Source organism: Callospermophilus lateralis, chromosome 2, assembly GCF_048772815.1.
Source record: "Callospermophilus lateralis isolate mCalLat2 chromosome 2, mCalLat2.hap1, whole genome shotgun sequence".
Classification (NCBI taxonomy): domain Eukaryota; kingdom Metazoa; phylum Chordata; class Mammalia; order Rodentia; family Sciuridae; genus Callospermophilus; species Callospermophilus lateralis.
In genome coordinates, this window is record NC_135306.1 from 211,361,517 (window position 1) to 211,415,272 (window position 53,756).

The 53,756-nt window shown below is 49.3% G+C and overlaps 1 protein-coding gene and 1 pseudogene across 1 annotated transcript; one reads left to right on the top strand and one right to left on the bottom strand.

Moving 5' to 3' along the window:
• Nucleotides 1-12,222: 12,222 nt before the first annotated feature.
• LOC143641378 (acidic leucine-rich nuclear phosphoprotein 32 family member B pseudogene) lies at nt 12,223-13,295 on the bottom strand (annotated as a pseudogene).
• A 4,492-nt stretch (nt 13,296-17,787) lies between these two features.
• Tollip (toll interacting protein) lies at nt 17,788-46,986 on the top strand. The gene is made up of 6 exons (XM_076847802.2): nt 17,788-17,950; nt 27,208-27,357; nt 30,944-31,126; nt 32,094-32,246; nt 33,444-33,534; nt 44,584-46,986. Exons 1-6 carry the CDS (start codon nt 17,918-17,920, stop codon nt 44,796-44,798), a joined length of 825 nt encoding a protein of 274 aa, XP_076703917.1. The 5' UTR covers nt 17,788-17,917; the 3' UTR covers nt 44,799-46,986.
• The last annotated feature ends 6,770 nt before the right edge of the window (nt 46,987-53,756 follow it).

The window sequence follows — 53,756 nt, forward strand, 5'->3', positions numbered from 1 at the left end:
TGCAGAAGAGCCGGGTCAGCACAAGGCTGGGTCCCCCTGCCCACGAGCAGGAGTGCCTTTCCGTTTGCTGTGCACCTTCCTGCATCTGTTGGGTGCATTAAGGAGGCCCCACAAGACTCATGCAGTGTTCTCCCAACAGTAGCCTCTGACATCTTTAGGGCTGTCTTCGAAGCAATCGAAGCCAAATTTGTGAGTTCTGATGCTGGTGCCTAAAAGAAGATCTCTGTGGAGTGCTGAGCCGGGAGGTCCAGCTGGAGTCGGAGCTCCTCCTCCTCCTCCAAATGGTCCTGAAATCACCTTCTAGGGATCATGCACAGCTCCACCCGCACCCACAGGAGGACCCCCACCTTCGCCTATGTGTGGGGGGACCCCATGCCACAGCCAGCATCCAGTGAGGGCTACTATGAGATGGCAGCCCCGGCTACGCTCACCCCACATCAGAGGTGGTAAAGGTGGGAAGATTCACAAAGCACAAAGCACAGGACCTCGAGATCAAAGGACCTCAGAGGTATCATCAGAGATTCAGGAGGGGTGGCCATGCCCCTCGGAGGCCAACTGAGGCCGGAGGATCACAAGCTCCAGGAGCCTGGACAATTTAGCGGAACAAAATATCAAAAGGGCTGGGGTGTAGCTTAGTGGCAGAGCAGCCCTGGTGAAGAATCTTCATCAGCAAAGTTCACCAGGAGAACAGAGAATCATACGGATATGGTATCCACAGATGCAGAAAAGTTTTTAATACAACCCAACATTCATTCATGATTAAAAGAAAAAAACCCTAGCAAGACCAATAGAGGAAGGAGAAAGGGGGGAAAGGCGGGTAGCAGAGGGTGAAAAGGAGTAAATCAAGTTTCAGCATACATTGTCAAAATGAACCCAACTATGAGGCATAACTATAATGCGTTAATAAAGGGGGGACCCCTGGCAAAGCAGGAATGGAAGGGAGCTGCCTCAGCCCAGTGCCTGTGAGCCTGTCCCTGAGGGGGGCTGCCTGGAGCCTCTACTCAGTGCTGGGTGCTGTGGAAAGGGGGAAGAGAAAGCGGAGGGAAGCAGGTGTTGACTGCATGCTGTGCCCGAGCACATGGAAATCCAAGTCTAACCCCAGGGCCAGGGACTGTGCCTGTTGAAGATGGGAAATAATATGTAATAGGGTTAAAGTGGGGTCACCAGGATGGTCCTAATCCATCCATGATCTCCTCTTGGATGACCATCAGGACACAGAGGACCACATGAGGACACAGGGAGAAGACTGCCTGCCAGCATGCTACACCTTGATCCTGGACTTCAGCCCCAGGACCCAGGACAGTGAACTTCTATTGTTGAAGCCACCAGGATCTGATGCTTTGTGGCAGCAGGCCTGAGAACACTACTAACGTGCTTATGGCAAAGTCAATATATAGGGACAGAGTTTCAGTTTGGAGAGATGAAAACACTCTGGCGGAGTTTCTGGGGAGGCAGAGCAGGGTGAGTGTGCCTAGTGCCCCTGCACTTTGCACTGAGACGGGAGGGGGGGGAAGGGGGGACGGGGGGGAGGGGGGCAGGGGGGAGGGGGGAGGGGGGACGGGGGGGGGAGGGGGGCAGGGGGGGGGACAGCGTCAGGGCATCTGGCTTTCTCCGCATACACGTAGGGCTCAGTAAACTGCGAAGTGGACCTGGCAAAGTGGTGCAGCGAATTTTGAGGGTTGTGCTCTGCCACTGACACAGGAGCACAATGTCCACCACTCTGCCAGATCTCTGTGTGTCCTCAGGGGCAATGACCATCATCTCCCGTCTTCCCGGTCATGGCTCCTCCTGGTTTTCTGCCTCTCTGGGTTTCTTAGAAAGCTGGCACTCCAGGGTTGGTGTAGCACCAGCCTGGCTCCTGGGAACCAACGGGTTAGGAAGTGAAAATTCCACATCGCAGGGGGCTGGGATTGTGGCTCAGCGGTAGAGCACTCGCCTCGCACGTGAGAGGCACTGGGTTCGATCCTCAGCACCACATAAAAATAAATAAAATAAAGGTATTGTGTCCATCTACAACTAAAAAAATTAAAAGGAAAAAAAGAGAGAATTCCACATTGCCTTGGATATGATCAATTCATCAAGATTTTCAAATTGATTGGCATGAGCTCACATGAAGGCTTGTCTCTTCTAACTTTCAAAATGTCTTTAGTGGGTTAGGGGTATAGCTCAAAGGTAGCATGATTGCCTAGCATGCGTGAAATCCTGGGTTTGATCCCACGAACTTCACACACACAAAGTCTTTAATATCCTATCCGTCATTTCCTCTCTTCTTCTATAAGTTGTTGGCTTTGTCTTTTTTATTTACTTGTTTTCTTTCCTTTTTTTGTACTGAGGATTGAAGTGAAGCGTGCTTTACCACTGAGCCACAACCCCTGTCCTTTTCATTTTTTATTTTCAGAAAGGGTCTCTTTAAGTTGCTTAGCGCCTTGCTGAGTGGCTGAGGTTGACCTCAAGCTTGCAATTCTCCTGCCTCAGCCTCTTGAGTCTCTATGTGAGAGATAGAAAAGTCTGGTAGTTCATTTCAAAATCTACTATTCAGCCTTAATTGGCCCTTCCCTTTTGCCCACCCTAATTCTAAATTTAGCCCATCTGGAGCATCTCCAATCAGAGTGAAGGGCAGCGCAGCCATAGCGTTAGAGATATAAGCAGGCAGACTGCCGCCCAGGCCCACCTGCCAGCCAGGTTCTTAGCAGCACTTGCGCTGGAAGTAGAGGTCTGCCTTGCCCCCCACTTTCCAGCAGCGTCGACTTCGGGCAGCCCCTCGGCATCTCTGACAGCTGGGACTACAGGTCTGCACCGCTGGGCCCTGCGACTTGTAGAATTCTATTTTGTCTTTATTAATTCTTTTCTGATGGGGTGCGTTTTGTCGATCCACCCTAATTGGCTTCTCATCTCTTTCATTTTATGACACAAGGCTTTACTCTGCCCCCCCCCACCCCCCGCCAAACCTGGGACTTCGTTGGGGGCTTGTTTTCTAAGAAGTTTGCAATCCAAGTACTCATCTCCCCTACAACGAATCACCTCAGTCACTGTCCATCTTCTTCTGCCTTCCTCCCTCCGCTGCTTCTGCGGGCTTCCAGGGACAAGGTGTGCTCCCTGCACCGGGGCCGCCAGGTGGTGGCAGAGTTGCTCTCCTAGTGGGGGGAGGGCCGGCCAGCGCAGCAGCTGGATAGAAGGAAGGGGTGGGGTTCTCAGCACACTTCTCGAATGAGCACAAGTGTGTAAACAACTTGTTTGTAATGCAGTGGATCAGGTCAGTGGGGATGGGAGAAACCCTGCGGAGTGGAGGGTGGTGAGCCCCGGGGAACCTGAGACCCATTCCACTGTCCCCAAGGCCGTGCTGTCCCACGGGCTCCGCTCCAGAGTGCACAAATGCAGCACTGTGGATGACGTAGAGAGAGTGAACACAGAGGCGTCTAACAAGGCTGACCTCCTCTCCAGGAAAGCATTCTCTGGAGGAATTTTTAAACCGGTTTTATTTTTAAATTTATTTGCAATGCTTTTTTATTGGTGCGTTATAATTATACATAATAGTGGGATTCGTTTCACCTACTAGTACATGCGCATGATGTTTCGTCCAGCACCGCCCCTTTCCCTGCCCTCCCCCCCCCCCCCCCCCCCCGCCTCCCGTTTTCCTGAGATATGCCCACCCCATCCCCTTTACCCCTTTTTCGAAAGCATGTTCCGGAAAATGCCGCCTTACAGCCACAGACGCGCAGAGTTCCAAGTCTAATCTACGTTGTTCACATTCTACCCAACACGGTCTGATGTCCACGAAGCACCCGCCAAGGCTGATGCAGCATCGCCCAGCGCCGCCTCTGCAGACTGAGCCAGAGGTCCCCAGGGGCGTGCAAGAGATGCCATCGCGCAAGCACCCGAGCAGGCTGGCGCGCACGCAAGTGCAACAGGGAGCATAGGTGGCGCGAAGTTCTGAGTCCTGTCGCCTTTGTTTTTGCTAGGATTTGCTCACTTGCGAGTCAGCCTCCTCCCTTTTTTAGTGTTGCAGCAGCTCAGAGGCCCTGGAGACTTGGCCAGTAGGAGCTGCTGCAGCGGGAGCCATGGGACCGTGGGCGCTCTGGACGACCTAGCACTTGCTGGCTTCCTGCTTCTCACCATGGAGAACGCAGAGTCCCATCGGGAACAGTGTTTTTGTTTTATATGTCTGCCCAGAGACTAAAAATAAGGGAAAGGCAAGAAAGTGTAAGGAGACAGCTGGCGTGGAGCAGCCCCTGCGTGTCAGAGGGGACTCCTAGACAGAAGCACATCAGCTTCTCAACCATGCCACAATTGAGGAAGGGGTCCCAAGGAAGCCAGAGCAGGAAGCAGGGTGCAGCAAGGTGTCCGGGACCTTGGCTACTTCTGTGGAGGACAGAGCTGGGAAGATCGTGCCCAGAGAGAAGCTGCAGAAACAGGTCCATTGGGAAGAAGGCCAGTTGGTGGGCTGCGTGTCTGGCCCACGGTAAGGCTGGGTATGAGAACGAGGCCAGGACCTGCAGGGTCTGAGGAACCCAGGTGGAAGGAGATACCCAAGAGGATCCAGTGCCCAGCTGGTGCCTTCCTGCTGAGTTACCTCCCACTTACAGGGCCAGCCACCCCTCATCTTCCCATCTCAGTGATCTGCACTGCAGTGGCTTCTGGAGCAGCAAGCTGACTGTGGTCAGAGCCGTGGTTGATTTGGGCTGATTTTGATTTACGGGGTGTGTTTCCAAGCCTTCCCTATCAGAGGGAGAACCGATGAGGGAATAAGGAGGTTGCTCCATGCCCCCTGGATTTGGAGCCCTGGGCCCAGGCCAGAGGAACGGACAGCAGGCAGTGGCTGGGGCTGGCCCAGGGTGCCAGCATTGGCATGATCTTGAGGCAGGAGGGCACAGCCTTAACACTGGGTGAGAGACTGATGGATGCCGGGAAGGACATGGTTGGGCAGGGCACCACTGTCCATGCCACCTGGCCCGACCTCACAGGGTGCACTGGCCATTCCCAGCCGGGCAGGGACACACGGGCCAGCTCCACCCGGAGGAGACCTAAGCACACTGATTGAAGCACAACTCCAGGCTTTGTTACAAAGGACATTTGTTCTCAGACTGTGTTGTTCTCAGGGCCTCCAACATCTCTGAATTAGTTGGCACCTCAGAAAGGAAGAGCTGGTGCTTTCCTGAGCTCTGTGGCAGGAATTCTGGGTTCCAGCAGATGCTCTCGTGTGCACAGACTCCCTGATGTGACTATCACCAGCCAACAGCTGCATACTAGGTGTCTGGTACCTCTTTGGGCACACCTGTAACACTCCACTGGGGGCTCCAAGCAAGAGCAGGGCTCTGATTTACCCTCATCCTGCAGAATCCATCTCTCCTGCAGATTCACTCCCCACTCACTGCCCACAAGAGCATGGGTGAGTTGCTGCCCCACAGCCTCAGTTTCTCACTTGTGGCATATAGCTGTTGGCTCTCCTGAAGAGCCCAGGGAGTTGGACAGTCCCCACTGCAGAGCCCAGCAGGTGAGCATCACCAATGCTGGCTGTATGCTTGGGGTGCCCTTGTGGGGCCCACATTCAGCCTACACTCATCTAATGGTACCTGATCCTGTCAGCCTCCACAGCAGCCACCCTTGGTGCTGTGGGAAGACACGTCCCAGGGATGTGTAACAGCAGTAACGTGGTGGCAGGCCAGGGCTGGGCCTTCATAGAAGAACAGGAACTTTCCAGGCAGAAGAGCATCAGGGCATGTTCATCAGTTCAGTAGTTCCTAGGAAGGGACCAGAACCTCACACCATGGACAGCGGTCAGCTCAGCATGGATCAGAAACCTCAACATAGGACCTCAGCTACAAACCACTTGGAAGAAAATACAGGAGTAAACTTTGTGACCTTGAGTTTCTTGGATATGACACCCCAAAGCAAAGCAAAAAAAGAAAAACAGGTAAACTAGACTTCATCTATATTAAAACATTTCACCAGGTGCCAAGACTACACCTGTGATCTTAGGGACTTGGGAGGCTAGGGTGGGAGGAAGGCAAGTCCAAGGCCAGCCTTGGCAACTTAGCAAGACCCTGTCTCAAAATAAAATAAGAAAAAGGGCTGAGATGTGGCTCAGTGTTGGAGCACCCTGGGTTCAATCCTCAGGATCGCCCAAATAAAATAAATAAATAAATAAATAAATAAATAAAAATAAAAAATAAAGGGTGGTTATAGAAAGAACTGATAGAACTCAACAATGATAAGACAAACAACCCAGTTAAAAATGGCAAGGGATAGCTGGGCACAGTGCCGCATGATTGTGATCCCAGCGACTCCAAAGGCTAAGGCAGGAGGATTGTGAGTTCAAAGACAGCCTCAGCAATTTAGGGAGGCCCTAAGCAACTTAACTAGACCCTGTCTCAAAATAAAACATAAAACGGGCTGGAGATGTGGCTCAGTAGTTAATGCCCCTGGAGTTCAATCCCCAGTCCAAAAACAAAAACAACAAGGCAAAGGATATGAACAGGTATTTCTCCAAAGAAGATAAGTGAATACCCAGTAAGCCCCTGAAAGGAAGTCTGACGTCACCCATCAAAAAATGTAAATCCAAACCCCATTAGGTGCCCCCTTAAGCCCACTAGGATGGCCATAATAGTAACTTTTTTTTTTTTTGTACTAGGAATTGACCTAGAGGTGCTTAACCACTGAGATACAGCCTGAGCCCATTTTATATTTTAATTTGCAATAGGGTCTCACTAAGTTGCTGAGGCCAGCTTTGAATTTGCAATCCTTCTGCCTTAGCCTCCTGGGATACTGGGATTATAGGCCTGTGCCATCAAGCCCAGTTCATAATAGTAAGTTATTCATTCATTTATTTATTTATTGAAAATGGAAGCCAGCAAGTATTGGGGAGGACGTGGGGGAAACGGAGCCCTCCCACTGGGCCAAGGAAGTGGCACAGCTGCTGCGGACCAGTCAGCAGTTGTTCGAATGCTGGGTACAGAGCTGCCATGTGTCTGAGCAGTTCCCTCCTAGGACATGCCCAAGAGGAATGAGAACCCATGTCCACATAAAAGCTTGTCCACAAATGTTCATAGCAGTGTTATCCACAACAATCCAATGTGACAATAACCTAAGGTCTGGCAGCTACCGGAGAATGTGTCACACCCCTGTGATGGAGGGCTGTTTGTCCCTGAGGAGGAGTGAAACGCAATTGAAAACAGGGTCTAGATGTTCACATCAGTAGCGTCCACAGTAGCCAAGACGTGGAAGCCATCCAAGCATCCTGGTGGGTCAGCTGATGAACACTGGAGTCCACCCACACCATGGGATGTCACTAGGTCCTCAGCAGGAAGGACATTCTGACACCTGCTCCAACACGGGGACCCTCCAGGACACTGCCGAGATGAGCAGACACAGAGGAGTCTGATTCCACTGACGAGAAATGTCCAGAACAGGCCCATCCCCAGAGACAGGAGGCAGTTGAGCAGAGAGGCGGCTGGGTGGCAAGTGGCAGCTGGGGGTGCAGGGCTTCTTTGGGGTCATGAAAGTGTGCAAAAATACATTGTGAGTATGCTGAAGCCACCGAGTGTGCACACTACATGGGCGGGTGGTGTGTAGATTACAACAGTGGAGCTCCAGGGGCCTGGAGGAGGGACAGAAGGGACCCAGAGCCCGGAGCACACAGGCTGGGCTGGCTCTGGGCCACACAGGGGAGAGAAGAGCTGGCAGGTGCACTGTGGGCCACACACGGAGTCTGAGGAGGAGACCCTCTGTGTCTTTCCTTCCCTACCTCTCTTGATCCCAAAGCTCCTGCAGCTATTTGGCAAGGGCTACTCTGCCCAGTACCCCTCTCCTGTGTTCCAGCTAAGGGAGCCCAGAATTAGGGTGTGTGTGAGAGAGGGAGCCAGGACAGTTGAAGTGACACTGAAATCAGTACCAGCAGGTGACCGCAGTGAAGTCTCAGGTGACAAAGGGAACTAGTGGCTGCCTTCAGCAGACTCAGCAGTGTTCCCAGAAAGTGCTGCTTCCAATGCAAACATGTGTGCTTCATGCCTGCGGGTGCACTTGTGGGCGTGGAAGACGAGAAGAGGGTGGCCCTGGGCGGTCCTGAGTCCAGTGGCAGAGGAGAAGGCTGTGAGAAGACTTGGGTGAGACTGGAGCGTTGTGACCACAAGACAAGGATGCCTGGGGCCCCTAGAACTGGCAAGGCCGGAAGGCCCCCCGCAGGCCTCTCAGTGAGCCGGGCCCTGCAGATCTGATCCGGGACCTTGGCCCCAGGATAGAGAGGCTGTGGGTGTCTGCTGTCCTGAGGCAGGGCCTGCGCCTGCACCTGTAGTCCTGCCTCGCTGGAGGACAGGCTGCTTCTGCACCATGCACCTGCCTGGCTCACCCCTTCCTTGGGATCATGGGCTCTAAGCAGCCCTGACATTGGCTTCCACCTGCGTCTGCCCTGGGGGCTGCTCCTTGTGGCTTTGGAGACCACCAATTCACAGGAAAGCTGCCACATCCCCAGGAGACAGCCCCGGCAGGGACCCAGGTTTGGGGATGGCTCAAGAGTCTCCCACTGCACTGTTGGAAGATGGGTCTAGTTGTGGTGGCAGCTCACTGTAGTTTTTTTGTTTTGTTTTGTTTTTTTAATATTTATTATTATTTTTTTTTAAGGTGGACACAATATCTTTATTTTATTTTTATGTGGTGCTGAGGATTGAACCCAGTGCCTCATGCAGTGGCAGGTGAGCGCTCTACCCCTGAGCCACAACCCCAGCCCCTCTCACTGTGGTTTTAATGCATTTCCTATCTTGGTGGCCAAGTGTCCTTCCCACCCTTCTGAGCATTCCAGTTGGGTTGTGGCTTTTCTTATTTGTCACATTCCATGACTAAACACTCGGGTCACTCCAGGTGAACTGGGCTGGCATGAAATAATCACACAGAGACAGAGAAACACCTTTTTCTTTGGGTCCTGTAACAGCTCCTCTGATCTTAGGGGTCCGTGGAAAAGAGAGAGGAGCATGAGCTGAACCCTTTTATTGAAGAGAAGCCGTTCAAATGAGGCCAGGGGTAGGATTACAAAGGGACGGGAGAGTGCAGCTCAGCCCCTCTGGTGCCACCTCCTCCTAGGGCCTCGCCTCGCTATCCCAGCCAAGGAGAGCCCAAGTCGCGAGTCACAACACTTCCAGCGCCAGACCACAGTGACCTTCCAGATCCCGTGGTGCATCAGGGCTTAATGGTGTGTGCATTTGGAGTGGCTCCCACACTTATTAAGTTTGAAGATATTCAGATCTGTTCTGCACAATGTTCCTTCACAATGTGATTTGCAAATATTCTCTTGGTCTATTGCTTATCATTTTCTTAACAGTGTCTTCAGGAGTAAAAGTTATTAAATTCAATTAAGTACAATCTCATAAAAATCACATTGAGAGCTGGGCGTGGTGACCCACGCCTGTCATCCCAGAAGCTTGGGAGGCTGAGGCAGGACGATTGCAAGTTCAAAGCCAGCCTCAGCAACTCAGGAAGGCCTTAAATAACTCATGGAGACTCCATCTCTAAGTAAAATATTGAAAGGGCTGAGGATGAGGGGGCTGGGACTGTGGCTCAATGGTTAAGGCCCCTGGGTTCAATCCCTGGTACCAAAAAAAAAAAAAAAAAAAAAAAAGGGGCTGTTGTATCTAAGAAATTCTCACTCAGCTCCAAGTTACAAAGATGTTCTCATTTCTTTCAGGAAGGTGTGCGTTTATACATTTCACACTTATGTCCACCGGTTATCCTTAACTTGTCCATTGACACACTGTGTTGGCCAAGGCTGCTGTTCTGCACGTGATACCCAGGTATTCCAGCACCTTTTGCTGAAAAGACCATCCTTTCTCTGCAGAAAGTCTTGGCACCTTTGTCCAGAATGAATTAACATGGAATAACTCACCACAGCCAAGAGACAGAAGCAGGCTAAGTGGCTGGACAGATGGCTGGACAGACAGATGCAGCCCATCTGCTCAGTGGAGTATTACTCAGCCATTCAGGAAGGAAATTCTGACATGGGTGGCCTTGAGGACACTGTGCTCAGTGAGACAAGCCAGTCAAATGAGGCAAGGGGTAGGGTCACAAAGGAACAGATGAGTGTAGCTCAACCCTTCTGGGTGTCCCCAGAGGAGTCACAGACGTAGAAACAGGGAGTAAAGTGGCTGATGCAGCCGGTAGGCTGGGGCTGGTGCTTATGGGAGGGGGTTCCAGCTTTGCAAAGTGCATACATTTAAAACTACAGAAAGGCACACTTGAAGGGGGTCAAAGTTGATGTTATTCCCTTTTGACCACAAATCAGTATGTTTAAAAACTAATCAGCCACTGAATGTGACTCTGGTCTGCTTGTGCATTCTGTTCCGTTGATCTGTGTTCAGTCTGCCCTGGTGGAGGCATACCACAGTGGCCTGACCACCAGGCCTCTATGGTATGTCTTGTCATCAGGTACTGAAACTTCCAATTTTGACCTTCTTTTTCACAACTGTTCTGGATCCAGCCTCCCTCCCTCTGTTACCAGGCTGCCCTTGAGCTCCTGGGCTCACGTCCCCACAGCACAGAGACTACAGAATGCACCACTGTGCCTCTGTATTTTTCTATGTCTGTTGCATTTCCATATTAATTCAATTCCTTGTGAGGAGGAGCTTGCTGGGGTTTCAGTAGGATTATGTGTATCCATATATCAATTAGGGGAGATTAACTTTTTTAAAAAAGCGTGTCTTAAAAAGAACACAATATGTCTTTCCACTTTTTGTGTATTCTTTAATTTCTCTCAGCAACATTTTATAAATTTTCACTGTGCAAGTCTTGAACATTTTGGTCAGATTTACCCCCCAAGTATTTATTTATGCATTTTACATGTTTGTTAAAAGAAATATCGATTCACAAAATTAAAATACTCAAACTTATCAACTGCTAAAATATAAACTCAAGTACTTTTGGCTTCTTAAGTTCTATAAGACAACATATTTTGGGGTTTATTAAATGTGTTTTTATAAATTGTTGGTAAATGAAAAGTCAATTTAAGATGGCTTTGTTTCTGGGTCTTTACCAAAAATAGATGATCAAGGGTTAGAATTCTACTTACATGTGTTGTTCTACATGCCAGGAATAACACAACAATAACAAAACCAATCTAGTTTTGATTAAAAAAAGCTAGAGAGAAAACAAAGTATTTTATTTCATTGACAAAAAGTCATTTTATATACATTCATAAATTTTCAGGAATGTTTCAAATTGTAAACTTAAAAGGTCAAAAGCTAGGATTAAAAATGTAGGGGCTGGTGGGGCTGGGGTTGTGGCTCAGCGGTATAGTGCTCCCCTAGCACTTGTGAGGCCCTGGGTTTGATCAGCACTACATAAAAATAAATATATAAGTAAAGGTATTGTGTCTAACTACAACTAAAAAATAAATATTTTTTAAAAATGTAGGGGCTGGGGCTGTAGCTCAGTGGTAAAGTGCTTGCCTCTCATGTGTGAGGCACTGGGTTTGATCCTCAGCACCACATAAAAATAAATAAAGTTACTGTATGTTCATCTACAAATAAATATTTTTTTTAAAATGTAAAAAGTTGTAGATAAGAAAATATATTTTCTTTATAAGGAAAAATGTTTCTGAAAGATATCTGGTACGGTAATCATTTTATCCTATAGTTCAAAATAAAAAAGTGAGACAGGATAAAGCTACTTTTCTGCAAAGAAATTACAGAGTGTCCAAGTAAATTACAAAAGGTTTGTAAAAGGTATATCTCAAAAATTTTTCATGTGATTAAGTTGCATGTCCTCAGTCAGACAGTTGAAGTTAAGGAGTTTTTAATGTACCAATATAAAACAAAGTCTAGTTCTCTCTCTGTGCTTAAAAAGGACAAGATTTTTTTTAAATGTTAAGATTTTATTTACAAAGCTTTTTGGTTGTACAGAAAGTAAAAATGCTGTTACAATCTCATTGTAACTGGTAGCTGCGGACAGTTGACTCACCAATCACAGCTATCCATGCTACAGCAAGAGTCTTACACGAAAAACCTAACAATGCTCACAATTTTGTTGGGGCAAACTCCCCAAGCTGGCGGTGGATTACAAGAGGGACTAAAAGGAGGAAGGTGGAATGTCACAGGAACTCTTCTTTGGCCCTTTGGTGGGTGGGCGTCCTGGGGTTTGTATCACAGCTACCTTTTTTTTTTTTTTTTCTTTTTTAAACAGCTATCAAATCCATGAGCAGTCCAACCAAGACTGAACAGTTCTGTTTTGTGGCTTTTCTGGGTCTTAATCATCTTCTTCTTAATCATCTGTTTCTCTCTTCCTCTTTTCAACTTTCTCCCTTTCTTCCTCTTCGTCATCCTCATCCTCGTCTTCCTCATCTTCATCTACTACTCCATCATGCCCAAATTCTTCTTCCTCCCCGCTGACCTCATCTTCCTCATCGTCTTCCTCAAACTCTTCCTCCTCACCATCCTCATCCTCCTCGTCTTCTTCATCTTTTCCTTCTTCCTCCTCCTCTTCTTCATCCACACCATCCACCTCCGCATCTGCGTCAGGGGGCCTCCCCGTCTTCTGCATCATAGCCGTCCAGGTCGGTCAGCTGGGGCAGGAGTCTGAACACACTCTCGGTGACCATTCAGTTCAGTGACTTCACAGTTAAACAGATCCAGGCTCTTCAGACAATCCAACTTTTCCAAAGGTTCCAAGATGCTGACGTCTTTCAGTTTATTTCCACTTGAATTTAGATGTGTGATGTTGGGAAGTCTTTCTGCTAACATATCCAGACCTCCATAGAGCTCAGCTTTTTCAATTTAGGTAGCTTGGGGAGATTTGAAACTGAAATCAAGTCTACATTTATTAAACTGAAGGAAAAGGACAAGATTTTTAAAAACATTGATCTGATCTTGTTTACCAAGATAACTTCTGTGTATATTAGGTTTTATGAACTAGGGTTCATACCTATTTTAAAATAATTGTTTTGTAGCTCTGGTTAAATAAACAACTGTTATTTTAGGATATTACAATACAGCTGTCATTCTAGACTTATGTGACTAAAGATATGTATACAAATAAAAAACAAAGTATGTTTGTCTCAGCTTTGTCTAAGTGTTATGTAAAAGCTTGTAAAATGGAAGCTATGTATGTCTAATACAGGCATGGTAATGAATGAAGGCTCTTTTATACATTGTATCTGACATGAAAGGGCCACACTGACATTTAAAAACCTGGCTTATACCTGTTTTCCTTAACTACATAAATGTTTTATTGTTATATAAATGAGATGCATGTATATATCAGATAATGTCCATTTCTGATTTCTCACCTGAGTTAAGGCTCTGCCTCTCACCTTACTCCATGTTAGTATGGCTCCAAAACAGGCCAGAATTAAGCTTATTTAAAATTGTGTTCAAAAGACAGATTTTTTTTTTGTTATAAAGATTACTGTGATTTCAAAGTAAATAAGGGATATAATGCAAACCAAGGAAAGGTTTGAGTAGATTATAAAAGGTCTTTAAGATTATAAGAGAGTTGCAAAAGAAACAAAATATGAAAAGGATTTTATATGTGATGCATTCATAAATTGGTCTTTGTAGACGTGAAATAGATATCAATATACCTAAGTACTATTATCAACACCAGGTCTCTTGGTTTGAAGCTATTACCCGAACTAAATCCTCATACTACTTTATAATTGTTGCCTGTCAGTATTTTAGAAAATTACTTCTTCTAATGGACCAACCTGAGTTGATTTAAGACAATAAACCATTGGCATCAGAACAGATAGAATGTAATGCTGACTTTTAGTACTAATACTGTCCCTAATTAATTAAAGAGGGTGACTATGAAATTACAGATATTGAAATTAAAACCCACTACTCCTACTTCAAAATGATGAAATGGCCTCTCCAAAACTTGGAGATCAAAGTCAAGGAAGTAAAAGGGCCAAGGGAAGCAGCCAGTATTTTGGCCCCTGCCGACTAAGGTCAACTGGAGCTCAGAGGATGATGGAACCTTTCTGAGGGCCCTGAACCTAAGGAGGCACTGGACCTCTTCATCAGAGGGAGTGTGGAGACCCTAGAGAACAGGAAGCCAGACAGTGCATGTTTTGCAAAGAAGAGGAGTATCGCAGGAGGAAGTATCCCTGATACTTCTGAAGGAAGCCCTATGTGGTCAGCAGATGGCATGACTGGTCGAGGAAAGCTAAAGGAGCCAAGAGTCTTCTCAAAGATTCCCAAGAGCGATCCCTGATAAATCTCTGCTGATTCCTAACAGTAGATGAGAACAGGGTCAACTTTTGACCACCTTGGCCTTAAATACCTGGCAGGAGAATTATAAGCAAAGCACAGCCATACATGAGCATTAAAAAAAAAAAATAAGAACATGGTTCTTTCAATGTAACCTGACATATACACTTGTGTCATTCCCCCCCAAAAGTAAGTTAAACTGGGAGGCTAAAAAGTGGGGGGCTGTTATACAGGAGTGTCTGAAAACTACCACAAAAGATGCTTCCAGTGTGCTAAGCTTGTTCTGAGTCAGTTTGAGACCTACAGTGTTTTCCTAACTCCCAAATAGGTGAGCACAATATGATTTTCACTAGTATAATTATTTAGCTCTGACATTTGTCCCCTAGATTGCTCTAAAAGATGTAATGTGGCGCATGAAAGCTCTAGCTAACTTTACCAAGAGAGTCTTAAGTGACATAACTAAAGGGACCCTTCTGCTAACACAGAGGTAAGGCCAATGAGAAAGCTATTTTACAAAAATCAGATGGCATTCCATAGCTCAAGGGGAACCTGTGCCACTACAAAAATTTAGAGTTGTGCATATGTCTTTAACAGCTTCGTTGATGTTTCTAAAGCCTTAACTGGCCTGCACTCACTAGTATAAACACTGTGTCAGGCCACACTTTTTAACAAGTTACTATGCTCATGGTCTTTAGACTAATACTGATTAGTTTTTTTTTTATTTTTAATTATAACAATATCTTTATTTTTTATTTTTATGTAGTGCTGAGGCTTGAACCCAGTGCTTATGCATGGTGGGCAAACACTCTGCCTCTGAGCCACAACCCCAGCCCCAACACTGATTGTTTTTGTGCTATTTGTTTGCAAAAACAATGCTTTGCTGTCTTGCTTATTGTTGTACTGGCATGATCCTCATCCTAGGTAGACAATGTCCAGTCACCTGTCAACTCTCACCATGGACCTCTGTATTGCCCTGATGCACGAATCTCCTGAAGATTCTGTTAACTCTAGATGGTCATGGAGATGCTATCTACCATGGAAGTACCACCTCACTTATCTGGGGGCCCATTAGAAAGCCCTATGTACAAAGACCCTGACTGTTCTTCCCTTCTCAACACCCGCTTTCAGCCTAAAAAAGTTAGAGTGGTCATTACCCACATTCCCTCACAGCAAATAGGGTTACTGCTACAGATGCGGGGGGTAATGATGTCAGGAGGAAGAGTTGAGGCTGGGAGAATAGGGAGGTGGGCCCCTGGGTATCTTCCTGGGCAGTAGAACACACACAGCACTGAAGATAGTTGGTAAGAAACTTTTAAACTTTTAAAATCAGGACCTATGTGACTGGGGGTGGGGTGGATGGGTCCATGCCTCTCCAAAGAAGGGGAAATGACTGATTGATATTTTCATATCAATATTTGGACTAAAGCTGTATGAATTCGTTGTGTCACTGAATGCCTTACCCAGGATTGGGCATGGGGCTGACTTCTTTAAACTTATAGATCTATATAAACCCCTAGACAGTAGCCTATCTTTAGTATCCTTCTCTGGGGACCCCATCCTCTTTGGAGCACTGCTTTCTTTCTGTTACTCTAGTAAAGCCTGTGACTTTGCTCTTACCCTTGTGTCCAGGGATTTAAATTTTTTAAAATTGTTGATAGACCTTTATTTTATTTATATATTTATATGTGGTGCTGAGAATTGAACCCAGTGCCTCACACATGCCAGGCAAGTGAACTACCGCTGGGCCCCAGCCCCAGCCCCACGTGTCCATGGATTTTATTCTTCAAATTCATGAGATAAAGAATACAACCTCACTCTTCATGCTACACTGTAGTCCTGTGTGGAGTGCAGAGAAGATGGGCCCAGGCATGAGGGAGATAAAGAAGGGCCTTAGCAGCCAGGGCAAGATCACAAGTAGGGAGGTCAGGGGCAGGGCTAGAGCAAATGAGCATGGAGAGAGTTTTCTGATGAGGTCAACTTCCTGCTTGACAAAAATGCTCGTGGACATAAGCAGGGGACCCAATCAGACAGATACTTCTGTACGCATGCCCCTAAGTCGGGGATCAAATAGAAAAACTAAAACAGATGCATTGTCAGAGAGGGCACCAATCAATAATAGTGAGGAGACTATGGACAGCGGAGGAGGTAAGGAAAGGAGGAAATTCCAGAGACCATAAAAAGAACAAGCCAAGACTTCCCCACCACATTCCTGGCTCTGGGGCCTCTTCTCTTTGGAGAAGTTTGTCTCTGTGACTTTTGCAATAAATCAGCTGCTTGTTTGCTATCTCTGTATCCTGTTCTTCAATTCTTTGCTGAACTGAGACAATGAGCTCAGCACCCCTAGATGAGTAATAGGCTGGAAGGTCCAAGGCTGGTCTTCCCTGGCACAATCCTGGGGAGGGCTGAGAGGCCACAATTGGAAGGATGAGATACCCTCTGGGGAGCTATGCAGAACACAGGGTGGCCACTTGGGTTCTCGCAGAGCTCTTCCACTCACCTGCAAATCTGTGCCCCTCATTACAGGGCTGGGACCTTCTCGGAAACTGAGGTAGTGTGAACACCCCATTCTTGCAATCAGTTCAGAAGATTTTGAACATGTCCGGCGAGTAACAAGCACGAATTATTAAAGGGCTATGAAGGTGGAAAAGGAACACTCTCAAGGGAGAGTGGGCCCTCTCACAGGAGAGGGACAGTGGGCCTCCTCTCTGCTCCAGTTTTATTGGGGGTCCAGGAGAAGTTTCCAAAGAGTTCTGTCCAGGTCAACCTCTTGACTTTTGACTGACAGCAGGATGACATCAGACTTTCAAGGCCCTGTGGCCAGGACAACCCTAGGTCACTTTGGCCCGTGCTGACCAGTTCTAATTGGAACCTGTTCCTACAGATGTTTTGGTTAGAGGGAATTATCCTTAGCCTCCTGAGTACCAGGATCTATTCTGTGGAAAGGGTCACAAAAGCCTCTCCTTCAGGGTAACTCAGGTTCCTCTTTTTGACATTATCTTGGGCCCGCATTTCTCCTGCAGATAGCAGGTCGTTTGCTGTGTCCACACAGGCTGTGTCCACTGTAGCCAGGCAGGGCTGGGAGTAAATCGCTTCTTGGAAAGGAAAGATGCGGTTCAGTACAGTCTACAGAACCCTTCCCTTAGCCTCAAGCGCCTACCGCTCTGGTCTGCCTGGCCCCCACCACCCCTAGACCTGGGCCGGTCTCCCCTGGGTCCACTTCTTTAGCGTTCCCACGTAAATGCTCTACCTCCAAGGGATTCTGAGTGAATTAGGACTGCAGGGACTGCCCATGGTTTGTTCTCAATCTTAAACAATCCTCTCCAGCGCATCAGACAACTGCCAGGGGAGCTGGTATCTCCAGACCCCAGCTTGTAGCCTGACCTCTCGGAAGAGTTCCCGACTCCGGGGCAGTGTGGGCATGCGCAGGAGGCAGGCGTGGGGGAGCCATTCGCAGGGCGGCAGGGGCGGGAGAGAGTCACTGCGCAGGCGCCTTCCAGCAGCCGATCCCGGCCCCCCTGAACCCGGAGCGCGCGTGCGCGGCGAAGCCGGAAGGGGCGGTGCCCGCGCTGCGCCTGCGCAGTGAGCGCGCCGGGGGGCGGGGCACGGCGGCCGTCACCTGACGGACGGCGGCTGCCTGGGGGACAACCGTCGGTACGCAGGCTCCGGCGGGGCGGAAGAGCTTATCCTGCGCGTCACTGTTGGGTCGGCGAGGTGTGGGGGGCCGCCGAACCACCATGGCAACCACCGTCAGCACGCAGCGCGGGCCGGTGAGGCCACCGGAGAGGGCCGGGCGGGGGCGGCGACCTCAAGCAACGGGAGGGGCCTCGGGCCGCTTCTTCCGTCAGCGGCGCGGGCGGCCCGGCGCCGGCTTTCCTCGGCCGTCGCGCGCACCCGCCGTGCTGCGCGGAAGCTCGGGGAGGGGCTGGACCCACGCGCGGGCGGGCGCCTGGTAGGCCGGAGCTGGCGCCTTCGGGACCCCAAGCCGGGCAGACCCCGGACGAGGCAGTTCCCTCACCCCTGCACTCACAGCGAGGGCAGTGAGGACCGTTTTCTGGGCCCAGTTAGTGGTCACCTTTCCAAGTCGGTTTCTTCCTTTGCAAATGAGAGAGTGGGATCAGGCAAGTTGGAAGATGGAAGACCCTTCCGGCTGGGATTTTCTCTGGAGCCCTGTCTTGGTTTCCGTAGTGGTGCTGTGTCCTCTGGAGAGCTGGCCGGGATGGTCTCCCAGCGGCTGACTGAGCCGCGGCTGAGGGTGCTCAGTGTCCATCCCCTGAAGTGCAGAACTGAGTCTAGAGAAGCTGGGTTTACAGGTCCCACCCTCACAGCTGGGTGTTGACAGTGTTGTCAGAGAGCAGACTCTCTGCTGCAGACTTTTTCTGAGGTCTTTGATGTGAACCTCCCGACATACTTGTCACACTTGGTATGGGAGCTTTCCAGAGTCAGTACGGAGAGTCAGGGCTGCCTCCCTTGCTCACTGTTTCCATGTCTTCGTCCAGAGCCACCCTAGGGAACAACAGCAGGTCATGTTGGCAGTTTTCTCATTTCTACCTGGCTTGCTCAACAGAGATGTGGGCTTTCCCCTGTACTTTCCCCTGTCCATATCCTCCATTGAAGCAAGTGACCAGCAGGACAGCCCCTCCATTGCTGTGTGGTCTGGGAGTGTCCTGACCTCCTGTAAACTCAGTCTGGGGTGGGACTGAGTTCGAGTTAGTACACTGGTGCAATCTGTCTGGAATGAAGTGAGCAACCAATATTAGCCTTCACCATTACTGACGGGAACTGTCTCTGTTGCTGTGACCATGTGAACTGGAGTAATGTACATACTGATGAGTTATTGGGAATGCAGGCAGCGTTCAAAGTTGGTGGATCTGTGGTGTTCAGTGCTGTGGCTTGGTCCAGTTTTCTACTTTTTCAGTGTTCTGGGGGGTCACATGGTTCCCTATCTGTATTACATGTAGACAAAGCAAGTGTTTTAGGGGCACCCTAATGACTTGCAAGCATGCAGTAACATTGGGTCTGGGCTCTAAGGCGGCATTATTAGTGAACTGGAGTCTTGGACTCTACTTGGGGTACATGGTGACTAAAATATTCAGCTGTGTGAATGATCATGGCATTCAGAGCACCCATGGCTCAGTGAACCACAGGTGTGTAGCACCGGAACAGGTGGCTGTAAGTGTGACTCAGACGATCCAGGCCTCAATTCAGGAGTTAGGTGCTGTGAAATTTGCTCCCCAGCCTGGGTATGTAAGTCTCATTGAGGCAGTATATCCAACTTGAGTCTTGAAAGGGAAACAGAAGCATGGAGTGGACCAGGAGGGGAGCCACTGGAAACAGGAAGTTCTGGAGATGGAGAAGGGGGTATGTTGTTTGGCCATGAGCAAGCTGTCTTATAGATGGAAGACTGAAATGACCCTTGAGCCTTATCTGGCCAGTGACAGTGTTTCTGTGAGTTTGGTGGACACATCCTCTCCGCAGCTTCACCTTTTCCAGCAGCTGCTGCTGCTAGCTGACCTGCCCATAGCCCCTGCTGCAACAGTGACTAGGGTCCAGTAAAATTCTTACTTTTGCCAGGATGTATTGATGTTTATTACATCCCTACTTTTTCTGTTACAAGAAACGGAGTTATGGAGATGTGAAGATTAACAGGGTGCTGGCTTTCCAAACGGAACCTGTGATACAGTGAGTGTGTGTGGTCAGTCCTGGAATCTGGCAGGCAGCCTCCTGCGTGTCAGCCCCTGGTGGGGTTTAGGTCATGGTTCAGGTCTTCCAGCCTGGGAGCCTGAACTTGTGCTTGGGCAGCTGACTCTGGCTGACTACTGCTTCCCGTAGGTGGGGATGGAATTCCCATGCAGAATCCTGTGGGCTATAAAGGGGCAGAGGACAATCTGACAAGGGTATGGGAGGGCCCTTTGTCCCTTCTTTGAGCTAGGGATGGTGAGGGGAGGACATGTGTATACCTAGCATCCTACAGGTCTGAAGGAAGGAGTCTTTGCTTCTGTTAGCAGAACCAGTGCAGTTCTTGCTTCAGGAGAAGCAGCACGTACATCTTCAGGGTAGTTTTTCTTGAATAGCCACTAAGGGATGCCACACCCTGTATTGCATCTGCCTTACTTTTGAAAAATGCTGCTGTTTTGGAATGACTACCTTTCTTCTGCTTAGTTCTATTAGAAAGCTCCAAAGGGGTTCCAACAAGAAGTGACAGAGGGTCCTGTTTCTCTGTGGGTGTGTGGGTATGTAGGCAGGAGATCTGTTTAAGGCTGGCTGGCATTCATGTCAGGAGTGGTCAGTGTGTGGGGTCATCTGCTTCTGGTTCCTTGTCCTGCTTTTGGAGATGCTGGTTGATCAGTGGCCAGCTCTGCCCTTATCTCTGGGTGTCTCTCGGATGGTGCCTGGTGGCACAGGCCTGTCCAGGGTTATGTTGGTCTCTGACTTCATTGATGACTCTTGCTAAGCTTGTGGCTTCATTAGGGATGGCAAGGGGTGGTGTTCAAAAAATGGTCTTCTGTTCTTCATTTGTGAACTGGGCTGTAACAATAAGCCTTGCCATCAGCCAGAGCTGTCTGTCTGTCTTGAAGGAGCGTGTGTCAGGGCAGGCAAAGTTAATTGCCTAGTCTTTCCCCTTATTGTAGGGATAGAGGAAGGAGTTGGTTTTCTTTTGAGGTTTGTATTGGCTGTCTCTTTCTTGAGTGTACCAAGAGCCCATGGTTTTCAAGCCTTCTGTGCCTGAGTCTTTGGCTCTCATCCCTAGCTACATGTTTATGGTCAGGTCCTGAGCAGGCTGAGTGGTGCTCACCAGCTGGGTCATTAGCTTGGGTCTCTGGCTGCTTTGAACGTCTGCTTGGGAATCTGAGGCCAGGTTAATTGTACATGCATACTTAGCATTGCTGATCCTCCAGTAAGTGGGGCTGTGGCCAGGAAGTGGTGGCCTCTCTGACCTTTTACCTTTGCTCATTTGTCTGATACTAGGATGGCTACTTTGCTTTCCTTCTAGGGAGTGTTTATTTGTTTGTTTTTCTTTGATTTACAGTTTACTCAAAATCTATTCATCATCAATAGCAAACAGGCACATTCTTTTTTCTTTTTTACAGTACTGGGGATAGAACCGAGGGCCTTATGCATGTTAGACAAGTGCTCTACCACTGAGCTGCATCCCCAGCCCATAGCTGCATTCTTAAAAAGCCAAATATCTAGGTCCAGTGTGTTAGTGCAAACTTGTAGTCCCAGTGACTCAGGAGGCTGAGGTAGGAGGATTGCAAGTTCGAGGCCAGCTTCAGCAACTTAGTGAGACCCTGTCTCAAAAATAAAGAGGGCTGGGGATATAGTTCAGTGGTAGAGTGTTACTGGGTTCAATCTCCAGTAACCTCTTATGTAATAATAAAAACTCTTAGTTTTTTTTTTAATATTTATTTTTTAGTTTTCAGTGGACACAACATCTTTATTTTTTAATGTGATACTGAGGATTGAACCCAGCGCCCCGTGCATGCCAGGCGAGCGTGCTACCACTTGAGCCACATCCCCAGCCCAAAAATTCGTAGTTTTTATTGTTACATATACGTGTTTGTGTGTGTGTGTATGAATATATTTATATATATGAGTATATATACATGTTTTTAACACTTTTGTGCTTTTATTTATTCTGTTTGTTCCTTTTGGATTTATTATACATAGGTTTAAAAACATTCAGTTCATTACTAAATTCTGTGCTGGTTTGGAAAATACATAATGTGTTTTGTTCTCTTGAGTGGTTACCCTAGAAATGTTAACATGCAGATGAAGCTCTGAAGTCAGTCATCATAGTTGCTTTGCCCGGCAGTGCCAAGACCTCAGTGCAGCCTTGGATGAGTTCTTCCTAGCCTGGGTGCTGTGTATGCTCTGTGTTATAGTTCCTGCATTCTTTTTGACCCTCCCACAGGGAAAACAGCATTTTTATCCAGTCAGTGCTTGTTGAGATTTGCTGAAATATATGCTGCTCTCTTTACCTTTGCTTAAAGTTCCTCTTTTAGATCTTAATTCCTAAGGACCCATGCTGCTGTGTGTGGTATTGTGGTTGGTATTTGCTTCTCCTCTTGGTATGTTGAAAGTCAGCTTGCTGTCTTCCTCCTGCCTTTCAAACCTCTGCCTGGCCTCTCTTGAGAGTCATTGCTTCTTTTTTGCCCATTGAAATTTTGGACATGTAAATTATTTGAGACTTTAAGTACAGCAACAACTCTCAGTCTTTGATCTGGTCACCATTCACAAAATTGTTTTCAGGGCTTAAGAGAGGATGGGTGGAGTTGGTGTGTGGGCAGTGCCTGCCCCAGGCCTGGTCTGGGGACTACTGTGGACTAGTGAACTTGCTGGGTGTCTGTGGTTCAGTTTTCATTTCTCAGAAACTTGGCTTTTACTGTGGCCAAATCCCTAACTACCTTTGCTTTGACACAAGCTAGACAGTAGAGCTAGGTACACGATGGTTTATGGGGCTGGGGACCTGCAAGAGGCAGGGAGGCAGCATGGCAATGGAACTGGTAGGAAGGACAGTAGCAGCTTGTCTTGTATTCAGAGATCCCCAGTGGGCTCCGGCTCTGGAAGGCTGCACCCAGGGGCAGTAGCCCTTGGCTCTGACTCAGCCATCACAGAAGCTCCAACACCACAATCACCTGGCCAATTTCTCCCTCACTCCCTTGGAGGTCTTCTTAGTGCCATGGCTTTATGTGTGCTGGTGATGGTGCCTGTCCTCTCCTGCCTCTTTCCTAAACTCAGAACCTGTAGTCCAGAAGCTCTCTGCTTTCCTCTGGAATGTTTTAGACATGCAGGTGGGCAAATCCTCCCTTCATGTTGCTCAGGACAAAAGCCTTGGGACCACCTTGTCTCCTTCATCTGCCAGGAAATCCCATGGGCTCTGCCTTTCAAGCACACCCAGGAATGGATTCAAACACTCTCTCCACTGGTTCACTGCTCTGTATTCAGTGGCTAGGCACAAGGCAGTGCCAGGTGTGAGGCCCAGCATGTCCCTTCTGCCCACCCTCTTTTCCATCAGGGACCCAGGGGTCTCTTTGTCATGTTAGGAAGATAGGAGCACCTCATTCCTTTTCAGGGCTTGTAGGTCTATGTCAGGCAGATGCTCCTGGCTGGGAGAACCACCCATGCTGGCACCCCAGATGACTGTTCCTTTTCCCAAGCAAAGAGGCAGCAAGCATACCTGTGCTCATACACCTGTAAGCAAGCATTTTCTCAGGAATGGTCCTTGGAAGTGGAATTTTGGAGTTTTTACAAAGGGCTTTAAAATCATTTGTTAGTGTTGAACTCAGTTGACTTATTTTGAAACTTTAAGCAAAACCATATTAAAAAGATCCATTTTGTGTCTGATATCAAGTTGAATCATTTTCTTTTTACATTCCCACATCTTTGAGCAGGATAAAGCATATATTTTCATGTGGCCAAACATCTCTGTCATAATATGGCAAAAATATGTTTTAGGATTAGCACTGAATTTTAAAAATACATATGAAATACATGATTATTCATGACATTCTCCAGAACTGCCACTAATTTGAGGGAATTTGCGTCAGCACCTGGACCCACCCGTGAATTGTGAAGCATTAACTTATTTTGTTAGCAGTGGTAGCTTTTTAAGGTATAGAAATGTGTCCTCATTTGGACGGATTCATTCTAAATTGAGAAACCAGCAGGAACTTGCACCAGCAGGCAAGCTTGTCTTTCTTCTGTGGACAGCGTGTTGGTTGCATAACCAGTTTGCTTGTTGTTTGGCAATGGCTGACACCCCTCCCCTCTCTTTCTTTAGGTTAAGTTTAATTTTTTTTCTAATAAGCTGATTTGGGAATAATTTTGTATTTAAAGAAAAACTCCAGAGATGGTAGAGAGTACCCCGTGACCCTCATCTAGTTCACTTACTATCAGTGTGCCTATCACTGTGAGCAGAGCTGGCTTTGGTCCTCGCCTGTCAGCTCCACACTCTGCTTGCTCCCTGTATCTGTTGGGGTCCCTACCCTGTACTCATATGTGACTGCTGCCTCTCCTCTAATCTGTGAGTTTCAGGCTTCTCTTGTTTTTGCGGGGGATCTTGGTGGTTGGAGAAGGCAGACTGGGCAGAGTTCTGCAGTGTGTCCCTACTGTGAGACATGGTCACTTGGCCTAGGCAGAGTGGGTGGCTTTCTCCATTGTAAACAGACTTTGCTCCCCTTCCCCTGCCTAGTCATACAGACTCTCCTTGTTACCCTTTCCTGTTTGTAACCTTAAGATGAAAGAAAACCTTTTGAAAAGTAACAGTATAGTTGCTCTTTAAATATACTTTTGCCCCATTGAAAAGCAGTCCCATTCTGTAGCAAAAACCTAGAAGAATACAGTAAAAAGGAATCCCACTGCCTGGAGGTCCCTTTCCTAAGAAAGGGACAGACAAGAGATTGATGAAGAAGAGACTCATCCTGACTCCCTGTGAGCAGCTTTTCCTGACTCCCATTTTTGCAGCAGCTGCCAGGACCACCCGCACACACTGACCAGTGCTGGGACACCTGCTGACCTGTCTGCCTGCACTGGGTGTGTTCCCAGGAGGTGCAGATGTTTTCGACAGCAACCCTAGAGCTATAGTATATGGCATGTGGTAGGCAGCCTCTCAGATTAGTAGGTGGGAATTTAGCCTGTGTGTGTTGACTCCAAGAGCTTGGTTGTTGTGAGTATTGTATTTTCTCATCTCCTCTCTTTCTCCCCTCCCCTCCCCTCCCCTCCCCTCCCCTCCTCTCCTATCCTCTCCCTCCTTCCCTCTCTTCTTTCCTTGCTATACTGGGGATAGAACCCTGGAGCTATACCACTGAGCTACATTCCCAATTCTCAGTCCATTATATTTTTTATTTTGAGACAGGATCTCACAAAGTTGCCCAGGTTGGGGTACAGACATGCATCACTGTGCTTGGCCAATTATGTGTTTGTTTCTGCAAAATAATCTATTCATGCTGAGTAGACAAAGCTGGTGACAGAGCTTGGAGATGCAGGCTATGTGTGAGGACCACAAGACACGGGCATATGTGGTCCAGATGCCTGGGAGACTAAGCCCTGAGCCCCTGTGGGATTTGTCAGCATTTCCCATGTGCCGGCAGGAACAGGCTCTTGGCGTCTCCTGCCACGGGACCTTTCTCAAGGCTCTGCCCAGACTCGTTGTAACCTGTGCAACACACCATGAGAGGGTCCCAGGAGGGGTTGCCGCACGTCTGGGGAGCTGCAGCTATCTCCTGGCAACGGCGGCCTCAACGGTGGCATCCCCTTCCAGCAGGAGCTTCTGTGAGGGTGAGGTCCCTCCTGGCCTCAGTCTGTGCTAGAGCTTAGAGGTGTGGAGGGTGTGTGCTCTCCTCAGCAGGAGCTCCTCCTCCGGTTGGGTGGGGTTGCTCAGACACTCCTGATGAAGACAGCCTTGCCCTCCCATTGTTCTGGATCTGACTGGTTTATCTTCTCTGGAAACCCAGAGATGGGGAGTCAGGCAAGAGTTTTTCTTTAAATACAAAATTATTCCCAAATCAGCTTATTAGAAAAAAAAATTAAACTTAACCTAACTTAACCTTTCATGACCAGAGCCATTGGGGAGAGGTGCTTCCCGGGCATGTCAGGAGTTCAGCCACCTGCAGAACTTTCTGGAAGCCTGCCTGGCATATGTCAGTGGAAGCCCACAACGAACAAGCATGAATGACTGGTTTGCACAGTGGAGACATCCGATGTTGTGTCACCTGGGCCACTGAGTGCTCCTTGTAGCAGTTCTCAGTGAACATGCTTGGCTGTGCTTGCTTCTGTGACCCTCAGGCTTCTTTTGAGCATGATCCTGGCCAGCAGGACCACCATAGGCAACGCTGATGCTGGCAGGTAGCTGGACCCACTAGGGCTCAAGCTCCTCCTCCAGCAGCCAGGCCTGCCTGCCTTCCCTCCTGCAGGAATTTTGGGGGCTGGCAGGCTTCCTCAGCACTTCTTGCCCATGATACTTTAGAATGTGCCCCAGCTATGCATAGGAAAAGCAGTCTCATACCTCAGGTGGCCCACCTTGCTGCAGTTAGGGGCATGCACTTCCTAGGAGGCTTGTGCTTACTCCAGGGCTGCCCTGGCCAACCTTTGTTCCTGGGCCCTCTCACTGTAAGACCCCAGACAGGTGGACCAATTCCAGTGCAGGTTTTCTGTGAAGCCACTGGTGCCTGGCTCTGGACATACACACTTGGGTCCTCAGTGCCTAGTGGATCTTGACCTCTTCTTGCCTTAGGTATCTCAGCCAGGGCTACCTCTAGGAGTCTGTTCCTGCTGACTCTTGCTTTGGTCTCCTCTGTTTTTCTTGTAAACTCTGATATTCTTGGAGCCCTTTAGGTCTTGGAAAATCCCTGCTCTGGAGTGTATGTCTTCCTGTCCTCTGGCCTTTCCTCTCCCACTTGTCTTCAAAGCTGGGCAAGTGGGTCAACAGGGTTAGGCGAGAGGCCAAAACAGAGCAGTGAGGCCTTCTGAATCTGTGTGCCTCTTGTTATCCTCTAGGCCCCTTTTGAATTTGAACTGTTTCAAGTAGAAATACTTGAAGTTTATCAGACAAAGTGTTTTTCAAATAACTTTAGATCCGGGTTCTAATTTCATCTCATTTGTTTGACCCAGTGACATGCAGTGCACAGGCCTTGTTTTTAGTTGTGATGCAAGGAAATGTGGATCATGCACACAGACCTGGAGTGTGGGAGACTCCGAGAAACCATCTAGTAAGCCTTTTTTGAGAATGAGAACTCAGTTTTAGTGGCTAAAACATGTTCTAAGCTTTCCTTAGCTGTGATATGTTTTTGAGAACTTTCTGAGCAGGGAAGCCTTGGAAAGGATCAGGCCAGAAACATTGGTTCCCTAGCTCTCATTTGTAGATGGAGAAACTGAGGCTGAGCACAAGCTGGTGCTTGGTCAGGAACAGGGGAGGGAGGCTGGACGCAGGTCCCAGCATGTAGGGGGAGTGCTGTGGGGTTGCTTGATGCCCTGCTCTGATTCATAGGCCTGTGACATGCATTCTGTCTTTTCTCCTTGCCCAAAGGTATATATCGGTGAGCTCCCACAGGACTTCCTCCGCATCACGCCCACGCAGCAGCAGCAGCAGATTCAACTGGACGCCCAGGCAGCCCAGCAGCTGCAGTATGGAGGGGCAGTGGGCACTGTGGGCCGCCTCAGCATCACTGTGGTGCAGGTGGGTGCCAGGGCTCTCTATTCTGTGGGCAGCTGGCATGGGTAGGGGAGGACAAGAGGTAGTCCATACTCAGGTGGGGGGATGTGGATTTTGGCCTTTATACTTTTTTCCCCATATAGATAAATGAATTTTCCTGGTTCCAGATTTTCCTGAAATACCTATCTAGTGTGGAAAAAAACACATATGAAAATTATTGATGATTTCCCAGGGTTCTGTCTAAATTAATTGAAATAATTTACTGAGTGTTGGTGGGTGTCTGCTCCATGCCGATACTACTCCTTCATGTGGAGAACCTGGTCCTCAGGGCAGCAGGGGGAACCTGGCATTGCCTGTGGCCCCACCAGCATGTGCCACGTGGGTGGCTCCCTCACCTGGCCCTGCCCTGCTGCCCTGCAGTCAGTGGCACCTGCTCAGCCCTACAGCTCCATGCTGACAAACAGTATATGTCTCTGGATTGCTCAAAGGACTTTCGTATGAAAGCTAAAGTACACTGTTGGGCTGAAGCTCATTATGACTACCCAGAGTGTCCTACAGAACCAGGAGGAAAATGGAGAGGTAAGACTATAGGAAGGCCATCAGATAACATGTAGCCCAGCTGGGATGCTCGACTGCCCTGGGTGCTCAGCTAGTCTGCTGTTAGGGTGTTCACAGCCAGCCTCCTTTCCTCATAACTCATGTCGAACATTTGCTCAGGTATGTGTTTCTAAAATAGCATGCTGCTTCCCACTGCCATGAGGAAGTGCCTGGCCCACCTGTAGTGGTGCATCCTGAGCACTGCTGCCTGGTAGGGCAGGGTGGCTGCAGGTGCCCTGCCTCACAGTGCAAGCACCAGAGCTGGCTGAGCCTCAGAGGTGTCCATTGCCCCTGGCCCTCCTCCCTCCCTCCAGAGTCCTGGAGCCCTCTGCAGCAGCCTGTCTGCACCCCATGCACCAGCTTGCCTAGGGCTGTGTCATCAGGGGCTCTGCTGAGGAGCACTTCTGGTCCTCCTGGTATCCTTTTCTGCCCCCCTACCTTTTTTTTTTTTTTTTAATAGAATTTACCCTTTATTTTGTGTATTTTTTTAATTTGGTGCCAGGGATTGAATCTAGTGTCTCACCTATGCTAGGCAACGCTGTTCCACAAGCTACAACCCCGGTCCTCCTCTTCCCTTTTGATAGACAGACCTCCTTCTCTCAGCTTTTGGGAGGCTGCTCTGGCTGCTCAGAGTCCCTATCGGATTCTCATCTCCTGGGATCCCCAGGGGTCATGTCGGTAACCTTCCTCCTCCCAGCCATTCACTCAGGGCAAGCAGCTCCAGTAGCCCATGTAGATCCTGACCACAGCTGGATTCCTTGGTACAGATCAGGGCCCTGACTTCTCTGGTGTCCAGTGGTAATTTTAGATAAAACAAACCCCAGTGAAACTCATGTGTCCAACCTTGCCTTCTCCTCAGTCCTAGTAGGTGTCACTCTCCCATCTCCCCAGTCCTGTCTTCTAGAAGTGGAGGCCAAAGGATTTTTCTCCATCTCTTGCCCCCTGCTCCCTGCCCCTCAGCGAGCCCCTGTATCCACCTTCTGTCCCAACCTAGCCTCGGGAGCCTTGACAGGGTGGGCTCACTTCCAGTATTGATCTTTCTCTCACACACTGGGAAGGGAGACCAGCCACACTTGGTAGAATGCATGCTAGGTGTGAGGGAAAGAGGTCTCTTGCTGGCCCCAGGAGAACAGAGTGGGGTTGAACAAATGGTGAGGAAGGAGAGTCACAGTTCACTTGAGAATGGTTTAGAGGTAAGTGGATACCCTGGGGAGGGCAAGCCTGTCCTGACGGAGTTGAGCTGGGCTCAGAGGTACCTTTAGTGGTGTCCTTGGCACAAGCTCTATGGTGGCATTGGATCAAGGAAGAAAGTGGTCCGGCAGGTCGGGAGAGTCTGCAGGCAGCTTGGAAAGGCTTTTGTTGGTGTTTCAGAAGGGAAAGAAAGAAACGAAGTGGCTGGAAAGGGCAGGCAGGTGACAGGTTTTTCTGTGGTTTGCAGTGCTTTTCAAAAGTTGGCCTTATTGAGAATATCAACATTAGAATGCATTCATTTTGGCTTTGTGCACTTGAGTGAGTTTTGATGAGTATAAGCAATACTGAAAACTTCCCCAACACCTCACACTGTTCTCTCTATCCCTTTAGCATTCAGCACCCCCACCCACCCTGAACTGTGGTTGGAGCTAGCGCCCCTGGAGTGGCAGTGTCCGGCTGTGTTTGCTGCAGTGTGTAGTCTACCCTCCCCCACCCTTGTGTGGCTGCACCACCATTGTTTGTTCACCCACTTGGAGAACACAAGGTTGTTTCCAGTTCTTGGCAATAGGGCTGAAGCTTCCCTGAACATGTTTGCAGGTGGCATTCTGTGTGAACCAAAGTCTGCACTTTAGTTTACCAGAGTGGGGCATGTGGCAGGTTCCCTAGTAGCTATGCCATCTTGCTTTGCTGCCCACAGCACATAGAGCTTCAGTGGCCCCACCTCTTGTCAGCATGGGGCTTGGCCAGACATTGTCTTGTTTTTTGTTCCATTGTAGCCATTCTAATAGGTTTGTAGTAGTCTCTGTGGTGGTTGGAGTTTTATTTTGCATCCCTCTGATGGCTTGTGATGTTGACCGTTCTTTACTGTGCTGCCTGTATTTATTCACTATCACTATCTCTTCAGATCTTTTGCTCATTTTTTCCTAGAATTGTGTCTTGGTGAGAGTTTCCATGTTCTGGATACATGTGATATTTGCAAATATTTCCTTCCTGTCTTGTATGGTCCTTAAGTTTCTTTCTAAGAATGGGTATTCATAATTCTGATGAAGTCCTGTTTTTAAGATTTTTTTCTGCTCTTTTGCTGGTTCTACCTAAGAGATTTTTTTTTTTGCCTAATGCAGTGCTCTGATTTTTTCCTGCTTTCTGGTAGAGGTTTTATAGCTTTGGAAACCTTGATGCGTTTTGAGTTCCTATTTGCTGTACAGTGATTTGTTTGTCAGCACCTCGTCCCATTCACAGTTTTGCTTGTGTTGTTCCCTGTATCACACTCACTTCAGCCGAGCAGACCATCTGGCCTGAAGTAAGGGACTTGTGGTCTGTGTGATTCAGAGACCCGTAACACAGGAAAGACCATTTCTTGTCCCTGTGAGCCAGTACCGTAGTAGAACAGGGTTCAGGTTGCTCCTAGCACTCCCATTCGTGAAGGGAAGAGTCAGGAGCCCCAGGCAGCCCTGGCCACAGTGTCCTGAAACCTGTGCAGCAGGTGTCACCAGGTTCTGGGGCTCTGGGTTGGCTCATTCCTTTCGGGGCATCTTTCCTTTCATTTTCTCCCTTCACCCCTTTGGAGGAGGATATTGGAAGTGTACCTTGCGGGTAGGCATCTTAGGTTGAGCATGGCCTTGAGTACTTTGTCACAGTTGGACAAGCCCATCAGTAGTTCCTGCTCCTGGCACCCTGGGAACAAGTCACAGCTAAGCTCAGGTGAGCTCCGGTGGCTGAAGTTCACGCCAGCAAAACACTTCAGTGGGATGTTGACAGCCCTTTCTTTTCCTGTGGCAGTGGGGTGGTGGGCACTCATCTTGCTGAACTTGGCTCATTTCAGGCAAAGTTGGCTAAGAATTACGGCATGACGCGCATGGACCCCTACTGCCGCCTGCGCCTGGGCTATGCAGTGTACGAGACACCCACGGCCCACAATGGTGCCAAGAATCCTCGCTGGAACAAGGTCATCCAGTGCACAGTGCCCCCGGGCGTGGACTCGCTCTACCTTGAAATTTTTGATGAGGTGAGCAACACACCATGGTCAACACAGGCCACCCACTGGCTTTAGGCTGCTTTGTACACCTGATAGTAGGTGGCTGTGCCACAGGCCTCGACTCTCCCCTGGTTTTCAGCTCCTTTGACAGCAACTATCTGGAAACTTCACCAGTGACACAAACACTGGCCACTTTATGGACAGCTCTTCCTGAGGAGGTTGAGTTTTAAGCTGGTTAGATTCCATTGCCTGTGGTAGTAACAGTATTCTTACTGATACAAGGCATGGAGCCCACCAGCATTGTCCCTCAAGTGTTCCCTGGCCAGGTCAGTAGCCAGGTGTGCAGCATTCTTGAGGGCAGTCAGGAAGTTCAGGTGGCTATAGGAGGTTCCTTTGAGGTTTGGCTCAGGCCACATGTGCCTCAAAAGCTGGGGCTGCAGGGTGAGGGCCAGGAGGAGCTGGGGCACAGCCTCCCCTTACCCTCTTCCCTCTGCCTCTTTCTCCAGTCTTTTCTCCTCTTATTCCTTCCTGCCCACTGCTTTCTTTGGCCCACAGGGGAGCACAGGGGAAACAAAATGGGTCTGAGTGGCAGCTCAGCATTCTCCTCTGGTCTTGTGCTTGCAGGAGTGCAGAAATGGCATCTGGTGGAGCAGGGGTTGGGCCATTAGAGACTAGGGAGGAGCAATAGGCATCTGGGCATAGCAGGAGAAAGACAGCAGCACTGGGGATTCTCCCTTTTCTGCAGAGAGCTTGGTCTATCCTGTCTTGATGACTAGGCAGGAGGTACAGAGAGCTGGGTCTTGGGCCTCTCAGATAATCATGGAGGGCTGACATCCAACTGGACAGGGTGCTCCATCAGGAAGGCTGGGAGGGATTCTGTCTTACTGGTGAGATCTGCATCTGATGCAGGCTGGTCCAAGGGGCACGCAGCAGCAAGAGCTCTGGTTTCTATGACATGGATCACATGGGCCTTGATGGGGTCTCCTCTTGTCCTCAGCGAGCCTTCTCCATGGACGACCGCATTGCCTGGACACACATCACAATCCCTGAGTCCCTAAAGCAGGGCCAGGTGGAGGATGAGTGGTACAGCCTGAGCGGGAGGCAGGGAGACGACAAGGAAGGCATGATCAACCTGGTCATGTCCTACACGGTGAGCATGCCCACTGGTCAGTCTACAGAGAGAGCAGCCTGCCCTAGGGGACCTCCACTGTCCCTGTAGGCCCTGGTGCCTTGGGGTCGCACCATGAAAGTGATATGATGCAGCCAGCTCAGGCCTCAGGTTCTGGGGCCTGTGGGTCCTTCCCCAGGAGGCAGTGACTGACCATGAAATGGTGAGGTGCTGGGGAGAGAGACCATAGGTAGCTTGGGTGCCTCAAGGATGGAGCAGAAGCCTGGCTCTGGAGCAGTGGGCCCAGCATGTTGGGCCCCCTGGCTCCCGCCGACTCCCATCCTCAGGGCCACTGTGGCTCCTGTAATCCTTGGGCTAGGGTCTGGGTTCTTAGACTTCCCCATCTTTTTTGTGTCACCCAGGGCTTTTTCCTTTTTGTTTTAAACTTTTACTGGGAAAGTTTTAAGCTATGAGAGTGGACAGGACCATGGCCAGCCCACATGTGTGATGAGGTGGCACAGCAGTGACACCTTCTGGTCTCCTGCCTTTACTGCTAGGTGTTTACATCTTTAATAGGCCTTTTCACGAGCACAGAACCATTGTTTACTTAACCAATTCAGGTGCTTTGGTTTGTTTTTGTGGGTTTTTTTTTTTTTTTTTTTTTTTTTTTTTGGTACCAGGGATTGAAACCAGGGGCATTTAACCACTGAGCCACATCCCCAAGCCTTTTAATATTTTACAGTCAGGGTCTTGCTAGACTTGTTTAGGGCATCACTAAGTTGCTGAGGCTGGCTTTGAACTTGCCACACTCCTTCCTAAGTCTCCCAAGTTGCTGGGATTATGGGCGTGCACCCCCATACCCGGGTCATACTTTGTTTTGAACTGAACTCCAGGACTGTTGAAAAAAGCTGCTAGGGTAGGTATGAGCTCTCAAAAACAGACCCTAAAATCACACTTAGATGTGCCTTCTTAAGCCTGTGCTCCTCACTGCACCCTGTAACCTGGTGCTGCAGGTCTGTAGTACCTCCTGCCCAAGCCCCTCACCCTGTGCTCTCCCAGCCCAGGAGAGCTGGTGTGTTGGTGTGAGTAGGCACAATGGTTGAGGCCACAGCACCCACGCTGGGACTCCACTTTCTTGGGTCTTGTGTCTGGGTTCTGGTGAGACTGGAAGTGAAGAAGCTTTGACATGTGGTGTAGTCCTTCTTCCCTGACCTCCTGATTGTCTTCGGTGTGTTTCAGTCGCTGCCGGCTGCCATGATGATGCCACCCCAGCCTGTGGTCCTGATGCCAACTGTGTACCAGCAGGGTGTTGGCTACGTACCCATAGCAGGTTTGTGTGCTGCTTCTCATTTAGTCAAAGGCCCTGGGGCAGAGAGTAGGAAAGAGGAGGGAGGGACCCCAGAGCATGCATATGGGGCTTGGGCTAGTGTAGAACTGTGAGGGTGGTGGCCTTGCAGACAGACCTTTTGAAGCAGAGTCCAGGGTTGCCTTGGAACTTACTATGTGTGTGTAGGAGCAGTTTGTGTTTTCCCTAATTGTGCATAGAAGGAATGTTGAAAGTTTTGGAGAAGTGGAAATGAGATCTCTCAGTGCCTGGTGTGGGAGACACTGTGGTAGGCAGCTTCTGCTGGTGAAGCACCCTGCCTTTCAGCATCCTGTCTGCTTCCTGCTCGCCTATATGAGTTAGCCATCATGGTGGCAGTCACATCAGCTTGAAGGCACCTTTGTGTGCCTGTTTTTGAGTTTTCATGGTAACCTTTGGTTACGTTCCATCTGGGGCCATGATAGCACCTGGTGCCTAACTGGCCCTTGTTCTAGAATAGCCATGAAACTGGGCAAGGTGGACAGGGTGACAGCTGTTTTCCAGTGTCAGCCACTAGGCAGGAAAAGACCATGTCATCCTGAGAGGAAAGACAACAGGACAGACCGTAGTCATCCTGGTTCTTTGCCACAGTCCAGAGAGTTTAGATCTGAGCAGAGAGTGGGGAGTTCCACTGCCCTGAAGGGGCAAAGGCCAGAGACTGCGGCAGTGGGAGTGGAGACTCTGTGGGGCAGGGGCCATGTGAGAGGGTCCTGGGTTTGTAAGACACCCAGTGGTGGGTGCCTAGGGTGCTGCTCCAGGCTGGTGCAGGACAGAGCAATGTGGGGCACTTGGGATCTTGCCCAGTCAGAGCAGAGGGGCTCGTCAGCCCCTACATGTGCTGAAGCCAGCCCTGACAAGAGCGGGTAGAGCTTAGGGTCTTCAACCTTGATGAAGTTGCTTATGAGAACTTAGGGCAACAGTCTTTAGAGCCCAGGGCAGGACTCTTGCAGTGTCGGGAATGTCTGCCAAGACCAGAGCATGAGGCTGACAGAGTCGCCCAGGGTGATCCAGAAGCTTTAAAGCAGCCATGGTCATCAAGAGCTCAAGGAGAGAACCTTGGCAAGTTGTCAGAGAGGGTGTCTCAGCAGGGAACCTCGCCTTCTCAAGAGACCCAGATGGAAGTTTGGTACCTATCAGACTCAGCATCAGGGCCATGAGGTCTGGAGGGCTGTGTCCTTAGAGCATCGACTTGGGCTGCCACCGTGTTCTATCCAGCGCATCATATCCTGTTTATGTGAAATTTCTGTCGCCCAGCTATCCTGAGTTGAAGGTCTGGGACAGGAGCAGGGACTTGTAGGGAACACAGGCTTTTCATGTCCCAGGGATGCTGCAACTAGGGCCACAGGTGGGAGGTGGTAGGGAACTAAAACACAGAAATCTGTTCTCTTTCAATTCCTGAGGCCAGAAGTCCAGAACAGGCTGTGGCAAGACCACTCTGCTCAGAGGCCCCTGGTGGGCGGGGGGGTCCCTCCTGCCTCTCCCAGCTTCTGGGCCCATAGCTGTGCCACTGCAGTGCTGCCTCCCTTGCGTGGGCCTCCCCAGCTCCCCGCCTTTTGGGGTGTCTTCTCCTGTCTTGAACAAGGGCTCAGCCTGCTCCAGCACGGCCTCATCTTAGTTCAGGTACATCTGCAAAGACCCTGTTTCCAAACATGGCCCCCTTATTCACAGCACTAGGAGTCAGGACCTGAACATCTTCTGTGGGGACACTATTGTGTCTGCTTTAGTTACCAACACCAGAACATATTTGGTTAATAGGAAATCAACTTTTGGATAAAAGAAAAGCTATTGACCTATTTATCTTTCTGCTCCCTATCCTTTATTCTTTTTGCAGATATGTTTAAAGTTTGCCGTAAAATGTTTATTTTAGGAAAGGCTATGTTTCTTTATAAACAGAGACTTTGAACTTTACTTTTGACATATACTTTTAGATTTTGAAATACTCTCTTATAGAAAAGTTAAAAAATAGAAAAAAAGAACATTTTGCCAGAATCTTTGGAGACTATAGCCTCCTGGTGCCCACCTTTGCCCCAATGCGAGTGTGCATCTCCTGTGAGTAAGGATTCCCATTGCTCAGGACAGCATCCATGCTGGGGACTGCCACAGAGCAAGCAGATGGTGCCGTCTGTTGATGAGACCCCACCAGACATCTCAGGGCAACATCCAGGCCCTGGGCTGAGACTTTTGGGTGTGTCTAGGGCCTTGTGGCAGGCCCTGTGACACCACCATCTGCCCCAGGGCTGTGCTGCCCCTCGCCCACCACCTCTGTGGGTATGCCCAGCTTCTGCCCTGGAAGGCTGCCCTCCCTCTTCATTACTGCTTAGTCCTCCATGTTTGTGTGGGTGGGAGATGAGGTGACTACCTTTGCACATGGGTGGACTGAGCCTGGACACCCTCCTGGTGTCTACTCGTGGTCACTGCTGCTGCCTGGTTGTCGTGAGTCTGAGTTGTCCCCTGACTTAGCTGTAGCTGTGTGGGCCTGGTTGGTTTTGCTTCCTGGGCTGGAGTCTGTTACTGTACTGTCATTCAGTGACTCCAGGTTTGGCTGTAGTCTGGACACTCTGTCCTTTTGATGTGTTCCACCTTCTCTGAGTGCTTCCTGACTCTGGCACCACTGGAAGGACCCAGCTCGTATGTATTTCTTCCCTCTGTCCTAGAGTTAGCTGCTTCTCCTAGGTTCTGGAAGTTTTGGTCCATTCTTAGTTAATTTGGTAATGTTGGCTGGTGCTGAAGTGCCCTGTCCCGACAGAAGTTGATGCCCAGTGTCCCCTGAGTCAGATCATTCCTGAATGTTTGTGATGGCAACACTGTCTCTCCTGAGCTGGGACTTGCTGGGTGAGGGAGGGTGCATCCACTACAGTCACCCGGAGTCTCAGGCCGACCAGGTGGGAGCAGCAGCACTTACATCAGGGTTTTCTTTTCTCCAAAGCCAACTCTCAGAAGTGCATATTTTCCAGTGCATTCCTACTCTTCTCCTGCCTTAAAAATACAAAGCTGTATTCGGTTCATTTGATGTTTTTTTGTTACTGTTGTAGCTCTGAGCTTGTGCTGCAAAGTCTCTGTCATGTCTGTGACTCTGGGTGAGGTGCACACATGCACGTGCCATGCTGTACATGTTAAGAGAGTCAGGGCATACGTTGATACAATACAAGAATGTAGCCCATGGCTTTTTAAGGAGGAGTTGTTGAATATATCACAATGGGACCATCGTGGTGAAAGATTTAAGGGATAGGAAAAAGAAAAACCCAGGAACTCTGCCAGTTGGCACATTGCCATTGTGGATGATGATATGATTTTGTTTGCCTAGTCTAAACCTTTCAGTTCAGATTATGGTAGAAGACATATTAGATCAGAAAAAAGAGGAGGCCTCTCGAGATAGTCAGAAAGCGGAAGAAAGTTTAGAGCAGAAAAAGCCATCAGGGGAAAAGTTACAACAGGAGACTGCTACTAACACCTTTCTATCACCAGAGGGCGTTAGTGTCCAACCAACAGCTCCGCCTATGGGGCCCTCAACCCCTGTAGTTGATAGATGGGATCCTGAGACAGGACCTCAAAGATTAGCATGCCCTGTATTTGAATAGGCAGGAGGGCAGCGAATTCACCATGTTTTAGATTTCAAAACAGTGATGCAGCTAAAAGAGGCTGTAACAACCTATGGTCCTCAAGCACCCTTCACCATAAGCCTGGTCGAATCCATTACCAACTTGAACACGACACCAGCAGATTGGACTAGTATGTGTAAAGCTGTGCTAAACGGAGGACAATACCTGTTATGGAAGGTTGCCAATGAGGAATTTTGCACGGAGACAGGCGAAATGCAGCAGCTGGTTATCCTCAGAGAAATCCAGATATGTTGTTAGGAAAAGGACCTTATGAGGGTCAGCTGCAACAAATTACATATGATCCTGCTATATACTCACAAATTGCTGCAGATGCAGTTAGGGCATGGAAGACTTTACAAGGACATGGAGATTTACAAGGTCAGTTATCTAAGGTAATACAAGGAGCTAATGAACCTTACGCTGAATTTGCAGATAGGCTTATTCAAACAGCTACCAGAGTTTTTGGGGATACAGAGCAAGTAATGCCATTAATTAAACAGCTAGCCTTTGAGCAAGCAAACAGATGGTTCAAGGAGGCCATTAGACTATTGAAACGTGGAGATTTAAACATATATATCAAATGAAGTAGAGACATTAATGAACAAGGGCAAGTCCTGGCAGCTGCAGTACAACAGGCTTTAGATGCCAGGCCGAAAACATGCTACAATTGTGAACAACATTTTAAAAGGAGTTGCCCCATAGGAGGAGGGTTTAACAAAGCTAGTTATCAAAGGAGTAGAATACCGGGTATTTGCCCACGATGCCGTAAAGGGAGACATTGGGCTAATGAATGCCGTTCTCAAACCACCATAGAGGGTACTCCGTTATCAAAAAACGGACAAGGACCAGGTGTTTACCCACGATATTGTGGAGAAAAGCATCAGGCTCCATTGCCAAAAAAACGGACTGGGGGGCCCAAAGCTCAGGGGCCCACAACCACAAATATACGGGGCAGTGGAGGAACCCAGCAACACCATCAGGATAGTGCCCAGGGCACATTATCCATTATATCTTTCATCAGACAAACCAGAGGGAGCGCAGGGTTGGACATCTGCGCCTCTGCCATAGCAGTACTAACTCCAAAGATGGGAGTTCAAATCATTCCCACAGGGGTAAAAGGACCTCTTCCCCAAGGAACAGTAGGCTTATTATTGGGACGCAGTTCTTCCACTCTAAAAGGACTTAATGATAAGTCCTGGGGTAATTGATCCCGATTATGAAGGTGAAATAAAAATTATAGCTAGTTCTCCAAGAGGTATGTCAGTAATTTCACCAGGAGATAGAATAACACAGTTATTAATAATACCCAGCCTGCATGATAAATTTTCCAGCCATATTGTACAAGGAGGTTCCAGGGGATTAGGCTCCACAGGTGTAGATTGGGCTATGCTTCCTTTAAATTTAGATTCTTGCCCCATGCTAAAACTAAATATTCAAGGACATGAATTTAATGTGCTACTTGATACAGGTGCAGACCTTAGCATCATCTCTCGTCAAGAATGGCCAAAACATTGGCCATTACAACAAGCCACTCAAATACTTCGAGGCCTAGGAGTGGCGACTAATCCCCATAGAAATGCAATGGTATTAGATTGGAAGGATCCTGAAGGATGTGAAGGAACTATACAGCCATATGTATTGGATCATCTTCCTATAAATTTATGGGGACGAGATGTCCTAGATCAATTAGGTTTGACATTAACAAATAACATCAATCCAAATGCACCCACTATTAGGGCTAGACAAGGTTTTAGGAAAGAAAAAAGATTAGGAAAACAAGAACAAGGTATAGCAGCACCAATTCAAATAGATCAAGGAATAAATAGGCATGGATTGGGTTTTCAGAAGGGGTCACTGAGACAATAAAAATTACTTGGAAATCAGAAAGACCAGTATGGGTTCCTCAGTGGCCCCTGACTAAAGAAAAGCTACAAGCAGCCTGTGACCTGGTCAAACAACAATTAGCGGAGGGACATATATAACCTTCCGTATCTCCCCATAATACTCCCATTTTTGTCATCAAAAATAAATCTGGTAAATGGAGATTATTGCAAGATTTAAGAGCCATTAATAATGAGATGGTTATTATGGGACCTGCTCAATCAGGGATTCCCCAATTGTCTGCTTTGCCAAAAACCTGGTATGTTTTAGCTATAGATATTAAAGATTGTTTTTTTTTCAATTCCAATTCATCCTGAGGATAGTCCACGTTTTGCATTTACTATCCCTGCACTGAATCATGAAGGTACTGATCAGAGATATGAATGGAAAGTACTCCCTCAAGGGATGGCTAACAGCCCAACTATGTGTCAAATTTATGTTAACAAAGCAATCCAGCCACTTAGAAATCAAAATCCTGAACTACAAATATTTCACTATATGGATGATCTATTATTAGCACATAAAGATAAAAACACATTGCTAGAATGTTATGCCACACTTACAAATTTATTAAAAAATTATAATCTAGAGATAGCAATAGATAAAATACAATTAAATTTTCCAATTAATTATTTAGGAGTTCTATTATCCTCAACCATGGTCCATCCACCAAAAATTCAAATACGAGTAGATCAACTCAAATCACTTAACGACTTTCTAAAGTTATTAGGAGACATAAAATGGATAAGGCCTTATCTAGGCATACCAACAGGAGAGTTGGGACCTTTATTTGATATCCTAAAAGGTCTATCAGATACAAATTCACCCCGCACGTTAACGCCTGAAGCAAGAAAGGCATTAAAAATCATTGAAACATATATGAAAAATATGCATTTGGATAGAATTGATATAAGTTTGCCTTTATTATTTATTGTACTACCAACAAAAAATATTCCTTCAGGAGTATTTTGGCAAAAATGCCATGCGTCATTCCAACTTGGCTATGGCTCTCAGCATGTGTGCACACTCTCAGGCCAGTGATGAGACACAGCCCTGCAGGAAGCAGAGCAGGAATGGGGAGGCCGACTTGTCAGCCAGCCCTGGCTACCTGTCATCCCTCACCTGCCGTGTGCACAGGGGGTGGTGCACAGCTACCTTTGTGTGCTGAGGGACCCAGCCCTGAAAACCCCTCTCAGTGTCTGTGCTTGAGGCTCTGAAGTCAGAATTTCCACTGCTGCCTTTCCAGACCATGGGAGGAAAGCCACGGACCCTTCCACCTGTTCTTTGGAAGGAACCAACCACTTCACTGGTTAAAAGACCAGGGTGTCCCATGACTCGCAGACTGTGAGCCCATCAGAACTGGGTTGTCCCCTTTAGGTTCTTTTCCCTCTGCATTTCCTGGAAGTGCAGACCCCACAGCACTGAAGAGAGGTGAGGGTGGAAAAGGGAAATGTGATCAGAGCTTTCTGGCTGTCAGTTATAGCCAGAAGATAGAGTTTATGTGTGTGTGCTTTTTAAATAAAGGAGCATTTTGATTCCCAGATTAGTTTCCTTCAGATTCAGATAGTTAACCGATACTGTTGATCACATGGTTCTAGTGGGGCTTTTAACATGGTTTTGAGAGCCTTCTTGAGGTGGAGTGCTGGAAGATGTGTGCTGTGGAGCTCCTTCCTTGGGGATACACAGTGGACCGAGAGAGCCAGTTTGGTGGACACCAGCCTGCTGCGAGTTCCCCAGGTGTTTCCCACTTGTGAGGAGCAGTAGGTCCTACCTGTGGGGGATGGGTGCACTCTCTTCCTCCTCTTGCTGCTCGTCCTGGGGGAGTCTGTGGTCTGAGCGGGGAGAGGAGGAGCTGCTGCTTGGCCACCTGCCCATGTGTGCAAGTTGGGGAGAAAAGGTGACCATGCCCCCAACCTTGGGAGCCCCTGGCAACTGCTTGTCCTAGGCTTCAGACTGTATGCCCCATTAATTGATACAGAGGGGCTTCATGAGGTTGTGAGCCACTGAGGGGGAGGCAGCAGCCACCCATGTGCTATTTTGGGGAAAAATGACCTTTTATAACTTTCCTACTCCTCTGTGTTGCTATTCTGCTTCCTTTTTCCATGTGGTGTGGAGAAAGTTGAGTGGAAAGTTTATTTTCAGGTGTCTCACCAGCTGGGCCTCTGACAGACACCCCTGGGTGTGAACACAGGATTTGGGTCCCTGCACTGGCTAGCGCTAGCAGGCCTTCCAGTGTGGCAGTTTCTGTTTCCTCCCGTGCCTCGTTTCACCATAGGCCTGGAGTGCTCTGATCTAGGCAGGTGAGCAGAGCTGCTCCCACTGTTCCCTGCAGCTCAGTCTCTTATCCTCGTGGCTGGCATCCTTGGGCTTCCGTGGGGCTGCTAGGTACCAGTGTTGATGCACCCAATATAGCAGAGCTGAGCCTGCATCCACTTTTTCCCCTCTCTTCTGTTCCTGGGGCAGGTGAGAGAGGACTCTAGAAGAAACAGTACCTGGCAGCTTCAATGTGAGCAGCCAGGTCTGAGGCCACGCCCTGTTTTGGTGAGTCCAGCAGGTGCTGCACAGATGCCCATCACCGTTTTCTGCACACATGTTCACAGTATCAGAGGACTTGAAGCCAATGCTACATAAATGATTTGTTCCATTTAGAGTGAGCATTTTTCTTTTTATTTTTCTTTTCTTTCCTTTTTTTTTTTAGAGTACTGGGGATTGAACTCAGGGGTGCTTGACCACTGAGCCCCATCCTCAACCCTATTTTGTATTTTATTTAGAGACGGGGTCTCACTGAGTTTCTTAGCACCTTGCCATTGCTGGAGGGTTTGGTTTTTATTAACTTGTAAGTTGTTGCTTAGAATTCTTTTCCTTTTGGCTGCTGCTCTGTGTTTCTGACTCCACCAACTAGAAAGCTCAAGACATAACATCATTACATAGATTACATAGTATTTTGTTCTGGGCATGCTCCATTGTGTTGGACGGCTAACAAGCCTTGAGCTCACAAAGCAGTCCTGGAGCTGGGTGGCCCTACCCCAGGTGCTCTGCAGGCTTCATTCTGCACCATGTCTCCTGTGCAGGGGGACCTCGGAGGCCGTGGCATGGGTGTGGCGTGCCCTGTGTATTTGGGCGTCTCGTGAGGTCCTGGTGGGCTACAAGTGACGTGAGTTGGTGTGCCTTTGCCTCTGCCTGTGTTTTCTGCATGCTCGTGCATTAAGCACCAGCTCCCTTTTTGATCAAAACACTGCTGTGTTTGCTCTTCTCAACTTTCTGTTTGTGAGTAGAGAATCGGACTTTGCTGAAATGTGCCTACCACAGGTCCCCACAGTGTGTCTGTTGTAGCTAAGTGAGGCAGGTCCTGCCCTGTCCGACGGTGCTGATTTGTATCAATACGCCAGGTAAAATGGCTGGCTCGAGGCCCTTCCTCTTCTCCTGTGGCTCCCTACCTGCACTACCCGAGCCACAGTGGACCTTGTTTTGTACCACCAAGGCCCCAAGGTTTCTGTCCATTCTTTCCCCACAGCATCTCCAGCTAGACCCCAAAAATCTGCCCTCACGATTTACCAAGTGTTTGTTAGACACATCCACAGTGTATCATGGTGACAGGTTGAATGTAGGTCAAGTGTTAGGGTCCACCCTGGAGGAGGGAGGAGCATGTCATCTCAGGCTCATTCTGTTCATTGTAGCTTGATCCCTGAGGTGCCACAGGCTTTTGAGTTGCTGTGCCACCTCACATGTCCTGATTCACGAGAGCAGGTGACAATAAACTGGGCTTCTCGGAGCCTGCCTCGCTGTGATACAGTCAGCCTGGAGGGTTGCAGGGAGATGTATAGCTGGCTGCATTTACATGGGCTTCCTCGTGCTTCTGTAGTCGCCCAAGTGAGGCCACGCGGGCCCCTCCAGTGCCTGAGCCAGGCAACATCCAGTCTGTGCTCTGTGAGCCTTGTGTCATCCTCACCTGGCCACGTGTGGTTTTTGCTTGCTTTCTTAAACAGCAAGATCTTCATTTTCATTTCTGTTTTTATTGTTGTATACGGTACTGGGGAGTGAACTGAGGGGTGCTCTCAACCACTGAGCTGCGTCCCTAGCCCCCTTTCTTTTTTTGGTCCAGGGATTGAACTCAGGGGCACTCGGCCACTGAGCCACATCCCAGCCCTATTTTGTATTTTATTTAGAGACGGGGTCTCACTGAGTTGCTTAGTCCCTTGTCGTTGCTGAGGCTGGCTTTGAACTCAAGATCCTTCTGTCTCAGCCTCCCTAGCCTCTGGGATTATAGGCATGCGCCACCACCCCTGGCTCCCTAGCCCTTTTTACATTTTTATTTTGAGACACGGCCTTTCTGAGTTGCCGAGGCTGGCCTTGAACTTGCCATCTTCCCACCTCAACTTCCAGAGTGGCTGGGATGACAGGTGTGCACTACCCACACCCTGTTGTGGTTTCCTCCCTTCTTGTTATGGAAGCTGAACAGCTCCGGGTGTCTCAGATCAGCTAGGCAGGTGTGTGGTGTGAAGGACAGCATGTGTCGGGGGCTGTGGGAGTGGTGGTTTTCTGCGACCCTTCTCTGCTGGTAGGCTGGCTGGTTAGGCAAGAGTGCTGGGGGTGGAGACATGCAGTCACGCAGCCCAGTTCCACCCATTAGCACATCTTAGTGCCTTGTTGCCTTTTCTGCCTCAGAATGTGACCTTTGGGGTCTTCTGAATTTAGCTGGCAAAGGAAAGCTGTGTCCTAAAATTGAGTTTGTTCCCTGGAATCTGGTTGGGAGGCTTGTTCACACTTTTAAAGCTTAAAGAATCGATGATGTTGTGACCCCTTATAACTTTAGAGAGAAATTCAAAGGGAACTGTCGTCGTTAGTCACCCAGCCCTTCCAGTGCTTCCTGCAGCCTGGGCTGTCCTGTCTTAGACAGCAGGGCTGAGCTCAGTGGTCCCTGAGCCTCTGTGGCAGACTCCGCCTCCCAGCGTGGGCCTGAGGGAGCTGCTGTAGGCACCGTGGCAGAGCCTCCCTGAAGGCACTCATGAGCAATTGCTTGGTGGGTTTTGGTGAGTGTGGTGTTGGTCCTGGGGTCAATGTGTGGCCTTGCTGGCTGCTGAGGGCTTGCTATGCTGTTCTCCCTCATTAATAATGTCCTTGCCCTACTGCAGAGGGCGTCCTAGAGACACCTGATGAGGGCATGTGCTCATTTCCAAGTTGAGACCTGTGTCAGGGCCTCTGTCAGGCAGGATTCTCATCTGGAGTGGGAGTCCCTGAGGTATTGGGGGATCAGAATGTGTGGTCACCTGTAATTGTGCGGTAACTTCATGTGAGATTTGGGACATCTGACTTGGGTTTTGTGCATAAAGAAAACAAATTATCTAGCCCAGCTTGCCTGTGGTAGGTGTGAGAGGCCACTGGGTCTGTGGGTATGCCTGCAGATCAGTGTTCAAGGAGATCTGAGGTTACCTGTCCCCTCAGGAGCCAAGCAAGTGTGTTGTTTTTTCTTAAGTAGAAATGGACACCACACTTCTGTGACACTGATGTTCTTCCACACTCAATTTTCTGCTTTCAGGAATGCCTGCTGTCTGCAGCCCTGGCATGGTGCCCATGGCCATGCCTGCACCAGCTGTGACCGCTCAGCCCCGTTGCAGCGAGGAGGACCTGAAGGCCATCCAGGACATGTTCCCCAACATGGACAGGGAGGTGATCCGCTCTGTGCTGGAAGCCCAGAGAGGGAACAAGGACGCAGCCATCAACTCCCTGCTGCAGATGGGTGAAGAGTCCTAGACCCGCCTGTTTTTCATGGCCTCTTGCCACCAGCCCTTTGGACTTGGTGACCCAGGGTTTCCCAGGGTCACTATCCCAACAAGATTCCTATGAAGACCACCCACATACCCCTTCCTTGGTCGTCTTTGCTGACCCTCCCCACCGTTCTTGAGATGCATGTGGGTTTTCAGTTCCCGGCAGTCCTGTTGACTGTTGGTGGGGGTGGAGCAGCTCCCTCCTCATCTCGGATTGGGTGGTGATGGGCAGCCGTGTCACTACACAGACCCATGCTCCTATTGCTTGAGGACCTGTGTCTCCCCTTCTCACACTGTTCTGGAAAGCATTCTTACAGAAAGCAGCTGCCTCTGCCAGGGTGTTAGAAATTGCTGAGTGTCTACTGTGCCCTTCGCCTACTGGAGGCTGACCTCTGACTCTGTGGTTGCTATGCCAGGGCTTCTCTTCCTCCTGGTAGGCCCTCACCACTGGGCCTGATGTTGGGGAGGGAAGTGAGTGCAGCACTGCTTTTGCTCCTACGTGTTCCGGTCCCTGGCTGCTGTTGATGTGACATAGGCGAATGCTGTGCACCAGGACTGTAGTCCAGTGGGTGGCAGAAGTGGAAACCCAGCTGGGGTCAGTGTTTGGAGATCTCTTAGGCTGGAGCTGCACCTGTCTGCCATGCAGCCCTCTGGAGTGTGGCGGGACCCATGTTCTGCTGAGCATTGCTGTGGGGGCAGACTGGGTGACATGTAGTAGGCCCGACTCGGGTCACCAGTGATGCACTTTAAACTGTGTGCCGAGAAGCCAGGCTGCGGTGTTGCCTTTTGCATTGAATTGCAGTTGCTTTTGCTTCTCTCAAGTGTTTGCACCTAGCCTTTGGCTGTGAGATACAGGTGTGAAGGTGAATCCAATCAGTTCACACTTATCTGAAACTAGATTTGGAGGTTCACTAGAGGACAGTGCATTCTGCCACCTGCGGGTGCTTTTTTCAGGTGCATTGTTCATAGTGTTTACTTCCGTAAACCTGAGGCAGTGTGGTGGTACCGGGGCAGGAGGAGGTACCCCTTTGATAAGGCTTTGAATTGCAGGGTAGAGAAGATCCATGTGCTTTTGATAGACTCTACCACTTGCTTCAACACGCCAGCCGCTGGAATTCTCCACCCCAGGCTGCGGTGGGCCTGTGAGGGGGGCGTGGTGGGCAGCACAGGACTTCCCAGGCAGCTGGCTCAGTGTTCTCAGCAGGTTGGGCATGGGGCTGGCTCGCTGGCTTGCAGCACCCACCTCCAGGGCCTAGGTATGATTGCAGCTCCTGGATCCTGTCATACTTTTGCTGTCTGTCTAATGCATGTGTTGCTGCTGGGCATGTCCTAGGGAGAGCGTCACAGAACCAGCCCCAGAGCTGCCACCACAGCATCTGTGGAGCAGCACTCGTGGGTTGGCACTCGTGTGAGGAGAATGGCAGTTTTAAGATGACTTTGAATTTCCTGTGGTTTCTTCCTTTTCTTTTTCATGAACACTTTATTTTTTTAATAGACCAAAAAAAGACCACATTTTCTTAGGCCATTAGTTAAGTAGGACTTCTTCCGTTCACTGTGTGTCGTCTTCTGTTGGGAGTCCGGGGCAGTGGGAGGTGTCGTGCTCTCAGTTCTTGTTCACTCCACCACGTCGCGACCTGTGTCCAGTATTGGTAAAAGGTTGCCGTGCTTGGAAGGAGTGTTTTGACCCAGCTCAAAGGCAGAGGTCAGGGCAGACACACATGGGCTCCTTCCTGGCTGGGGGCAAGCTCTTGCTGGGTCTGGCTGCTCCTGTCCCTGTGTTTGAGGATGCAGGCTATGGCAAGCCACACCCAATGTTCAGTGAGGCTGGTCTGCCCTGTCAGCCCCACTGTGCGCTAGAGCTTGTGCCCTCTGGCTTCCACCTCACCCTCTGTGTGATGAGAAGGACTTTGGCTAGTTTGATTACGCCGCATCCTCTCGAGGCCGTCTCTTCCCTTAATGGAATCTCTGCCGTTGGCTGAAACCTGCTGTGCGGGTGTTGGTGGGGTTGTCTCAGAAGTGTGTGTCCCTGGATATTTGCTGTGTGTGGGGGAATCCATATCCAGGTTTTTCTTTGATTGTAAAATATATTTTTACTTTTCAGTCTTCTTATTTAATAAACAGGCCATACAAAAATAGAGAAATAAAGTCCCCTAAGGGAAAGTTTACCATCTTCATTCTCGAGTGTTTTTTAATGAGGCTCCTGGTGTGCAGTGGTGATGAACCGGTCAGAATCGGCAGATGCACTCAGTAATAGCAACTTGCTTCAGGGTTGTAAGGATGAAAACTGAAAGTGAGGGAGGCAGAACCGTAAAGGCCTGGCCTTTTTGTCGTTCCCACTAGAGGTAGGAGAATTGGAGCTCTGGCTCTAAGGTGGCTATAGGCGTGGATTGCAGTTGTTACTGGCTCCCTGTTGTCAAGCACCTTTCTTATTTTTTGTAGTTTCTTTCTTCCAGACTACTTTGACCTGGTAGTGTGCCAGAACTGGGTACCACCACTTGTTTCTTTGGGGTCTGATGTGACTCCCTGCTCAGGGACAGTGCGCCTCAGACGATGACTAGACTAGTTAAGGAACCAGCTGTCCACCTGGGAGCAATGGGGCAGAGCCCCTCATGACAGAATACCTAAAATTCCAGGGGGGAAAGCTCAAATACACTTTTCTGAGTGTAGAGCTGGGCCTACAGGAAAGTGGGGAAGTCCCCAAGGTGGGGGTGAGGTGTGTATGGAACCGTCGAGAGCTGAGAGCAGGGCCTGGTCTCCATTTGCTGCATCTTCTTCAGGATGTGTTACAGTGCCAGCACTGGGAGACACTCCATTGGCTTCCCTTTGTGGATGGGGCGCAGAGGTCTGATGCCTTGAAACATACAGGGCATTAGCTGATGACAGGCCTGGATCAGGATCAGACCTCATTCAAGCCAGGACATTGGAGAGGAGGCAGTAGTCTCCTAGTGTATGGAACCTCATCCCTAGTGTATGGAAACACCCACCTGTGGGCACACACAGACGAGAAGGAAAGGGGCTTGCCAGGGCATTGGAAGTTCATGACCCAGTCCTCCCTACTGACTTGGAGTTTGGTCCATGCTCCTGTGCAGCTCAGGAAGCCTCTGTGAGATCCACGGGTGTCCCCACAGAGTGGTAGAAGCAAAAGCACGTCTTCCTATAGGAACGTGTGGTTGACATGGGCTGCCAAACATGCACTTACCATTTTGAGAGCACTGGAGGCGTCTTCCACAAGGAAGCAGCAAGACCTTTGGGCTCCAGGCATTCAGGGTTCCCTCTGGGTGACGTGTGCCGGGTTCCCTGACCTTCATAGACTAAGGTGCAGTGTGAATAAGAAGGGACTGTTAAAGCACACAGCATGGGAAAAACCCGAGAACGCCTAACAGTGGGCACTGCCACCCCAGAGTGCACATCTCTGCAGACGTGGGTCCTCTGGCGGGCAGCATAGAGGAGAGACATGTGAACAGGTTGAGAGGTAGGAGATGAGACCTGGCCTCTGAATAAATGCTGGGGTCAGTGAGGGACTCAGGGTCTGAAAGGACAGAGACCAAGAATATTTTGGGTCTAATGAGATAATAATAGTCACAGTGATCAGAGCATGACTATGTGAACAATGTAAACCATAATGTTTAAGGTGGGATAAAGTAATTTTAATACTTGGCAACAATGCAAAAGAGGGACATGTTGGGTGATTGGAGGGACAGTAGGTTCTCCTTGTGTTTTATTTATTTATGTAATTAGTGTGATGCTGGGGTTTGAACCCAGGGCCTTAGTGCATGCAAGGCAAGCATCTACCAACTGAGCTATAGCCCCAGTCCTCTCCTTGTGTTTTAAAGGAGACAAGAGATGATTAACTTCAGCCTGGGCCACAGGCTCTGACCTCTGGGCTTGGGCTGTCAGCTCAAGCTCTGGCTTGCAGGCCAGTGCACTTGCAGTGTGGTGGTTTCAGGTCCCACTTGGCCTTCCTGCTGTGGTTTCTTTTACTGAACAGGTACAGCAGTCTCTGGGTTGATGCTGGCTACTGAGTATCCCAATTGTGTGGGAAATGAGGTAGGTCTGTTATGAGGTGGACAAAAAGGCACACCTGGGCCAGGACTCCAGCATCTGACCCCACACAGCCTTACCTAGCAGAGGTCACGGTGGTGCCATGGGAAGGCCCAGGTTCCCAACACCTTGGATGACTGTGAGGGCCCTTATAATAAGGGAACCCACCTCTCCGTTACCAGTGACTTGGAAGTGGGTGGAGGGGTCAGGGCCTTCCACGAGGGGACTGATATCAGCCTGCACTCTCCTGTTCTTGCTCTGTGCATTGTGCTTGTTAGCTACCTCTGGGACCTCTGGCATTGAGGTGCTGCCACCTTGCTGTGCTCTCAGGTTCCTCTTACCTCTGCTGCTGTTCAGGGAGCCTGATTCTGTGGCAGATATTGTACCTTCAGCACCCCCTGCAGAGGACAGCTCCTCCTAGGTGGCCGCCTCCACCTCCTCCTCACTGCCTTTGTAGGTGAGGCATCTTTCCCAGGCCCTGTCTGGCTCCTTCCCTCATACCTAGGAGGTCCCCATTCCTCAGCCCAGCTGTGCTTGGGCCTGAGTTCCTGGACTATTGCAAGGACAGAGGTGTGGGTAGACTTGCAGTGCCAGCAGTGCTCTGCCAGGTATCTGCCTCCAGCAAGGTGGGGCTCCTTCATGGAGTCTGAGCAAGGGGGCAGCTCTATCAAGCAACCAGTGAGGCTGTATCAGTAGGCTCTGCAGGTCTGGGGGGCCTCATTTTCAGGGGCCTCTAGGTGATATCCCAACCCTGGGTCTCAGGGTCCCACTCTTTCCATCAGGGCCTGGCATCAGCAGAGGAGACCCAGTGGTGCATGCATTTTTACCTCCTGCCCTCTTGAACTTGAGTTCTGGACCAGCACTCAGTACCTTCAAACTGCAGGAAATGGTTTGGCTTTAAATATGCCAGAGGTCTGGCTTTCATACCAGGCCTTCACCTGCATTGACAGACAAGAACCTATTGTCTTTCTCTCCAACCTCAGTGGTGTGTGACCCCAGCCCACCAGCTCCTGGGTCGTATTTGTCATCTCTTGTGCCAGGGCATCTGGGCCAGCAGCTTATCTCATGCCTGCACCCCCACTCGGAACAGGTGAGCATCTCAGGCTCTGTAGGAGGCCTATGTTGCCCTCTGGCTGGGACAACAGATCCTACCCAGAGTCCCATTGCTACTGGTTGCTCACCAGAACTGCTTCTGGTGCTGTAGGTCTTGCATACAGTTCTGCAGAAGCAGACTGTCAGAAGACTCTTAGTGTGTAATTTTTTAAGGACGTACTCTCAGGGGAATGCAAGGAGGGAGGGAGTAGGGTGCTGACAGAAAGGGCAGCTTCAGGGGAGGCCTTAACCAGCCAGGTTTTCCTGTAGTCCCGTCTCAGTCACTTTGGCTTAAGGTCTCCCAAGGGAGGCAGTTTCAGGCACTTGAGCACAGCCCTTCAGAGAGATGCCAGGTGTGAGCTGGGGCAGAAAAGTACAGGCCCTGGGAGGTGGTGCAGAAGAGGAAGGGGCCTGAGGGGGACAGCAGAGCTAGGCAGGGCTGTGGCCGACTGGAGTGGATTCCCCTGGAGGGTCTGTTCAGTCCCTGTGTTTGAGTCATTTGAAATAGTTCTCTGAGCCCAGGAAGGACCTGTGATCTTCAGGCCTTTCCAGACCCCTCCAACCCCGCCTGCCAGGGCAGCCTCTCTACTTGAATCTCTTTCAGGGAGTGAGATTGAGTGAGTTTGAGGGATGCTTGTTTTCCTTTTTTTTTTTTTTTTTGCAAAGAATCTCTTCTGTTTCTGGCTTACATTGTCTATTGTCTTCAGGACCACTGGTCTCTCTTCTCTGTTGTTAGCTGCTCTTCTGTATTGGGGGCTATGGCTGTGTTGCTGGTCTGCCTTTTGCCTTTTATTTTGCTGTTGATTTTGTTTCATGTACAAGTTTTGTTTTTTAATATTTATTTTTTTAGTTGGAGTTGGACACAATACCTTTATTTCACTTATTTATTTTTATGTAGTGCTGAGGATTGAGCCCAGAGTCTTGCACGTGTGAGGCAAGCGCTCTACCACTGAGCCACAATCCCAGCCCAAAAAGTACCCCCCCGCCCAATGTTGTCAAATTTTTTATTCTCTCCTTTAGAGTTTCTGGATTTCTCTTCATAATTAGCAAAGCCTTTTCCATTTTCAGGGCTTAAATATGTTTACCCATATTTTTTTCTACTGCTTGTATACTTTAACTTCTATTTCTTTGGTGTTGGGTCATCCATCCAAGTAGATGTGTCCTTGGCATGAAGGATGGGGTTAGGTTGTACCCAGTGGTAGAGTGTGCGCCTAGTGTGCCTGAGGCCCTGGGTTCTACCTCCAGTACTGCCAGACCACAGCAGCAGAAGGGTTGATGTGTGAAGAATGGGTCCAAGCCTGCCATTTCCTAGCTGCTACCCAGTCATCCCCATGGCCACCTTGCCTTGGTCTGCATGCTATCCTCGCTGACAATACACAACCCCATCAAAGTCCTGCAAGCCAGTTTTTTTTGTTTTGTTTCTTTTTGCTGTGGCTCTTTGGAAGCTCCTTATGCAGCAATTGGGAAGGCTGAAGAGCATGGATGCATCTTGTGGGAACAGCTCAAAGTGAAGACTCTCAGCTGTGAGATGGCAGAGGCTGCTGCTGACACTGAGATCACAAAGCCCAGGCAGTTGACACCACTGTGGGAAGACCTGGCCCAGGGTGATGGGCAGAGGAAGGAAATACAGTGGCTCAAACCCTCCTTCATACCGCTCAGACACCACCCCTGGTGGATGCAGAGTGTAAGGTGGAAGGTGTAACTGTAGCACTTCCAAAGAGGGCCCCAGTGAAGGCAGTGCTTTCCCGGAAACACTAGCCACAGACAAAGACGCAGACCAGTGTGCCTATTGCGATGGTGAGCTTTTGTGTGCCTTCTGGGTGTTTCTTCTTACAGTGCTTCAGGATGGCTGTTCTCTGTCACTCTTCTTGCCACAGGCCAGCTTCACCCCTAGTTCATGCAGGGTCTGTGTAAGGCATCTGCCTGACTCTTTGTCACCAGTGTCTTCCTGCCACTCTTACAGAAGAGTTTTGTTGGGTGTGGAACTTTGTGCTTAGAGACATTTTTCCTTGGCACCTTCAGGCACTGCACACTGTCTCCTGACATCCAGCACAACTGACATGGGGCCAGAGGCCACCAGAATTGTGCCCCTCAGCAGGTGACCTGCTGCTTCTATCTGGCAACCTTGATGTTTGTGCTTGGTGTTCCAGAATCTCACTGCGTGAGTGAGGAGTGGACTGCCTTTCTCCATCTCTATGGCATTCTTGGAGTACCCCTGTTTTTCCTTCTGGAAGGTCACTACCTCGTCATATACTACCTCGTCATATACTACCTCTCTGCCCTCTCTGTTCCTTTCTATGTAGCTCAATAGAAAAATATCAAAACTTGAGATCTGTCCTCAGTATCCTTAAATCTTGGGGGGAAAAATCCTACTACAGGGCCTTTCACCCGTTTTGTTGGAGCTTTGGCACTCTAGAGTGCTGGCTTCCTGAGGGGGCTGGTGGCTGGGGCCAAGAGTGCACCTCCCGTAAGCTCACCATCAGTGCTTCCAGAGTCTTTGCTTCTCATGAAGGCATCTGTCTGCTAACTCACTGTCACTTTCAGTTGCTCCTATTTTAAAGTTCCTCTCATTGTCATGCCTCTTATCTTTGGGGAAACAGATGCCCACTTTTCCATCTGGAAGCCAGAAATCCCTTTAAAAATATATTTAAAGTAACTAGCACTCTTGATTTTATTCCTTGTGTCTGTTTTTGCAGTTACCTCCCCTGGCACTGCAATGAACCTGTGGTTTAGAGAGGACTTTTACCCCTTCTGAAGCATTTTCTTATTTCTGTCCTCAGTTTCCCGTCTGTAAAGTGGGAACAGAAATAGCACACACTGCATGAGACCTTGGTCGGGATGAAAGGATGATGCCCTGGCACACTGAAAGCTTGGCATGTGTGCTTGTCCCAGGCAGGTGACAGTGCCACGGGAATGACTGGTGTGATAGAGACCCAGACAGAGAAGGGACTTGCCACACTTTCTAGGAGGTCAGAATCTGAGATGTAGAGTAAACATGAAGAAGGTGACCGCAGTGACCATGTGTGTCCCTGCTGTTCGCCTGCCGCCTTGTTAGTCCCTTGGACTACCTCTGGTCCAGTTGTGGGGTGGCCTGCCTGCCAGGCTTGGCTATAGCCATGAGGGGAAACCAGATGCTCTTCATCAGGCCCTAGGAAGGAGCAGGAGCTCTATGTTGCAGGGCCTGACCACTTCCACGTCCTGGGGGCTGGACAGCCTGAGGCAGAGACCCCCTGGCCCTTCAAAGGCTTCTTGGTCAGCATGGTAGCCAGCATGGTCTCTGCCTCCCCAGGAGGTGGCACCACCTATAGTAGGCCCTAGCCCACTTAATTTCTTGCTTTCATTTCTTGCCCTTCCTATGCAGCCAAGCCCAGTTAGGGTACCCTGCGTCCCGCACTATGTTTGTGTCCTCGTTGGTAGATTTCCTGTTGCACCCCACCTCCATATCCCCAGCCTTTGAGTTGGAGGTGGTGGTGGACATGGAGTGCCAGCATCAGTTGCAGCCCCTGGGGCCTGAGCAAGGCTGTGCACATATCTGGCCCCCCACCTCATACTCCCGTGCTGGGAGGCAGCCACACCTCCATGATGTCTGGGGTCAGGGTTGCCTCTCTGCTGTCCACAGACTCTTCAGTCTTTGCATGTGATCCAGTCTCACATATGTTAGCTGCCCCCCATCCCTATAATGGCTAGGCTGGTGTCTGCAGGCCTGGCCAGTATACCCACAGCCCAAGGTTGGCATCCAGTGGTGCCCAGGGGCCTGCACATGACCCACAGATTCCCATTGCCCTGCTGCCTGTCCCTCCCAGAGGCTCTT

What these genes read in the sequence shown, in the direction of transcription:
- Tollip (XM_076847802.2), top strand. Translation starts at nt 17,918, where the DNA reads ATGGCAACCACCGTCAGCACGCAGCGCGGGCCG. An exon ending in TCAGCATCACTGTGGTGCAG is followed by an intron (nt 27,358 to 30,943) that starts GTGGGTGCCAGG and finishes GGCTCATTTCAG; the next exon opens with GCAAAGTTGGCTAAGAATTA. An exon ending in TGGCTACGTACCCATAGCAG is followed by an intron (nt 33,535 to 44,583) that starts GTTTGTGTGCTG and finishes TTCTGCTTTCAG; the next exon opens with GAATGCCTGCTGTCTGCAGC.